The sequence below is a fragment of the Odocoileus virginianus genome, chromosome 2, assembly GCF_023699985.2.
Source record: "Odocoileus virginianus isolate 20LAN1187 ecotype Illinois chromosome 2, Ovbor_1.2, whole genome shotgun sequence".
Lineage (NCBI taxonomy): Eukaryota > Metazoa > Chordata > Mammalia > Artiodactyla > Cervidae > Odocoileus > Odocoileus virginianus.
The window spans coordinates 73,199,619-73,271,707 of NC_069675.1; the positions used below are offsets into that span (position 1 = coordinate 73,199,619).

The window sequence follows — 72,089 nt, forward strand, 5'->3', positions numbered from 1 at the left end:
TGAGTGCCCTATAGATAGAAGCATGCTAGGTATATTTAACTTTTTTATTTCTATTTTGTAAGAAATGCTTTATACATTGAACACCACTAGTTCTTGGGCATAAGAGATGTTCTTTACTGCCATCATTGCCTATATATTTTGGAATTTTTGCCTAACTTATAGACTTGCTATGAAATATATTGCTTTAAATTTCTCTCTGATTATTTTTACAGTAACATCTGTTCATATTTGTTGTATACATACTTTATTAATTGCCTCTTTAATATTTTACACATTAATTTGTAGGAATTTATTCCTTAAAATGTTTATTCAAGAAACACATTGAGTGCCTGCTCAGTATAAGGCCTCTGTTTTAAGTTATAAGGTTACAGCAACAAATAAGATGAAGCTCCTATCCTCTCAGAGCTCACGTTTTAGTGGAAAAACAGAAAATAATAGGATATAGAGGTGAAACTTGAAGCACAGGTACAGGGCAAGTGAATTTCTTGGGAACCAACATTGCAGAAAGAGAAAACATTAAGTATAAGAATCTGAAATGGGGATGTACTTAGCCTTTCCCAAGAAAATCAAGGGCTTAGATGGCTGAAGGGCAATGAAAATGGAGCAGTCACTGAAGATGACTTTGGAAAGACAACTGGGAATTGGAGTTGGATAGTGTGAGTCCCAGAGAAGGCAATGATACCCCATTCCAGTACTCTTGCCTGGAAAATCCCATGGATGAAGGAGGCTGGTAGGCTGCAATCCATGGGGTCGCTAAGAGTCAGACATGACTGAGCAACTTCACTCTCATTTTTCACTTTCATGCATTGGAGAAGGAAACAGCAACCCACCCCAGTGTTCTTGCCTGGAGAATCCCAGGGACGAGGGAGCCTGGTGGGCTGCCGTCTATGGGGTCGCACAGAGTCAGACACGACTGAAGTGACTTAGCAGCAGCAGCAGCAGCAGTGTGGGTCCAGGATGGACACACAATGATAATAACATTAAATTTTATTGAATTTTATTTTAAGTGTGTTCAGTGTACTATTTTAAGTGTGTTTTATTTTAATTGGTGAGTTAAGAAGGGATGTTTGTTCTATTTGCATTTTAAGAGACTACCTAGATCCGTGGTTTTCAACAGACAATGATTTTGCCCTCCAGGAGATGTTTGACAATGTCTGGACACATTTTTTAATTGTTTACAACTAGATGAATACTAGTGTTATCTCATTAGTAGAGGTGAGGGGTGCTGAGGAGTTAAATTTCTTTTCTCCAAGAAATTTAATTACTGACATCTAAAGGGTAACTTTTAAAACCAACCCAAAACGAATTATAAGAAGATAGCAATGGAAGGTAGTAACAAGGTTAAAACCTTTGAGAATCTTCTACATTGCCACAGAGGATGACTTAGTTCAGAGACTAGGATGCACTCACTGCCACAGGAGCTCATGGAGACAGAAAAGCACCAGATACTGGTCAGTGGTGCAGATTTATTAAGAAAAGTCACCCCAAACTTTTCTTTCACTCAACTCTGAATATTCCTTTGTCTCCTTAAAGAAGAGGTGAGAGACCTTTTAAATAGAGAGGAAAATATATTTTGACCACAGATATAGATATTATTGTTGCTCAGTCTTTCGGTCATGTCCGACTCTGTGACCCCCATAGACTGCAGCATGCCAGGCTTCTCTGTCCTTCACCATCTCCTGGAGTTTGCTAAAACTCATGTCCTTTGAGTTGATGACACCATCTAACCATCTCATCTTCTGTCACCCCCTTCTCTTCCTGTCCTCAATCTTTCACAGCATCAGACAGAGTCTTTTCAAATGAGTCTGCTCTTGGCATCAAGGGCCAAACTATTGGAGCTTCAGCTTCAGCATCAGTCCTTCCATTGAATAGTCAGGGTTGATATAGATGTATATCACAAAATAGTGGAATAGAGACTATAACCTCAATAAACACTCTCATTAGAAAGGGGAATGGAGTTCCCTGGCTGTTCAGTGGTTAGGACTCCATATGCTCTGTGACGAGGGCCCAGGTTCAATCCTTGGTCAGGGAAATAAGATCCTACAAGCTGCTCAGCATGCCCCCACCCCCCCAAAAAATGTTCTAGATATTTTTCCAATGTAAAATAAAAAGTTTGGACAAAATAAAAGAGAATGATGGGAGACTTATAGCCATCACCAATCCACAGAAATTCTAAAAATCTCATTGGGCAAATTTGCCAGATAGGATTATATTGAATGTAGGAAATCTTTTTTATTTGTTTGTTTCTGTTCTTCCTTAGACTCCAATTCTGCTCATTGAGAGGGTTTCTCCAGTTTATTTCTTTTTTATATCTCTTGACTCTGATGCTCTGGAACTTTCTTACTTTGCTTTCACCCTACTGCTCCACTGCTGGAGAGTTCATAGAGAATATTCCCTTATTAATGGTTGAGCAGATTCCATAGCCTGCTTTCTGCCTGTTGAAAACTGAGGGATCAGAGATACTTTCATGAGTTTAGTGGTCTAGGGTTCTTTAGATCAGGTTGGTAACTGCATTTGTGAATGCGGCTTTTTCAAAAAGTTTGTACATTTTCTATGAATTGATACTAATAATGTACTAAAGCTGTACCTAGAGTTATTTCTGAGATATACTTCTTTTTTTTATTTAATTATAGCTTATTTGAGTTTATTTAATGGACTACCTACACTAAATTCTTGTCTTAGCAATCACAGAGGCTGAAAAAAACAGGCACTTTTCTGCAAGGCCATTTCAAGCCTCAGTTTACATTATGTCAATTAGCATCATATTTGCCACATCTAATTACATGTCTATGCACAATACCAGAGGGCCATAGAGATATTTTCATTCTTTCCAAATAAGTCAAAGATAGATAGAGAATACTTGCTATAAAGTAATTTAATGTACCACATATAACATAAGGTTGGTAAACAGGATATCTTCAGGGTTCCAGAGCTGAAAGGAAGAACAGGTATCTAGTCACTTGAGAGATTCATTGAATTGAAAGGTGAGCAAGTCCCACATTCAGTAATGTCACAGTGACAGACATTAATCACTCCATAAAGTTTAGGAATTAGTCATTTCTATTGGCAGTGCAGTAGGTATAATGGCATGAATGGAGTGATACCAAATTTGGATCAAATAGGCTATGTCACCTTGTGAACCAGTCATGAACTAATTTCTACTTAGTGCCTGTCTGTTAAAAGCAATAATTATTGTCTAGTTTATGTATTATATACAAAATCTATCTATCTCTATGGGTAGAGCACTACATATTTAATCATTATTTAAATTTTATATTCCTCTGATTCCTACTTTCAGCATAGACCACACCTGCATTTGCTTTCTCTTCCTTTTAGCTGACGAAGAGAACTAGATTTCAAAGCAATTTTGTTAACCCCAGTACATCTAGTGAAGTGTACAGTTGCAGTGATAAAAGAAAGGAAATAATGTTATAAATTAAAGTCTCACATAATTAGAAATAATTATTTAATGTGATGGTAGATAAAATTGAGTACATTCTGGGCTGTGATTGGAAAATACCTCAAGCACCACTGTGCATGTTCAGTCTACATCTACACTGAATATTTATACCAACTTTAATTATCACACTGGAGATTTATAAAGCAGGTTTCAGATTATATTCTTTCTCTAAGGGAAAAAAAATGATAAATTTGTTAAACTCTGTGATGAAGACAAAACTATAGACCAATTTTTATGCAGAAAGCATAAAATTCTAGTAGAACAACCTGCATAATGTATTTCAAAAATAATCCACTAAGCTTCTGAGTGAAAAAGGGCAACTTAGGCATAGGTCTAAATCTCCAATTCTTGTTTTAAACACATGGTAATACTATACAAAATTTATAAGCACACATAGCACATTAAAAATGCACGTTTGCATTTAATAAAAGAAAGAGAAAGTAGAAAGGAAGCAGTTATGGATGAGTGGGGTCTGATGAGGCTGCATTGCCCTAAGGGTTGGAGATTCAATGCCAAAGGAATATCCACATCAGATACATGGACAGTAGGAAACTTGAACTCTGGATCCATGTTTATTTCTTATAGTGAAGCAAGAGGTGAACCTCAGAGCCCCAAACCACTAGGAATATCAGTTACATTCAGGAAAATATTCCTTGGTACTGGAGTTATGAATAATTTTCCGAAGACACTGAAGAATCCCTAGTAACTAAAGACTTTTTATAATCTGTTTCAGGGTAAGTGTTCCTCAGAACTTTAAAAGCAGTAATCAGAAGACTACTCCTAGGATGGTCTTTTATAAGTAAGATTTATTTGCAAGAGATTCCAATGGATTAAGATTGTGCAGAACATATCTGTGGCTGGAATGAGAGGAAAAAAGAAAGCAATATCAGCAGTAAAATGAAAGCAAAATAAATATGTGTAAATACAGCAAAGCAGGATTCCAAATAGTCCCTGGAGTTAAAGACCAAAGTAAAAATTGTTAGATGTTTGTACTTGTTTTTTTAACGTTTAACTTATTTAGATTCAGTAAGTGGAAATTAGAAGCAAACTCATAGCCATAAATGAACCTTTCAAATATTATATGAATATTTGAAAATAAATTATCTAATCATTATACTTAAAACTAGAATTCAACAGAGTAAATTTTAAGAAAGTAGAATAAAAGAAAATGAAATGTTTAAAAAATACTGAAATAAATAGGAATATATATAGATAAATAAAAAAGATTTGAAGGGTCCCGAAATAAATCCATATGCATATTACCAAAAATTGATATTTTAACAAGTATATCATGATAATTAAATGGGGGAAAGAACATTCTCTTCAGTACATAGTGCTGAGAACTGGATATTCACATACAAGAGACTAGGTTTAGATCACTAACTTACACCATATGTAAAGATTAGCTTAAAAAGAATCAAGGACCTAAATGTAAATAGAGGCAAAGCAGATTTCACATGTTCCAGGATCTTGTCCTTGTCCTTTAGAATCATGTGGGTGGTTGAATGATTCATGTTGGAAGAATGAGTGATGTCTACTATCTTTTTGCCTCACTCCACTCTCTCAATTATTTTCACTTTTGTTTCCATTGTAATCTCTTGGCACCTCTGAGCAATACCAGCTCCATCACTGCTGCTTTTACGCTTGCTTCTGGACATACTGGACTTGAAATAAAAAGACTGGACTACTTTACTCTTTACAGTCCTGCCCAGTAATGTGCACAAAAGCACAGCCACTTGTAGTGAGTGTGCACACATGACAATGTATGCCAGACACATGAATTAATTTACGTGGCTGAACATGTGGATGCAGGTTTTCATCTTTGAAAGTTCACAACTTGCAGGTTCATACATAGGGGACTTAATGTATTTAAAATTATGAGAGTGTTTCAAAAAAGATGTATGGGTAGTTTTGATTAGGTTACAGCTATATAGCTTTCTTATTTTGTATGGATGTCACTGCAGCTGCAATTAATCACACTAATAGAATATCGTCTCCCTTTGATTATTAAATCCATTCAAATAGGGAGAGTTCTAACTATTGTTAAGTCTTCTCTATGTCACAACATGAAACTTTTACTTTAGAACTATTATAGGAGAACAGCTCCTCTTCTGTTTGACAAAAAACCTGCAAACTTAACAGGTAGAGAAATATTTGCAAATGGAAATACTGGATAAAATGTACTGCAGAATTATTTTTAGAAGTCCTGGAAAATTCTTCAGCATATGATCAAATTATAGCTGATCCTGAAGTCAGTAGACTTATACTATGTATAATTCAAGAAATAACCAAAGAATTAGCTATGGTCCCAGAATCCCTACAAGCAAAAAACTCCAAGGCTTAAGCAGAATATTTGGAGCAGAGTCCGTAAGAGTCCAATTTAATACTTGTAAATTGTTACCTAAACTTTCCCAATATTTTAAAACTAAAGCCAAGGAAAGTGTCTAGTCAACAGTAACCAGAAAAAAATTTGAGAAAGATACTAGAAAAAATATCACTATACCTTTGTACCAGTATTTGTTATATGCCAAGCTAATAAAAAGTTATCTAATTTTCAAGGCTATAGATTTATCATAGCTATACAAAGCAGTTAACAAATACCTTGCTTTTTTTGCCTAACCTAAATGATACACTTTGGATCAATCTGTAGCCAAATTCTTTACTATAGTAGATTTATATTTGACTTTCTTTAAGACCTCTATAGATAAGTATATCCAAACAACTTCCCTGTTTTCACTTGGGAAAAAGTCAAGAGTTTACCTGGAAAGTAATGCTGTAAGTTTACAGTTTAAGAAATTCTATCCTTTTTCTCCAGAATCTTATACCAAACTCATAGATGCTTTGCTCCAAAATACAGATGACCACTTATGTTCCATTGGTCTGGATAATTTAGCACTAACTCTGTCCACCTACTCACTGATACTGACCATCAGATTTCTCAAAAATTAAAAAAAAACAAAACTCTGATACTTTCAAACAACGTTTATTATCTCAGTCTTCATCTATCGTTAAAGGGAGGACATTATCTAAAGATACATCCCATATTATACAAAATTATTCAAGATGAGCCAACTATATATTGTTAAAGTTGCTACCAAACATATCTGAACCAGCAAGGTTTTTTTCTTTTTTTAAATAAAGTAAATATCTGAGAACCAATCCAACGGAGCCCAGAAGTTAAAATACCACCACTGACCTCAGAATAACTCTTCAACATCCACCTAAACTGGCTCCCTGATTATGAACTTTATTTTTTGTAAGTAAATGAAAAGTTACGTATTACTTCGGGCATATTTACTTAACAACATGGCACACACTAAAGACCCATTGTCCATTAGTGGCCTCTCCCTAGTTCTAATAGCTAAGGTTCATCCTTCTTTAAGTTTCTCGAAAATGCTGTTCTATTTTTGTTATGCTATATTTCCTTGTAAAATCATTAACCTTCAATGATAAAGCAAAGATCTTCAGTTCCTAGAATCAAAATAGTTAAATGTCTTCTATAATTTAAAAAAAAATCAGGTGGTGTCCTAATTTCAAATGTTGAACCAGTCCTGAATACCCAGAATAAATTCTACATGGTCATAGTGTGTAATTATCTATGAATTTTTGGATATGACTTGCTGATATTTTGTTGAGAGTATTTACATGCATGTTCATGAGAGATATTGGCCTACAGTTTTTCTTTCCTGTAACATCTTTATCTATGTTTAGTTTTACAGTGATGCTGCCCTCATAGAATGTATATTAATGTTCTCTCTGTTACTGTATTCTTGGAAAGATTGTGGAGAACTGGAATCATTTATTCTTAAAGTGCTTGTAGAATTCACCACTGAAACTAACTGGGTCTGGCATTTTAATGGAGAAGATTATTTATATTTGATCTAATTTATCTAATATGTATATGCCTGTTTAGATTATCCATCTTTCCTTCTGTGAGTTTTGATAGTTTGCATCTTTCAAGGAATTGGTTCATTTTATCTAGGTTATTAAATTTGTAGGCAAAGAGTTTTTCAAGTATTCCATTATTATCATTTTAAAGTCCATGGCACTAGTCTTGCTGTCTCCTCTTTCCTTTCTGATATTGGTAATTTGTCTTCTCTCTTTTCTTTTTTTGCTTAGCTTGGCTAGAGTTTTATCATTATATTGATTATTTTTTTAAAAAACAACTTCTGATTTTGTTGAAAGTCAATGTAATCTACAACATCAAAAGACTAGGGAAAAAAAGTCACATGTTCATATTACTATATAAGGGGTGAAAGGGTGGGAGGGGATGAGAAAATGTAATATTCATTTATGATAACACTACTGTCAACTAATAAAAAAGAAGAAAAAGAAATGCTTAGGTATAAATCTAACCAAATATATACAAGATTATATGCTGCAATGCTCTAAAGAAAGACATTAAATAAGATTTAAATAAATGGAGATGCAGTCTATGATCATGGATTCAAAGACTTAATATTGTTAGAATGTCAATTCTTCCCAGCCTGATCTATAGATTTAATTCAATCACAATAAAAGTTCTGGCAAGTATCAATTAACTGAACTTGAAGTATATATGGAAAGGTAAAAGACTCAGAATAGCCAATCCAGTACTAGAATGGGACAACAATATTGCAAGGCACCCTACCAGATTCAAGAATGGAATCTTTATAATGGAATCTTTATAATAACAAATGGAATTATTATTTCTTACTACAAAGAAATAATAATCAAAAGAGTGTGGTAGTGGGGAAAGAATATATATACAGATCAATGAAACAGTATAGCTAACTTAGAGATATACTGAAACAAATATATAGCGACTGATCTTTAGAATAGGATCAAAAGAAATTCCATGAAGAAAGGACAATCTTTTCAACAAATGGTGCTGGAATGATTAGATGCCCATATGAAAATAACAATGAAACAAAACAAAAAACCTTCTCTTCATCATGATGGCTTTTTCAAAAATAAACTTAAAATGGATCATAGACCTAATGATGAAGTGCAAAACTATAAAATCTATAAAATAAATGAGAAATGTACATAGATTTTAATTTAACAGAGATTTTCAGGTAGGACATCGAAAGCATAATCTGTTTTTAAAATTGGGGTTTGACTTTATTATAAATTTAAAAAGAAAAAAAAAACAACGTTTTGCAGAAGACATGGCTGAGAAAATGAAAAACAAGCCACAAACTGGGAGAAAATATTTCCCAAACACATTCTGATAAAGGACTTGTATCCAAAACATACAATGAGCTCTTAAAACAACAAGAAAATAAACAACTTAGGTAAACAATGAGTCAAATATCCAGATACTTTACCAAAAAAGATACATAAATACTATATAAGTATGTGAAAAGATACTCAATATGGTTTCTCATTATGGAGTTCAAAATGAAATAACAGTGAGATCCCACTACATATTTATCAAAATGACTAAAACACACACACAAACCTTTACATAAACAGCAAAAAAAACCTGACAATAGCAATTATTGGCAAGGGTAGGTGGCTCAGATGGTAAAGAATCTGCCTGCAATGCGGAAGACTTGAGTTCAATCCCCAGGTTGGGAAGATTCCCTGAAGGAGGGCATGGCAACCCACTCCAGTATTCTTGCCTAGAGAATCCCCATGGACAGAGGAGCCTAACAGGTTACATACAGTCCATGGGGTTGCAAAGAGACAGACAGGACTGAGTGACTAAGCGCAGCCCAGGACAATAGTGTGACACTCATTGATTCCTGGTGGGAATGTAAAACAGAATAAGCCTCTTTGGAAGACAGTTTGGCAGTTTCTAACAAAGGGAAATGTAAGTTCAACATGTAATCCGGTAATACTGATGTTTGGCTTTACCTGTATGAGTTGAAGGCTTGTGTCCACACAAAAACCTGTGTAAAAATGTTTATTGCAGTTTATTCATAACCCCCATCCACCACAAACTGGAAGGAATCCAGGTGCCCTGCAATGAGTGGATGGATAAATCAACTGACATGTGTCTAGTTAATGAAATATTATTCTGTTTTAAAAAAGAAATGAGCTACTGAGTCATGAAAAACAGGGATGAATCTTAATTCCTAAATTCATGTTGCTAAGTGAAGTAACCAGTTTTTAAAGGCTACATATGGCATTCTGGAAATGGGAAGACTATAATGCTGGTAGATGTCAGTGATTTTAGGACTTTAGGGTTCAAGGAGAAGGTTGAATTGCTGAAGTGCAGGAGATTATTTTAGGGCAATGACATAATATTCTGTGTGAGACTGTAACGTTAAATATGTGTCACTGTGTATTTCACAACCTATAGAACTCTACAGTAGAAAGAGTGAAACTTAGTGCATGTAAACTGAAAGGAAATATATTTCTGTAGTCAGGTGATCCTAAAATGAAATGCTGAATGTGACAAAACTATCTACATTATACATTTATAAAAGAACCTCACTGGTTCTTTTATAAACCTCACTGGAGAGGGTAGAGGGAATAAGCATTGACCTAAGTAGCTTCAGATATAAGTAGATAAGTCTAAAGCCAAAAGGAACTACAAATCATCATTGCATCCTAGTTAAAAGTTGTTCCCCAAAGTGGTACAGGCTACCACTTTCAAAACTGCTACACGTGTATACTGAATTTGAAAAATTAAGTATACAGATTGGGAAGCAGTTCCTAGGTTTCTCACTGTCAGAACTGGAGATTACAAATAAACAAGGGATAGAGGCTAGAATAATCCATGTGGTAATGGGTTAGTGTTGGAAACATCAGTATGAACTTGTGTTTAGCAGATGATTACATATTGTAATATCTATAGATATGTGTGTATACAAACATTAGTATACACACATATGTTTCTCTTCTATAAGTTAAAAGTGCCTAGAGTCAACTACACCACAGTAGACATGAGCACAAGTGCCCAGATCTTGGGTCCTAGTAACATCTCCAATACAAGGAACTTGGATTTTTTGGAGAAATGGCTGATTCTAGAACTGAGACTAGATAGGTAAGCAGAGAGTCAGATAATAGATAGACATAGAGATATCTATATGGATATATAGATGGATGATAGATATGACTATATGTATCTCTCTGTATAGATCTACATCTCCATATCTATCTAAAGAGCTCTCAGTGGTTAATCCTGGAAAATTTGGGGATATTTAAATAGAATAATATTGGTTGATAATCCAAAGTGTAAAATGATTATGCTCAAGTTCATTCTGATATAAGTAGGTAATTGAGTAATTGAAAAAAAAACAGGGACAGAAGACAAATCACTTACCTCAAACAATTCCACAGTATTCATGTATATGTTCTGCCCTTAAGGAGTAGACTATAACTCTTCACTCTTCAAGAGTGGGCTCAGCACATTGATTTCCTTCCAAAGAGTACAGTATAGAAACAAGGGGCAAAGAATAAAACTTTAGAGCAGAGAAATGTGATAGACACTACCTCAGCTAGGGGGTCAGGTTAGCATCATTTAAGTTTGTTAAGGCATACTGAAACTATGCACTCCTGATATAATGTGAAGAGGGTAGCATTTTGTGATCTTTTCCCTGAGATTGTATAAACTGAGTCTAATCATAAGTAAAACATTACAAAAATCTCAGCTGAAAGACATTCTACAAAATGCTGACTTGTACTCCTCAAAACTATCAAGGTCATCAAAAGCAAGGAAAATCTGAGAAGCAGTCATAGTCAAGAGGAACTCGTGTGTACTTAGTCACTCAGTTGTGTCTGCAGGGCTTTGTGGCCCCATGGAATAGAGCCCTCCAGACTCCTCCATCCATGGAATCTTCCAGGAAAGAATACTGGAGTGGGTAGCCATTTGCTACTCCAGGAGATCTTCCCAATGGAGGAACTGAACCCGTGTCTCTGTGTCTCCTACACTGGAAGACAGATTCTTTACCACTGCACCACCTGGGAAGCCCCAAGAGGAGCTTAAGGAGATGATAATTACAGGCAATATAGCATCTCGATAGGATTTGGGAACACAAAAAAGACACCGAGTAAAAGTTAAGGACTAAATTATGGGCTTTAGATAATTATAACATGAACATTCATTCATTTTTGCAACCTATGTATAATCCTAATTTAAGGTATTCCAACAGGGAAAACTGGATGCAGTATATATGGAAACTCTCTGCACTATTTTCACAATTTTATGTCATTCAAAAAGTATTCAAAATAAGTTTCTATGTAAAAAATTAGCTTTCTGTGTAACTCCTATAATCAATTAGAAGGTGAAATGTATTCCTCAAGCATGGACAAAACATTATAACAATTAGAAATAAGCTTTTCTAGAAAGACTTGTGTCCTAAATGAAGAAAACTACAAAAAACAGAAAGGGGGGTGGTGAATAAATAGGCAAATATTATACTTTTTCTGGAACAGGAGCAGTGAACATTGTAAATGTGTTTTTTCCTGGTTTAGTTGTTGTTGTCAGTTGACAGTTAAATTCTGAAGTTACTTTGGGAGGATGAGCAGTTGAGGAATTCTGGGTCAATGTGATGTATTTTACATACATTCAGCATGTCTGCCATAGGACTAAAGAGAATGAGAGAGAAAGGACAGCATAGCAAGATGTGAACAAAATTCTGGAGCCACACGCAGATTTAATGATGAGAGTAGTGTTGCAGGTACTTCACGAAACTGGTGCTCAGTTTGTCTGAAGAGGATGAGAACAAGGAGTAGAAATCATCTCTGGAAACCTCAAAAAAGCATTGACCATGCATTGGCTGGTTTAGGGACAGAACGCCTGCATAAGCTTTAGTTAAGAGCATTTTTTTTTTTTCTAAATGGCATAAAATCAGTTCCCAGCCTCTCTTCATATGTAAAGGATGTCTTTTTTTTTTTTTTTTTAATAAGAAATCGGTTCGGATAAGATCCAAACAGGGTTATATAAACAATACAATCAGGTAATTCCAATGAAATTGATTTTTTTTTCTCTTAGTATACATCACAGGTACAACAATCCCATCATTCTAAGGCCTGTTTTTCAACAGTTAGACTCTGGTTTTTTTAGGTTAGAGTTTCCTCCTTTGATATTGCATAGTCTTATGTTTTAAAAGTTAAAATAGGTTTTTCAACATTGATTGGATGGGAACAAAAAAGTAAAATATAGCCTGAAACCAAACATTTAGACTTTTAAGTTATTCTTGTTTTCTTGATTTTTCTCTTTAAAGGTGAATGGAATTGTCACTACAGAACTGTTTTTTTTTTCTTTTTTTTTTTTTGTCTCTGGAATGAACCTTAGTAATTCCACAAAAGCTACCGAGAGCTTTTAAAGAACAAGAGAACCATATGCCTCTAGGGACTTGTCAGCGCTTAGTATTGCTTGTTTTCTGTTCTCTTTGTTTTCAATAAGAAACAAACTTTAGAATTTAAACAAGAAATGCACTCCTCATTAAGTATGAGCCTGTGTGGGAAACAAAAGAAGCTGGAGACTTCCATGTGGATTTTTAACCAGTGGAGAACAACGCTGGGGTGATAAACCCCAGGACTGAGTGATCTGACTCTTGAGAGGGCTGTATCCTTTAGGAGACGTTTATAGGGGTGTTAGAAACGGACGTAAACCTGGAAAATGGGAGCCCTGCTTAATTTCCTATACCTTGTTCATGGCCCTAAATGACACACGTGAAGTTAAGTAGAAGACATGGTCTTTTAGTCTTTGGTCAGTTCCCATCAGCAAAGGGTGAATTGGCTTCAGTAAGGCTGCCTGCCCTATATAGTATGTTCATAATTTACAGCACACCTTCTCATGTTTGAGTTTATCTCTTTGTTCTTACTAAAATACCCCCTTTTTCATTGTGCTATATAAATCTTGAATTTAAACCCCTTGTCCTTCTTTTTTAAGCTCCAGTTTACCCCACCACCCATTCATCAAGTGAAACTGACATATGAAATATTAAGCGCATTGGCTTCTTTTTCAACTTTCTTACCAGACTCCATTTCCATGTTACTTTCTATTTGAGTCCCATTTTTGCACCTTGAATTTTACATTTCATGAGCTCTCATTCTTTACCCTCACTTTTCCACTTTCATTTGGCTTCACATATATTAACACTTAGACACCCATGTTCTGATTCTCCACCATGAACTCAGAATTCTTCCTGTGCCCTAGAATCTTATTTCAACAACCCATGAACATCTCAGATGTCCTGTAGACCCTTCACACACACTGTGGTCAAAACCAATGTCTTCATCTTTTTCACAAACCTCCTGTTTTGATCTCTAAAGACCTAATCCAATCATTCCACTAGAAATCATATCATCCTAGTCTCTTCCTTACACTATTTCTTCTATCTAATTGGCCACTGAGTCCTCTTACTTTTACAGTGTAGACATCTCTCTAATCAGTGCTCCTTTTTTTCATTCACCCTGACACTACCTCTGGTTTAAGTTCTCTTCTCTTAGGGTTTCCAGATCAGTCTCCTCACTTCCTCTCAGGTAGTTTTTCTAAAAGGAAATATGATTCTGCTTCTTATTTATTTACTCTTAGTTGCAGTATATGGGATCTTCATTGTATCACGTGGCATCTTTTGTGGTGGTGCACAGGCTCTCGAGTGGTGTCGCGGGCTCAATAGTTTCCATATGCAGGCTTAGTTGCTCCATTGCATGTGGAATCTTAGTTCTCAACCAGGGATATAACCCATATCCCTTTCATTGCAAGGCAGATTCTTAAGCTCTGGACCACCAGGGAGGTTCCTGATTCTGATTCTTAATCATATGTATTTCCTCCATGATTATAGGACAAAGTACCTACCCTTTGTCTCATGAATTCATTCCATTTGTAACCAGATCCTTGAGTACCTTCAGGCTTCAGGCTGGTCTCCACTGGTCTCCAGATTTCACCCTCTGAGTGTCCTCATGTGGCCTAATGGTGTTTGAAGCTGCTGAATGATGCATTTCAGAATATCACTCTCTTAAGCCTGGGAAAATGAATCTTATTTCAAAGGCCAATTTAAAACATCACTCAATCGATAGAGTCTTCTACAAATATGCTATTCTCAATACTCCTCTGGGGCTTCCCTCATAGCTCAGTTGATAAAGAATCTACCTGCAATGCAGGAGACCCAAGTTCAATCCCTGGGTCGGTAGGATTCCCTGGAGAAGGAAATAGCAACCCACTCCAGTATTCCTGCCTGGAGACTCCCATGGACAGAGGAGCCTGGCAAGCTGCAGTCTGTGAGGTTGGAAGATTCAGACACACCTTAGTGACTAAACCACCACAATACTCCCCCTCTCACAATGAATTTAATCATTCACTTCATGTGCTTTAAAGTAAGCATTTTGTACAATCCATTTTCACCCAGCAATCTTCTCCCATGGTAGAGACGTTGGAATTATATTTTCACACATCCCAGCTCTGTAACTAGCTCTGTGGCCTTTCCCCCAGTAATTGGGGGAAAAAATTGAGGTCAGAGGCATTCACATATTGTTCATCTTTGTATTCCAAGCATCTAGCAGCTTTCTGGTAACTTACAGGCACTCAAATACATCTGAAAAACAAGCACCAACTTAGAGTCTCCACTTCTACCATCTAGAAGCTAATGATAAGGCTGGATATAATTCACAAGGAGAAAAGGTGAATCACATCCAGCCTCATCATTAGCTTCTAGATGGCGGGAGTCTAGAAAAACATGATTTTCACAAAGGCCCAAAGGGTATGACTCAGGCTCAGTGAAGATCTCCATATCTAATTGCAACTGGACATTTTTTTCCTCAGAGGTTGGAAAATTGGCTTTTCCTATTTTCATCAAAATTAAAAAGAAAAAAAAATTTGCATTCCTGCCAAGCCATCAGGTAGAAAGGATAATCTGTCTCATTCAGCAATTCAGAATTTGAAATAGAAAATATACCAGTTCAAGGCTATGTTTTACCTGAGCATGAAGAAAATGACATTAAGTGCTAGTACTATAACAATATGTTATACAAAGTACATTGTATGTCATGGTTTCAACCTTAGTCCTTTTATTCTTATTTTCTTTTTCTACCTTTCCCCCATTACCTAATTACTTTCTTATTAATCAGGAAATAGCCATAGAAAAGACAAGAAAACAAGCAAGCCATGTTGCTCAGTGTAAAGTGGGGACTAGAATTATTGAGACTGTAATAGCTAAATTATTAAGTGCTTATCCTGAGTCAGACTGTGCTCTAAGAACTTACAAAATATTTTTCCTGTAGACAACTGTGTATATACATAGACTTATGTAATATTTGGGCTTCCCTGGTGGCTTGGGTAAAGATTCTATCTGCAAAGCAGGAGACCAGGGTTCAATCCCTGGGTCAGGAAGATCCCCTGGAGAAGCAAACGGCTACCCACTCCAGTATTCTTGCCTGGAGAATTCCATGGCCAGGGAAGCCTGGCAAGCCACAGTGCATGCATGCTAAGTCTAATGGATAAGGACTATTATTATTTCTAAGTTACAAACGAGCAACTGAGCCACAGCAAAATTTAACAACAGATCTAAGATCAAAAAGCAAAATCTGGAGCTGGGATTCTAACCGGGGTCTGTGCATTTGACCACTATGCTATCCTGCTCCTTTGTTGGAAAAAAGGGACAGAGTGGTGAGTTAAAGTTAGAACCACTGGGTATGCATACACAGGTATTTGATCACACAGGACATATCAAAGGTGAGGATATAAGTAACTTGGAACTATTTAAAGACATTACCCATTTATACAAATCACTTAGAAGAAACTGTAATTATCATAGAAATAACCACTTATTAATAAAGACAACTTAATCATAGTTGTTGACCCATGTGTTGTTTTTGAAAAGGACAGCAGGTTTAATTTATTAAGATTCAGTGTGTGATGACCCAGAACCACATTCTAACAACAGGTGATTTAACCTGTATAAAAATAAACCCATTGGTATTAATGAATCAAGGAATCTCCAAGCTGTGGTGTGAGGTGGCGCTCAGAACAAAAGGTTCCTTAACACTCGGGCTTTATACTCTGTGATTTCTCAATCCAATTTTATCTGATACAAAGGATTTGTAAAAGGGCCAAATTCATCCTTTGTATGTTTTGTGAATCGTATTAATTGTAAGTTACTTTATTTGTCCTGACGGGCAATTTTGGTTTGTTTTGTTTCTCTTATTCACTTCCTTTCCCTGACAAATTCATCCAAATAAGATGCTTCTGTATTTGTACAGTTTAAATACCACACTAAACTTCAGTGTCCTTGATTTTGCTTCTCATACTTTGTCATCCTTACCGACTTCAGGCAGATAATTCTCTTTATGGATTAACTGTAGGTCCACAAATATGAGCTCACTTCAGCACATTAAAATCCTTTTTTGCCTTATACCTCTTCTCCATTTTTCTCTGTGGCTTTCTTTTTATCCTGAAATCTCATGTGTACCTGAAAATTGCTCTTTCTGCTGTTTCATGGCCTTGGTGATATATAAAGGGAACTTGGTAGTATTCTCCAGGGTCCTGCCCAGAGCCCTCTTTCCATTCTGTGATGTGCATGGGTATCCAGACCCATGGTCCAGCACACATAAATACACCTATTGTTTATAATGATAGATGTTTAGATCCACCCTTCCTAGAAAGAATTTTATGACTTCATCTTCAGTTACCCATTGGACACTCCTACCCTTGGAAATCTCACCCTTCAGTGGGAAAGAAACAAAAAGAGAGAAAAAAACTGTAGTTGACAGTAATATGAAAGCACAGAAGAGGGGCATCCAACACTGTCTGGAGAGGTGGGAAGATTCCAGGAGGCTCATATCTTGAGGGTGAGTGATAGGAGCCAGCCAAAGAGATAGTAAGATGAATGGTGCAAAATCACTAAAGTTAGCCAAGTGAAACTGCACGATGCTTTGTCTGACAGCAACAGGGTGCATGAGAGGATAATGTAGAGAAATGTGGCTTAAGAGGTAAGCAGGGCCAGATCATCAAAGGCTTACCCTTGGAATACTGTTGGATAACTGCTTTAGAATTATGACTCTCAGTGTGGCAGGGAGATTTTAAAGTAGCAAGATAGGAGTCCAGAAGACTAGCCAAAAGTTTATTGTATTAGTTCTCATGGTAGAGGCAGGTTTAATTAGGGTAGTTACCTGTTAGGTTGGAGATAAGTAAATGGATTCAAGAAATTGTTTAAAAATTAAATCTAACATAACTTTGCAATTGGGTGCCAGTTGTATGGAAAAGGAAATTTCAAGAATGACATAGAGATATATGGCTTGAGTACCAAGATAGATTCACTTATGTGAACATAAGAGTTTGGGTTGGAGATGGAAATTAGTGTTCTATTTAAAATATGCTAAATATGGGTTTTCTATACAACATCTGGATGAAGATTTCCTAATGATATTTAGCTACTTGGATTGAAAGCTCAGAATAAATATATCAGCTCAAGGTGGTTTTGGATTTGGGAAAGAGATGGCACACAGGGCATCTATAAGATCATTGGTTGATCCTGAATAGGGGTCCTCTGAAACTAGAAGGAAAAAGATATAAATGTATTTATTGTTCATGGGTACATAAGAAATGGTTTCTCTGATGTCTCAGTGATAAAGAATCTGCCTGCCAGTGCAGGAGCTGCAGATTCAATCCCTGGGTCAGGAAGATCCCCTGGAGAAGGAAATGGCAACCCACTCCAGTATTCTTGCCTGGGAAAGCCTACAGATGGAGGAGCCTGTGGGCTCCAGCCCATGGGGCTGCAAAAAAGTCAGACACAACTGAGCAAATAAACAAGAGCAACAACACCTAGGAAACTGGTGTATGTAAGATCTGATGCCCCAAGTTTCCTCATGATATAGAAACTAATAATATCTACTGGATGTACAATAGGTGAAACAGGATTGCAGCGTGAAGACTTAAATTTTAGAATGGTACTGAATGTGATGGAAAACAAAATTGCTTAAAGGGAAGTTAGAGTTGCTAAGTTGTACAGAGGGCTATACTGAGTATGGCGAGTAGGGATTCACTGTGGTGCTTTGGGATGATAGACAGTGTTGTGGCTTGGTTCATGCCCATGGACCTGAAACAGAGATGAATTTTGCCAGCATAACTATAAACCTAAACCTAAAGAATTGGCTGATTATTTTGCAGTACGTGCAATTGTTTAAGTTTCTAATATGATCCCATAAGCTAATACTACTAATATTTCCATTTTAGATAGAAAAAATGATGATGTATATAAAGAATAATTTGCATAGGGAAACCCAGAAAATCAGGGTGAAACCACATTGTATGTGGACAAATAATCGGTTTCTTAATTTGGTGAGCTCGCTCCCGCATAAAGTGGCTTCTGTGACAGCACTGACTATCAGCCTCTAGTCAGAACCAGTATCCGCTCAGAGATGGTGACACTGGTCTTAAGGTTCCAGCAGGGCCGTGTCGGACGTGATGCCCTCAGAAACGCTCTGTACATTTTAAATCCTCTCATTTAGTTCCTTGTTTTAAATGCCAGTTAGGATTTATTTTTTAATTTCATTTTGTGATTTAAATTTCCAGAGGTGTCTGAAATTTTAAGTAACTTAATTGCCTTCTTCACTTACTGCTGAAATGAAATATGAGTTTGTTTAGTGTGCTTGTGTGTGTGCGTGTGCGTGCACATGGAGCCAGAGACTTGACTTTTGCTCTTTATTGCATTTCTTAAACTATCTACACTTGGCAATTCATTTGCATCAATAATTGAAAAGCCATCAGTCTTCTCTTGTCTTCAACTCCTTGCTATGCACACTAATGATATGCATGATTGGCTATTGCCATAAAAATGCACCATAAATTTTTTAAAGATAATTCAACTACAGAGAATGAATCAATATGAACTACAGTGATAACATATGAGACAGTCTCTCCGATGCCACTTAAAAACAGTGAGCACCCCTCTTGATAAGACACCATTATTGCCTCCACTTGGAGTTTTTAGGCAGTGATTTAGCACTTTCTTCTTTCAAAACTTGACTAATGTACTGTGTTCTCAACCACCAGTTTTGTGGAAGGAATTCACCAGCTAATGCTGTTTTGTTCTGTGCTTTCTGGTTTCTGCCGTTTTCAGGCATCCTGTACATGGGGAAGATTTCTTGTGACTGATGTGTGTTGTAAAATTGGACATGAAATATTGTGTTCTTTCACTCATTCATTCATTCTTTGGTTCATTCCTTTCTTCTTTCATGCATTGGAAAAACTGCTGTTTGCCCTTAAATGGATAGCAGTCTCAAATGTGAGGTGTCAGTCATTAGAAAGCACAGATTATCATGGGAATCTGGAATAAAACCAACCCTGAGACCCGCCAGAGCTCAGACAGAGGTGCGAGGTCTGAACTGAGATGATCTACACCAGGGAAGCTTTGGATAGCTTTGCTTATTTTGGTGTCGAAAGCTGGGGCAATGCTATTTGCAGTTAATTCATCAGCATAAGGAGCCAGCAAGGAAAAAGTGACAGAGGGCAGACAAAATTCCTTCTCCTAGTGTTCTATCCTTGACCAGTGAGAACAGGATCGCTGTAGAGGCTGAGCTTTATACTTCAACATTTTAAGTGAGGAAGGAAATTTGACCCACACTTAACCCCCTTCTCTACATAGGTGTTTCCATAAAGTCACTGGATGCACTTCAACAACCTGTAATCTAAGTTTTTGTGGAGATGTGGGTACCCTGATACTAGTGATCACTGGGGACTGGATGGACTGCAGTTCTGTTTGGGCAGCAAAGTTTTCCAGGTTGCTCTCCACTTCACCTCATAATGGGCCTTTCTTTAGAAATGCACATCTGTAGCATGCACACATGAGAGTGCATACACTCTCTCTCTCACACACACACATGCACTTTGGAACTCACGGTTTTGAAGCATATGATTCACTCTCTAGAGCAGTCCTATATGTATTTTTATAGAAATAAATAAAAAAACTGTTTGTTGTAGTGAGATCAATAACTTTTATTCAACCTGAAAGTTGTCTCTTTTATTTTAATTTAAGGAGCTTGCTGTTAGTTTATCATATTTTTGTTATCTAGCATTGTTATCTTTGATTTTAGAAAGGCTCTGATATTTTAAATTTTTTCTTCTGTTCTTAATCACTGTTTGTGTTCCTCTTCCTCTTCAATAGATTTCCAATCAAAGCTGTGTTGTTATTCAGTCACTAAGCTGTGTTCGACTCCTTGCAACCCTATGGAGTGCTGCACGCCAGGCTTCCCTGTCCTCCTATCTCTTGGAGTTTGCTCAAACTCATGTCCACTGAGTCTATGATGCTGTCTAACCATCTCATCCTCTGCCGCCCTCTCTCCTTTTGCCTTCAATCTTTCCAGCATCAGGATCTTTGCCAATATGTTGACTCTTCACGTCAAGTGGCCAAAGTACTAGGGCTTCAGCTTCAGCATCAGTCCTTCTAATGTGTATTCAGGGTTGATTTCCTTTAGGATTGACTGGTTTGATCTCTTTGCAGTCCAAGGAACTCTCAAGAGGCTTTTCCAGCACCACAATTCAAAACAATCAGTTCTTTGGTGCTTAATATATATATATGAATATGTCTATAAATATGCATACTGGGTAGTGTTAGTTGCCTTGTATAGCTTTGATTTCATGCATGTTATTGTACTTTAATCTCATTTTATTTCTTTAATTTTTAAAAGTGTATTTAAAATTTATTTATACTGTTTATTATATATGTCCATTGCTTCTATATTTCATTGGGTCCATAATATTACTAATTTATTATCCTATTGAGTATTCCTCAGCTCTTCCTTACAATAAGACACACACACACAGAGCAATCAACCTCTTTGTACACATTCCCTTACAAACTTCTTTGAGCTAGGTGCTCAGAAATGGAAATGATCAATCATAAGCCGTGCGCCTAGTAACTTACATGAAGTACCTTCTGAATAATTTCCAAAATGGCTTGAGGACATTGACATAGTCAATGACCCAGAGTTCTTGTCTTGCCACATCTTCACCAATAGCTAGCATCATGCACCTTTCCAAGTGTTGTTCTTATGAGTGTTGCTTGGTAGTTTATTGTTGGTGAAATTCCATTTTTCTCATTTGAGCTTAATGTGAATAATTCTTTAGAGAAACTTCAGGTATTTTAGCTTACATCCCTGTGGTTTGATTTTACCATTTTTTCTGTTGGACTTCAAGCCTACTTTTCCAGTGTTAGGAATAAGAAGTTTACAGGAGGTAAACCAGAGCAGTGGTTAAAGGCAGGGACTCTGGAATCAGACTGAGGTTCAGTTCCTGGATTCACTGTTTAAAAGCTATGATATTACCAGTTGTTCAAGTTTCTACCCCTTTCTTCTGTGTCAAGAAGATGAAGACTTAGTGAGTGTTCAATATAGTAATCTGTTTATTATTACCACTGTCCGAGCCACAGCAGTCATTTGAAATGCTGACTGATACTCTTTTTGTTAAAGAAAGTTCTATATTCTCTACCCTCCCCATCTCTACCTAATGGGAAAATTTTGCCAGAAGGGTCAAGATAAGTGGTGACAGACTACCATCTTATTGTTACAGTGACTTTCTTTTTGTTTTTTGATAAAGCAATATCATATTAAGGCATGATTTATACAGAATTTAAATGTTCCTTTCTATTATTTTTGAGAGTTTGCTACATGAGTGTAACTGCCACTCTTGACATTTCAAATATTCCCATCAAATCTGATAATTCCTTTGTACTTCCATTGCAGCCAACCCTCTTCATGCCCACATTCCTGAGAAATGTTTTTGATTACTACATAGTAGTCCTGCCTGTACTTAAAGTGAAATGAAAGTGTTAATCTCTCAGTTGTGTCCGACTCTTTGTGATCCCATCACTGTAACCCACCAAGCTTCTCTGTACGTGGGATGCTCCAGCCAAGAATACTGAAGTGGGTAGCCATTCCCTTCTCCAGGGGATCTTCCCGACCCAGGGATCAAGCCCAGGTCTCTTGCACCTCCTGCATGGACAGGCAAGTTCTTTACCAGAAGTGTCACCTGGGAAGCCCTATATAGGTATGATTGATTATTTTGTCAATCCCCAGTTCTTCTTTCCTTTCTGAAGGTTGGAGGAATAGAACTGAAAGTTCCAGGCTTCAGGTCAAGGCTTGATTTCTCTGGTGACTAGCCCCATCGGAAAACTAGGGGCTGGCCAAGAGTATCCATATTTAAACAAAAGACACTTTTATCGGGACTTACCTGGCAGTACAGTGGTTAACATTTCACCTTCCAATGCAGGAGGTGCAGGTTTAATTCCTGGCTGGGGAGTTAAGATGCCACATGACTCTTGGCCAAAAAACCAGAACATAAACAACAGAAGCAATGGTTGTAACAGATTCAATAAAGACTTTGGAAATGGTCCACATAAAAAAGAAAAATAAATATATAAAAAAATTTTAAAAAAAGACACATCACCCAAGAAGTTCCAGTGGAATTAGGAGCTTTCTGTCAGGAACCAGGGACAAAAACCAAATATATTTATATGATCCCACAACCTTTTGTTCTTTACTAGGTTTGTTTATTCATTTCCTATTATCTTTTCTGTAGATTTCATGTTTTCTACATACAAAATGTCATCTTTGAAGAATAATAGCTTTCTTTTTTTTATCACATTTGTACATTTCATTTCCTTATCTTGCTTTAATGCATGGAACTTAAAGTACAACATTTAATAGAAGTTATGATAATGAATAACTTTCTTCATTCTTCTATTTAAAACTGTCCAATAATTTGGTATCATCAAATTTGATGTTAAGTCTATGTTTTATACATATAAAACATCAATATTGAGGAAGTTTTCCATTTTTCTCTAGATTCTCATAAATTATAAATGAATAGTCAATTTTATTAAATATTTTTTACATCTATTAGAATGAGCATATGATTTTTTACCTTTATTCTGTAAATATAATAAATCATATTGCTTAATTTTTTTATGTTAAATCGGCTTTGTTCTCTTGACAAAATCCCCACTTGGCTATAATATATCACCTCCATTAAATAATTGAAGATTTAGTTGGCTAGTATTTAGTTAAGGAATATTATATCTATTATATAAAATGTGGATGAGTAATTATTTTTTAGAATTTATTTCTAGTGTTAGAATTATATTGGCTCATAAAGCTAATTTCAAATTTTTCCTTCTTTATCTGTTTCCTGAAAAATACTTGTGTAGAATTGATGTTATTCTTCTTTAAATGTTAAGTAAAATTCAAAGTGAAATCATTCAGGCCTGGAGATTCTATATGGAAAAGTTTCTGATTATGATTTAATTACTTTAATAGTGTAAGGCTATTTAGGTTTTTAATTTTGTCTTACATCACTTATTCTGAGAAATTTATTACTCTCAAAATTATTGCCATGAAGTCATTTATATCTCCTTATTATCATTAGTGTTTATAGGATCTATAGTCATGGTTCCTCTGTGTATTTCTAATGTTGATAATTTGAATTTTGTCTTATGTTTCTTGATAAGTCATCTGGGTTTTAATCAATATTAATTTTTTCATAGAAACAACTCCAATTTTGCTTCAATCAACTTCAATTGCTGATTTCTATATCACTTGTCCATTTTCTACTTAATTCATTTTTGCTCTTATTTTTATTTGTTTTTCTTCTTATTTGGGACATATTTTATTCTTCTTTTGTTACCTTCACACACTGGAATTTAGATTACTAACTTTGCACTTTTCTATTTCCTAATATATGCATTTAAAGCTAAAAATACATTGGGCTTCCCAGGTGGTGCTAATCTGCCTGCCAATGCATGAGGCGTAAGAAACTTGGATTTGATCCCTGGGTCAGGAAGACCCCCTAGAGAAGGAAAAGGCAGCCCACTCCAGTAGTCTTGCTGGGAGAATCCCATAGACAGAGGAGCCTGTTGGGCTACAGTCTACGGGGTCTCAAACAGTCAGAGACAACTGAGTGTCTGAGCACACAAAGCTATGAAACTCATGATTACTACTTAGCTTTATTTCATACATTTTGATAGTTTATGTTTTCGTTATTATGGTTGTTTGAAATAATCTCTAATTTCCTTTCTGATGTATGTTTTATTTATAACTTACTTAAGTTTGTATTGTTTCATTTCTCACAATTTAGAGATTTTTTATTCATGATGTTATTGTTGATTTTAAATTGAATACTATTGCAGCCAGAAAATATGTTCTGCTTATTTCAATGATAAAAAATATTCATTGAATGTGTTCTCTGGCTCAGCATATGGTTTATTTTAATCAATGTGACATGTTTCAATAAAGTTTATGTGTAGTTTTCAGAATGGAGTGCAGTGTTCTCTAAATGCCAATCCAGTCAAGTTGGTTGATAATCTTTTGTTGTTGTTTTATTGCAGTTTATTCCCACATTCTCTATCCTTAATGACTTTTTAATCTAAGTTTTATATGCATTATGGAAATTGCATATTTATTTATATTTCTAATACAAAAATTCTTTATGTTTCCCTTTAATTCTATCTATTTTTGCTTTTTTCCTCTAAATATTGTAGTGAAATTCACATAGCATGAAATTGGCCATTTTAAAATGAAAAATTCAGAAGCATTCAGTACACTCACAATGATGTTCAACTGCCATTTCTATCTAGTTTCAAAACATTTCAATCACTCCAGAGTAAGACCTTTTATTCATTAATCAATTTCTCTCCATCCACAGTAAAGTCTCTTACTCATTAAGCAGTTTCTCTCTCCATCCTTCCCTCTCTCAGCCTCTTGCAACCACCAGTCTATGTTCTGTCTCTATGAATTTATCTATTCTGAATTGTTGTTTGTTGTTCAGTCACCCAGTCATGTCGGACTCTTTGTGACATGGACTACAGCATTCCAGGCTTCCCTGTCCTTCACCGTCTCCTGGAGTTTGCCCAAACTCATGCCCATTATGTCGGTGAAGCCATCCAACCATCTGGTCCTCTGTAGTCCCCTTCTCCTCCTGCCTTCAATCTTTCCCAGCATCAAGATCTTTTCTGATGAGCCAGCTCTTCACATCAGGTGGCCAAAGTATTGGAGCTTCAGCTTTAGCATCAGTCCTTCCAGTGAATATTCACTGGGTTTATTTCTTTTAGGATTGACTGGTTTGATCTCTTTGCAATCCAAGGGACTCTCAAAAGTCTTCTCCAACACCACAGTTCAAAAGCATCATTTTTTTTTTTTTTTTGGTGTTCAGCCTTCTTCCATGGTCCAACTCTCACATCTGTACATGCCTACTGGAAAAACCATAGCTTTGACTATATGAACCTTTGTCGGCAAAGTCCTGTCTCTGCTTTTTAATATGCCTTCTAGGTTTGTTATAGATTTTCTTCCAAGGAGCAAGTGTCTTTTAATTTCATGGTTGCAATCACTGTCCACAGTGGTTTTGGAGCCCAAGAAAATTAAGTCTGTCACTGTTTCCATTGTTTCCCCATCTATTTGCCATGAAGTGATGGGACTGGATATTATGATCTTCAATTTTTGAATGTTGAGTTTTGAGTCAGCTTTTTTCACTCTACTCTTTCACCTTCATCAAGAGGCTCTTTAGTTCCACATCATTTTCTGCCATAAGGGTGGTGTCATCTATGTATCTGAGGTTATTGATATTTCTCCCAGCAACCTTGATTCCAGCTTGTGCTTCATCCAGCCTGGCATTTTGCATGATGCACTCTGCGTATAAGCTAAATAAGCAGGGTGACCCAAATTGGAACCAGTCCATTGTTCCATGTCTGGTTCTAAATGTTGCTTCTTAACCTGCATGTAGATTTCTCAGGAGGCAGGTCAGGTGGTCTAGTATTCCCATCTCTTTAAGAATTTTCCACAGCTTGTTGTGATCCACACAGTCAAAGGCTTTGGCATAGTCAATAAAGCAGAAATATATGTTTTTCTGGAATTCTCTTGCTTTCTCTATGATCTAACGGATGTTGGCAATTTGATCTCTGGTTCCTCTGCCTTTTCTAAATCCAGCTTGTTAATCTGGAAGTTCTCAGTTCACATACTGTTGAAGTCTAGCTTGGAGGATTTTGAACTATTCAGAAGAACTATTCTGAATAATTCATATAAAAGAGGTCATGCCATGTTCGAGTTTCTTTGTTTGGATTCTTTTAGTTAGCATAGTGATTTAGAGGTATATCCATATCTAACCCTGACCCTTTGTGGCTTCCCAGGTGTCTCAGTGGTAAAGAATCTGCCTGTCAAAGTAGGAAGAGACAAAAGACACAGGTTTAATCCCTGGGTCCAGGAGGATTCTCTGGAGAAGGGCATGGCAACCCACTCCAGTATTATTGCCTGAAATTTTTCATGACCAAGAGGAGCCTAGCAGGTTTCAGTCCATGAGGTTGCAAAGAGTCAGACAAACCTAAGCACATAGCCAACACACCATGCTGCTAGCATGTACTGCTACTTAATTCCTTCCAAGGTTGATAACAGTCCATTGTATGCATATAGCACCATTTGTGTATCTAATAACCCACCAACTGACATTTCGGCTATTTTTACCTTTTGGGCACAGTGCTGTGAATAGTAATCAGAAGGGATCTGAGTTTAATTTTTTGATGGTCTGGGTGTGATTGTAGGTTTAACTGATTTAATTGACTCTAAGTTTCAGAACTCCGAGGGCCATGTTAGAATTCTTTCCTTTAGAACAGGTTGGAATAAGAACCCTGGAGATATTCCAGAGATCTCTCTCTGTTTTACAGATAAGCTTCCAGCTTTCTGAATGCTGAAAACCTCCCACTACTTTACAGGCTAGCACTAAGCTTTGGGGTTGCTGGGAATGCTCTTTGCCATCCATCCCCATCACTGCCCCCTGCTTTCTGTGCCTGTAGAGATCTCTATCCTCTTGGCTGCCCCATTCTAACTTTCAGAGGAAAGCTGCAGTCTACTTGCGTAAAAAGGATTTTTCTCAGCTTTCTACCCTGCATGTGGCCTCTGCGCATTACCCCTTTGCATTTGTTATAGGAATGAGTTTTTGTGGAGGTTCAGGCAAGTCTGTGACTAGGGCTCTCTAGACTCCTAATCCATTTTTCCAGCCTCCACATACATTTCATACATCTGTAGAAAGTCGACTTTTTCCTCAATATTTCAGCCAATTCTGAGCTTGTTCACCATGTGCTTCTGTGCTGGGGGATTATAGCAACCATGAGTCCTTTTCCCTCCCAACAAGTGCTTGTGACAGTTAGAAATCAAGTTTGTTTAGTTTGTTTAGGCTGTCTGGTGGGTTTTTAAAGAGCTAACTGGTTCTAATTGTCAGGTAGAAGCAATGTTCTCTTGAAAATGACTCCTATATGTTTTTGGTTTTGTATACATATGCATTGGTTTCTTTCTTTTTTTTTTTTAGCATTTATTTCTAGAATCAAGCCCTCCCATGCCATTTGCTACCCCCAGAAAGCCCAGAGATCCAACATATTTTTGAGTCTTTAAATACTCACTGTTAAATTTTACAAGTGCCTTGTTCAGAAGATAAAGTACTGAGCATCACATCTAGTTAGTTAGGGGTTTGGGTGCTTTAAACTCTTATGTCACTATCTCTTAGAAGCCTGAAAACCATTTGTAACTTCTCTTTCTAGGCTATGTGCTCTCAGAGTTCCCCCTTCTGACTACGGAATCCTACTGACTGCTTCATCTGTTGTATATCACTGCTCCTATAGGCAACTTTCTACGATAGACCCTAGCCTCTTTTGTATGAAGCAGGAAAGATGAGGGAAATGCTCAAATGAAGGAAGCCTTAAACAGGGGAATCTAAAAGGGTTAGAAAGAGAGGCAGAAGTAGGAAGAGACAGGGAAGGTGGCCGAACTATCCATTGGGACTAGACAGTCAGGGAGTCTCTGGGGAGAATTTGGGCAGGCTTCCTGGCAGAGCAGGAGACCGGTGGCAGAACTCAGGAACTCAGCTCCCAAGCGTTGTCAGTATCATCTGTGGAGAAAGCCAACTAGCGCAGGAGGGGAGGAGGCTGGCCCTGTTCCTGTAAGTTATTTCTGGATGCATTATTCATATTTGATAAATCATTTAGAGGCAGCTACTTTATTAGCTTATAAAGCACATTATATGGTTTTAAATTGTTAATACAGGCTGTTGTGATGCATATTGTACCTCAGAAAAGCCATGCTTCACTTTAATTCATAGCCTCATTATAAAGCTTGTTACAAAGTGCTGCATTATTGCATGAAGGATAGTGGAGTAACGATTCTGCAAGAAACCTGAATACTTTATTTACATCACTGGTGGCTTGGTATAGCCCATAAGAAATGCACTGAATGATGGAATCAAATCAGATTTTGAGCTTTTTGAGGATAGACCCCTGAATCCACCTCCTTGAGACTTATCTTAATCTGGCTCTAGTTTGGATGCTAACGTATCCAGAAAAGTCTTGCTTGAGTGATCAGTTGCTCGGTGTCCCTGGATGAGTTGTCTTGTCTACTTCTCTAAGGCCCCCTGGTTCTCACTTTTTTAATTCATTTATGTTTTTAATTGGACTATAATTTCTTTACAATGTTGTGTTAGCTTATGCTCCACAATTAAGTGAATCAGCTATGTGTGTGTGTGTGTATCTGTGTGTGTATATATATATATTCCTTCCTTCTTCAGCGTTCCTCCCACCTGCCCCAACTCACCCCTCTAAATCATCACAGACTACCAGGTTGAGCTCCCTGTGCTAGACAGAAGCTTCCCACGAGCCATGTAGTTTACACATAGCAGTGTATTTATGTCAATGCTACTCTCAATTCGCCTCACCCTCTCCTTTTCTGCCACCGCCATGTCCACAAGTTCATTCTCTATATCCATGTCTATACCTGCTTCTCATTTACTCACTTAAGAGATATTGATCACCATCCATGTGCCAAGCACTGTGCTAGACATTGAGGATTAATAATAACGATAATTAAATACTTAGCAGCATAGTTTTATTTCCTGACTTCATGAAGTTTACCAGTGCAGTAAAAAGGAGAAATAGGGTGAATTTGTGCTGGAGTATTGAAATCAACTGAGTTTTATACAATATGCAGATGACAAGAGTAGCATATGAGTAAACTAAGCAAATATTCAGAAGTGTAAATCATAAACAGATCTTCATTCAAACTGAAAATCAGACCATCTCCTCCAGGAAGTTTGCCTTGACAAAAAAAGTCAACCAGATCTAACTGTGAATCCTTGTTCACTTACTGGTTGTTTGTCCTTGGGTAGGTCACTTAAGCTTGTTGGTACACAGCTTTCTTATCTCTAAAGTGACAGTAATTATTGCCTTGACTCACCAAGAGTATTAAATACATAAATAAATACTTAGCTGAGTGAGACATTGCAGGTACTTAGTGAACTGTTGTTGCTTCAATCATTTAACAGTTGAAAGCAAAATGTAGCAGTACTCCTCAACAGATCCACACTATGGCATTCAAATCGGTAAAGTATCAAGAATGAAATTGTATTTTAGGTTAGTGTTAAAGTCTCTAAAAGTTAAAGGTTCTCTTCAGATCATGTACAATCTAATTCAGTGGAGAAGCAAATGACAACCCACTCCAGTATTCTTGCATGTGAAATCCCATGGACCAAGGAGCTTGGTGGCATACAGTCCATGGGGTCGCAGAGAGTCAGATGTGACTGAGCACAAGAAGGATGAATCTAATTCAGTACGTGCACCTTCGCATCTGTCTCCTCTGGTGAACTGCTATGTCATGCTCAGCTTTCTGGAGCCTAAAGTAGGGGACTCTATCATTTGAAATCAGTGGAGGCTCTATATAGCTTACGGTGAGAGTTCATGTTAGAGAGTAATTGGAAATGATGTAGGCTGGAAAAAGGAAAGTCATGAAGGGAGTTGAACTTTAGTCCAAAGAATGCAGGCTTGATGAGCAGACAATAGGAGTCAGAGCTAGGTTGAGATAAAGCCCTACATCATCAGAGACTTTTGCAAGTCATAAGGATCAGTACATGTGTGGAGAGAGGGTAGTGGGAGATGAGGGTTAAATTAGAGAAGACTAAGTGTTGACAGTTTGGGTAAAATAGCAGTCTTAGCATCTTCTGGATTCTTCAGTTACTGCCTCCCCTAATTTTCCTAACATCAGTACCATCAGTACCCTAGAGCCATGCTGATACCATCTTCCAACCACACTACAGAAAACTGTTGCTACCTGTGCTGACCATTAAGATACAGGTGCTCCTGTATGTTTCTTGGGAGTAGCTAGGATCATCAGAATTAAGAAAACTTTGAAAAAGAAAGAAAAATCATACCTGAATGATATTATTAAATTTTATTAAATTTTGGAATTGGAAAAATGCTTTCTTCACCTATATGGAAAATGTGTAATAACATTTTTTTCATAATTTTTGAAGTACTTTTTTGAACACTGAAAACAGAAAAAAGAAAAAGACAAGGCTCACATATTTTAGAGTTAATGAAGCTCAATGTTAGCAAGTCATTTACATCAAAAATAAGCACAGGAAGAAGAGAAAGAATCTGCACAAATACTTTTTTTAGATGAGGTCTGTGCTAACAGGTGAATATTCAGACCAAAGAAACTTTTTCATCTGCTACTCTTTGATTTCTGAATCCATGTACGGGAGAGAGTGCAAACACCCCAAAGGTCCCCCAGAAAATAAGTTGTTAACATTGATTGACTTTCTTCTTTTTATTTACAAAGTTAGAACTTGTATATGCTTTCACTCTAATTTTAAAACTCTGGCATTTTTATTAAAGTAAGAGGCAGATGAGTGATGAATTATTCTATTCACATTCACTTTGGTGTTAGATATGGCGAGATGGCAGGAAACTTACAGTCTTAACTGACAGGTGGGAACTCATGGGTTCATACGGAAACCATGCACAATCCTGTGCTCGAGAATGGATTTCTCCTCTCTCTCTCTCTCTTGGATAAAGCTGAAACACTTAGCTAGGAAGCATCCTCGATCAGGTCCAAGCTGCATTTACCAAGTTCAAGGAAAGCTTCCCAGGAGCCACCAGTAAGTGGCTCCCATGGGCCAGCTGGACACTGTTAAAAGAATGAGATCTCCAGATTTCGAAACCTGGACCATTTTTTAGCCAGGTTTCTGATAACTGTAGCCAAGTGTTATTTTCTGGCAGGTGGCAGTAAAAAGTCTGGAGGAGTTTTTCTGCTTCCTGTAAATCTGCCCTCTGAGCTGTGGGGCTGGTGGTGCCCCGGGTTTGGCAGTGCAGTCTCAGGTGGGGGTCCTGAATCAGTCATTTGGCCTTGGCCCCTGCACATCCAGCTTCTTTTATCCAGTCATCGGAATGGTGCATTGTCCTTGTCCCAGATAGAAACCCACAATCTAATTATCACAGGTTAGAGATATATATTGCTGTCTATAGATAACTAGATTCAACACTTTAGTCAAGTCCAAACAAGCAACTTGTTCTTAACAGAACAGATTGCTTTACATTTGTCAAGTCTGTACATTTGCTATATTTCCTTTGCATTAAAAAAATGTTTGTAACATAATAGCTAAAATCTCCAAAGTACCCCCATTAACTCCTTAAAAGAAAAAAAAAGAATATTAACTCCTTAAAAAAAGAAAAAATGTCTTCATTCCGTGATCACAAATCACTAGCAGTACATTTTTAATCCTTTTCCTGCTTTTTTTGATAAAATGATCGTTTAAATAGTCAATTATTTCTCATCTATAGTCATTCTTTGGGAACATAAGCTGTTACCTTCTTGTGAATGAGCATTCGGAAATAGAATGACCACACCTGCTAAATTGGACACATTGAATGTTTCCATTTTCTTTTCTGCTGTTATATCGTGAGCATCTTTTTGTACATTTAAAGGGTTTTTTTCCTTTAAAATACATACTGAGAAACAGAATCATTTGGTAAAACAGTAGAAAATGTTTAACGATCTTGAAACACAGAATCAAATTGATTTACAAGGAACACTGTGTTATTTTATTCTCCTAACAGAAACATTTGAAAATATCCTGCCTCACTGCACTATCACCAACCTTGAAACAATGTGATAGCAAATATAGTACGCATTCATTTGAATATGCATTGTCTCCTATTTTCTAGCAAAGTTAAACATTCTCTCACATGTTTGTTAGCTATATTATATTTATATTTCCTCTTTTTAAAACATTTGTTCATGTTCAGAGTCCATTTGTCTGTTATCATGTTAGTGCTTTATTTTCAAGGGCATATTACTTATTAATGTCATTATTTCTTTGTTTATCATATATTTAAAAGATATTCCTGAATTGAGTTCCTGACTTCTGAATTCTCTTTTTTCCAGCTTAAAGAGTCTACCACCCTCAAGTAACCACAGTAGTGAGTGAAATGTATATGTATGATTTTAGAATGTTACATTTTTATTGTTTAAAGTAACATCTTAAGTCATCTGGATTTTATGTGTCTATATCACACACATCTAGGTCATGTGATATTACTTGATTATCAAAGCAGTCTATTTTGCCAGACACTTTTCCTAAATATGTAACTTTTCTCTCTTCATCTGTTTCTTTCCTCATTTCCTGGGGAGTCAGCTCAATAAATGTCCATCTGTTGACTATGCTCAGCATCACCCCAGCCAGACCTTAAGAGGCTCTGCTTTCCCTCCCTTAGATTTGACTTAATCATCCTGATAACCACCTGAATTTTTAAAAAGAGGCTTTTAAACATATTGTGTACCTGACATAAAGCTGTAAAAATCCTGTTTGTTTAATTAAAAAAAAATTCATTGGGTTGCTCTGAACATCTTGATTCTATTATCTTAAAAGAGCAATACAAAACTGTCAGGTAAGACTGATAAATAAGTTGTAATATCCAGGCAGATTAGGAAAATACAATGGGACAATGGCTGGTCACGTATCTTTAGCAAGGGTATGCAAAGGGAAAACTATTCTAGGTAATTGCAGAAATACGGGGATAAACTTTCTTGTGATACCTGGAAGCACTGAGTTCTCTAAGTTGTCTGATATTCCCTAAGGAGATAAATTCCATAACCATAAATACAAAAAAATAGGGTTCATTTGGAGGTTTCATAAAGGACAGATGACCATAAAGGGAATAGGAGTATTTAGGAGAATTGACCAAAGAGAATGAAGGCTGGAGTCAGGGTATAAATCAGGTAAGAACAAATGGAAGTATATATATCAAGTAGTATGTTTTATTCACCTGTTGGCTCAAAAGTGAATCTTAGCTGGTGTTTTGGCATTTAGCCATGTATGTTTTAGCTGTTTTAATGTCCGTATATTCACTTGAGTAACTCTTTTATGTCTTAAAGAGTCTCGAATCCTACTATTCTTTCAGGTATCAGAACTGTTTTACATGACTGTCATAGCCACTGCTACCAATTTTGTGACTCAGATCAAGAAACTTCTTTAGTCGACACACAGCTGTGTAACTTACTATGGGAGGTGGTGTCGTGTGGACACAAGGGGTTTTGATGGGTCAGAAAATAGCAATATATTCTTCTACTGCCCACCTGACCAGGCAGTGAAGCTCATTGTGCATCAGGGGCACTCTCTAAAATGGGAGAGGTAATCCTTGTACCTATTTCAAGTTTTTATTTTTTTTTGGCAGGGGTGGTGTTTGGTGGTAGGAGGAGGATTTAGTGATATCCCTTGTATAGTTCCGGAGGAGACAATGGCAACCCACTCCAATACTCTTGCCTGGAAAATCCCTTGGATGGAGGAACCTGGTGGGCTGCAATCCATGGGGTTGTGACGAGTTGGACATGACTGAGCAACTTCACTTTCACTTTTCACTTTCATGCATTGAAGGAAATGGCAACCCACTTCAGTGTTCTTGCCTGGAGAATCCCAGGGATGGGGGAGGCTTGTGGGCTGCCCTCTTTGGGGTTGCACAGAGTCAGACACGACTGAAGCAACTTAGCAGCAGCAGCAGCTTATATATTTCTTATTCCAGCACTGGGCATGGAGAAGGCCCTCACTGTATATTTGCTATTATAATATTAGCATCCCACTTCTGGGGAATGTTGAGTGTTATCTTACTGAGATGTGGAAGAAAGATGATATGCCTCACAAGGAATAGCTTTTTATCACAAGAGGAAAAGTTGATGTATACATTCCTTGAAAGGTGAGATTATTCAGAGCTTCCAGTGTTCAGAACACAGTCCCTTGTCCCGAACAGATAACTAATGAATATTTGTTCAACTGTGAATCAAATCCCATATGTTTTGAATATTATCAGTCTGGGTGGCTCAGTGGTAAAGAATTCACCTGAGAAAGCAGGAGACGCTGTCTCGATCCCTGGGTCAGAAGGATGCCCTGGAATAGGACATGGCAACCCACTCCAGTATTCTTACCTGGAAAGGTCCATGGACCAAAGAACCTGGTGGACTGCAGTCCATGGGGTCACAAAGAGTCAGACAGGACTCATCGACAGCACATGCAGGAGCACGAGGGTCTTTGCTGGTTCTATCATGTTGCAGGGGAGGCAGTTGGGACTGTTTTTGAGGCTGACTCCTGTGGATCTCATTTTCCATGTGTGTCATTTGGTAGGGAAGGAAAGGACTCTTTCTCTAAGTGGCAGACCAGTTCTACCATGCCAAAGTTCTCAGACTCCCTGTCCTCGTCAATTATGACAAAACTGTCCTGTCTAGGAACACAGAAGGCAGCACCGCAGTTGGGCTGGGTGCACAGTGAGCCGCATCTGGAGGTGCAGGACAGGGCCATCTTGCCCTAGTGCTTGCAGCTCAATGCACAGTGTGCTTCGCCTTTTTTCCTTCCATTTAGGTGGATTTCTGCTGTATTCCAGCTGCAAGATAAACAAAACATTTATCCCAGTCAATTTTAACAGCCTTCGCTTTGCACATTTGCATATAGCTTAACTTTCATACAACCATGGGAAGCTCATAAAATCTCAGCCTGTGCTGACCATAAAAAAAAGGTATTTTTGTAGAATGCTGGGTTTGTGTACTTCCTTGAAGCACTAGAGGAACTGCAGGAGCCTTTAAAACTAATTAACAACCCCCTGTTGGGGACATGGCGCTTTGCAGTGATTTATCCTGGGTGGGAGTGCAGACCTGGGCGGCAAGAACTTCTAAAGCTGTAGGCAGATCTGAGGGGATTTGTGAAGTGGTGTTATTTATGACACACACCTCCCACTACCCACTTTTTGGTGCAGAACATAATAGAAATATTTAAGGCATCTCCACTTTAACAGGAGAGGTAAGAACAGGTAAGCCTTTACTACCACGTCACTGCTGCATTTATAACCTTCTAAAACTTCAAGTGAGTTTCTCCCTCCCCTGATAAATGTTACTGTGTAGTTTTGAAAGTCACATAGAAATGCTAGTCTTGTTGCAGGCTGCAGGACTTCTGACATGTTTTAAAACATGTGTGACTCTAGGACCTAACATAGTTATTGTTGCCATAATGATTTGGGGCACCAATGGTTTTTCTTTCTCTCTGTAATAGAATGATCTGATGCCAGAACTTACTAGATTTTTAAAGTACCGTTTCCCGCAGCTAATTTTGTAGCTGTAGAAGTAGAATGGGTTTGGGTGACTAATTTCTCCCCCAGAAGCCTTGGCCATGGTTTACTAACAGGCTTGGGAGGGGTAGCAGGGAGGATGGGAGTGGAAATAACCATTCAATGGAAATAACCGACTGCTCCCCGCCCCCACCCCCCACATACACACCAATGTTCCCTTCTCAAAGAAGGGAGTTTATTCCTGGCCAGAAGTGGGCACATAGACTTGACAGCAAGCAAGAGAAATGAAAACTAAAAATAAATGTGGTAGAACAGAAACGTATATAAGCATTCTTGGGGATGAACTGAAGAAGATCCACAATGCTTGAAGGAAACAAATCTATCTGCATCCCGTGTTAGCTGAGTAGTCACTAGGAGTTACTATAGCTTCCAGTCATTGGTTTCTTCATCAGTAACGTGAGAATGAAAATGAGACGATCTTTGAATGAGTCTTAGGCATAGTGTGTATCCCACACACACAAAAAATGCAAAAGTGGATTTATTAATGAAATATCTGTAGAATGTCTAGTATCAGAGAACAACCCCATGCTAAAACCATCTTGCACTACTCCTGCGTGCCCATTGAGGGTGCTACTTGGCAGAAACCAATTCAGGATAGAGGAATGACAAAGGCAGAAATTCTTAGGTAGGCTTCAGGCAGCATACATTTATTAGCTCTCCCATTTAACACATTACTGTAAAAGCCAAGTCTCGGTGGCCTTGGGCACTATTCTGACGCAACAGGCCCTCATGGAGCATCTGAATAAGAGAACCTGTCGGTCTTGTCTTTGTCCCTCCCCATCAACACCCTGTCACCTGTTCCCTTGCTTCTTTCTTCCTGGGCCCTCAGGGAGCTTCCACCCTTGGCTCCCACTCTGCCTATGCCTTCCGAGAGGTCACAGAAGCCAACTCAAACTTTTAGACCCATTCCTAAATGTTCCCATGATTATCTTAGTCTTGAGTCTTGAGTTGTAAACCTTCACTACGTCACTAACACATGGTGACATTGTCCCATGTGAACTGCGAGTGGCCATTCAACCATAGTTACTTCGATGGCGGAACTATCCTGAACTGAAAGACAATAGAGTCAGATTTATTCCTCTCTGTAGAAGAACATGTTTTTAAAAATGTATACCATGGCCCCTTTCTTAGTATTTCTGCCGTTTCCTTTGTTAAGTCCAAAGGGTATGAAATAGAAGAGACTAACACAGGGCACAAGTCCAGATAGATCTAAGTGAGATAAATTCTACTAAACCAACAACAACAACAAAAAAATCAAGTTTTATATAGTTACATTTAGATGTGGTACTTTTTCATTGAAAAAAATTGAGAAAATATAAATGGCAATATTTAGTAGAACTCCTGAATGCATAAAAAGGAATAAAAAAAAAAAAAAAAAAAAACACACATTAACAAGGACTTCCCTGGTTGTCCAGTGGTTAAGACTTCACCTTTTAATGCAGGGAGTATGCTTCAATCCCTGGTAGGGGAGCTGAGATCCCACAGGCCTCATGCTTCCTGGCCAGAAAAGTAAAAAAAAAAAAAACAATATTGTAACAAGTTCAATAAAGACTTGAAAAATGGTTTACATTTTAAAAAATCTTTGAAAAACACAGATTAACAATGGATAATAACACTTTACATTTTTACATAATACTCTGCATTTTTTCAAGGTTTTTTTTACAACTAACAAAAGACTGAATCTTAGGTTACTTGTGAAAAGAGAGCAGGGGGGATATTTTTATCCCATGTTATGGATAAAGAAACAGTTTCAGGGTCCAAAGTTGTACCATAAATTAAATAAGAATTTCTTCATGTGGATATTAGGGTTATGAAAAAAATGCTCCACCAAGTCTAGAGGGTTGTTGTTTTCTTAGATGAGTTCTTTTTGAATTCAATCTGAAAAAATAAACGAGGGTAAAGCAAGTTAGTGGAAGAAGAGAAAAAGCATATCTGTGTTCCCTTGAAGTGAATTAAATGTAATTGTAGTTATCAGAATCTGAATATGTAAAACCTGAAATTAGCCAATACTAGAAACTCACACTTCCATCTGAATTTATGACTTAAACAATGAAACTTTTTCTGTACTTTAAGAATAACATATTAACTTTTCCTTTTCAAACATAGAATGATAGACTGATGTTCATTATAGATTTTTAAGGAAAAAGATTATGAAATATAATATGATTCTATTTCTGTTAAAAACACATATATCTACTTAAATGTAATGTTTAACAATAGAAGAAAATCTGAAATAGCAGCATGAACATTTTTCTTCAGCTTTCTTGAAATAAAATTGACAAATAACATTATAAGATATTTAAAGTGGACATTTAGATGATTTGATATACAAGTGCCTTGTGAGAACAGCACAGACAAATTTAATACCAGTTATCTTGGAGTGGTTGGATGGTGGGTTTTTATTTTTCTCAGATATTTACCTTTGTGTTTGTGTGTGTGGACATTTATGCTCTTTTGTTCTGGCAAGTTTCAATTATACAGTACTGTGTCATCAGCTATAGTCACCGTATTATACATTAGATCTTCAGACTTTATCTTACAACTGAAAGTTTGCATCCTTTATACCAACCTCTCTCTATTTCACCCAACTCCCCTCCCTTTGAGTCCCTGGAAACTCTTTCCTCAGCCAGTTCAGTTCAGTTGCTCTGGCGTGTCCAACTCTTTGCGACCCCCTGAATCACAGCACGCCAGGCCTCCCTGTCCATCACCAACTCCCGGAGTTTACTCAAACTCATGTCCATCGAGTCGGTGATGCCATCCAGCCATCTCATCCCCTGTCGTCCCCTTCTCCTCCTGCCCCCAATCCCTCCCAGCATCAGGGTCTTTTCCAGTGAGTCAACTCTTCGCAGGAGGTAGCCAAAGTAATAGAGTTTCAGCTTCAATATCAGTCCTTCCAATGAACACCCAGGACTCATCTCCTTTAGGATGGACTGGTTGGATCTCCTTGCAGTCCAAGGGACTCTCAAGAGTCTTCTCCAACACCTCAGTTCAATACCATCCATTTTTTGTCCCTCAGCTTTCTTCACAGTCCAACTCTCACATCCATACATGACCAGTGGAAAAACCATAGCCTTGACTAGATGGACCTTTGTTGGCAAAGTAATGTCTCTGCTTTTTAATATGCTATCTAGGTTGGTCTTAAGTTTCCTTCCAAGGAGTAATCGTCTTTTAATTTCATGGTTGAAATCACCATCTGCAGTGATTTTGGAGCCCAAAACAATAGTCTGACACTGTTTCTACTGTTTCCCCATCTATTTGCCATGAAGTGATGGGACCAGATGCCATGATCTTAGTTTTCTGAATGTTGAGCTTTAAGCCAACTTTTTCACTCTCCTCTTTCACTTTCATCAAGAGGCTTTTTAGTTCCTCTTCACTTTCTGCCATAAGGGTGGTGTCATCTGCATACCTGAGGTTATTGATATTTCTCCCAGCAATCTGGATTCCAGCTTGTGCTTCTTCCAGCCGGGCATTTCTCATGATGTACTCTGCATCCAAGTTAAATAAGCAGGGTGACAATATACAGCCTTGACATACTCCTTTTCCTATTTGGAACCAGTCTGTTGTTCCATGTTCAGTTCTAACTGTTGCTTCCTGACCTGCATACAGGTTTCTCAAGAGGCAGGTCAGGTGGTCTGGTATTCCCATCTCTTTCAAGACTCTTTCCTACTCTCTGCTTATGTGAGTTCAATTTTTTAAAGATCTCATCTGTAAATGATACATACAGTATTTGTCTTTGTTTCAGTTATTTCATTTAGCATAACATCTTGTAGTTCCATTCATGTGGTCTACAAGTGACAGTGTCCTTTTTCAAGGCATAAGCATATATATATATACGTGTGTGTGTGTGTGTGTGTGTGTGTATAATTATATATATATATATATATCACATTTTCTTGATCCAGTCATTAAAATAATTTTCTAACCTCATGTATTTCACCAACCCAAATAGAATTCTTCCTTCGCCTGATCATTTCATTCCTGGGGCGAATTCATGTAGAGCTAGCAGTATGATTTTAGGGCTAAAGTCCCAACAACTTCAAAGCCATGCAGAGTTATACCAGAAGAAAAGCATTTTCCACTTCCTTGATCATTGGAAAGCCCCTTCTAGGTATTCTGCTATGCAGACCTCCTTTTCCTATGCAATACATTGCTGAGATCTAGTCCTGCCAAACAGAAGTATCAATGGAACATTGGAGGAAAGGGGGGAGTAATATTGCACCCAGAACTCTGAACTCTTCCTCAAATTCAAAACACAGCCTCACACTTTCTAGTTTTTTGGCTTCAGGTAAGTATTTCAACATTTCTGTGCTTTAACTTACAGAATTGCAATGCCTACTTCCTAGGGTTTAATGAAGAGTCCATGAAATAATATAGACTAAGCATAAATAAATGTTCAAATTCCTTATCAGGCTCAGGTCTGCTGATCTGATTGTCAGCATAGGACAATGACAGGTCTGAGGAGAACAGACAAAGATGTTGCATTAATGATTTAAAGGGTTGACTTAGTGGTAAATAAAGATGCTCAGTTATCTTCAAGTATCATTTTTGTACCATGAATGATCTATTTTGCAGCTCTAAGCTGAAAGCAGATGGTGGTAGCAAAATTGTTTGTAAGAAAAACATTTTCTAGGAACAGATCCCACCCCTCACCTCAAAGATTTTAGTTTATGTCTCATTGCACAGAAATAGACTATGCAGCCACCCATAACTGTGAGAGAATCCAGAAAACAAAAATTTGGTAAAAGAAAATTAACTGTATGATTCTTTCTCTGAAACTGGGTATAGTTGTCTGAACAAAGTAAAGATGTCTTGAGCATGGGCAGAAGGGGTAGGTGGGGAACCTTGGGTATATAGTGTCTGACACAGAAATATTTAATTAAACTTGGAATCTCTGCCCACCATGGCTGGCACATTGACCCTGGGAGCTTGATAGTCAGTGGTGGGCATGGCTGGAAAATGTCTCCTGATTAGCACTGTGGCATATTTTGCCCTGCCTTCTTGGAAAAGATATTGCAAGTGACCAGCATGTGTAGCTGGTCATAAATTCTGGCTAAGATTTACTTCTAAGTGGCATGGAGAAGTCCCTACGGTGGAATAAATCCTTTTAATAATAATGCCGCAAAGGCCATGATCAGCTCATCCCTGAGGGTTTTACAAAAACTTTGTTTTTTATTTGCTTAGTTAGATTTTACAGTGAAGACTAAACTTTCTTAATTGATTTTATTACTTGTTTCAACAAAATCTCATTTTGCAATGGTTTGCACATTACTGCACAGATTCAGAGCCAGAAATCATCCCTGATTTAGATTTATGGGAAGAGTTTGCATATTTTCCAAACATGGATTTTCTTATAGTTCTAACAAAGTACATGTATTTTGTGTACAACCAAATTGTATATCTATTTTGCAATGCTTTTATTTAAATTATAGTGATTTATGGGCACTGTGGTTTGGCTGCCCATGCAGCATTTTATCAGGTCTCTTCTGAAACCCTAAGGTTTCAATTGAGCAGGGTCACACTGCGTAAGCTTGTTGATCAGTACCTTTTGTCTTTGACATTATCTCTCCAGAGCAAAGTGGGGCATGGTTCTATTTAGGTTTTGTTTGCTTTTATTATTTCCTTCAACTCTCTGGCTGGTTATTGCATTCCTGTATCATTTTGAAATTTATAGTCTATTTAATAGCATTTTTATTTTTTATGATTATGTCAGTCTTACCCATAAGAGGGTCTTAGGGAATATGTTTTGAGTTTCTTTCAATAGCAACCACATCCCAGAAACTACCTAACTGAATTATGAGTTTTATTTTTTTTACCAGAGGGAGCTATGAAACAGAAATTATTTTAGATGTAGATTATAATAATAATTTGGAGGCATCTTTATGATCTGTGAGTTTCATATCACTATCATGCCTTGCATTCCTTTTGATTATTCCTCTTCTAACAGAGCACTGCAAAACTTCTGTATGTATCCAATAGCAAGCTCTACATCAGGGGAAGATGCAAGGGTATGTTTAATAGTGAATTGTTCACCAAAATGTCAAGAACAGTTTGTTCAAATTATCTCAAAGGGCAGCCCAAATTGGTGCTTCTCCCTCAAAGATTATGTGTATACAAGGGCTAAAACATTAAACTATCATTACTGGGGAAGAAAGAGATAATTTATGGGGAGGATGGAGGGATGTTTCAGGGAATCCAGTAACACAAATTCCTCTGAGGCAGGACTAGGGTAACAGGCGAGAAAGTTAGTCTGGGAATAGGTGGCCCCGTGCTTGTCCCTCTCAGTTGCAGACACGTGATAAGGATCACCGTCACAGAGGGAGACACACAGGATAGTGAAGTAAGAGGATGTTTATTGTTAGAGGGAACATGATAGAGTATGTACCATATCTCAGGCCCCCTTCCAAAGGTCTTGCATATGTTGAGTCACTGAATCATCACAATGAGCCTATGAAAGAGGAAACAACAGTAGCAGTTGTTTAACAATGGTAGTAGCCAAGTAAGTTCACATAACTGATAAATAGCACAAAGCAGGGTCCTGATTGGACCCCAGCAACTTGGCCTCAGACAGTTCTGTCTGTTCTTCCTCCCTTTCTGTTGACTGTCTTCTGCTTTTCGGCTTCAGCCTCTACCAGACTATCCCAGCACCAATACTGCCCATCTTCCTACCTCAAATATCTGACAGAGATTGGCTAGATTCTCTGGGTTTTAATTCCAAGTTGCTGGGAGACAGGTCTGTTTGGTCAGTCTGGGTGAAAAGTTCACATAGATGTGGAGAGGGGTGTGGGTCATGTGGTTCAGACCTGGGCTGCCTGTTTTCACAGCAAGTGCGCGAATGTGGCTGGAGCAGTCACTCACAAGAGCTGCCAATTATCAGTTGTTTATAACTTGTAATAAAAACAGCCACATCTGGGGAGCTCAATTCACTTGATCTCTGGTGCTTCTCCATACATCTTCAATTATGAACTTTAAATCAGCTTAATTTCTATTTCTTCAAAAACAATTTCTGAAAGATAAATTAATGGTGATATATATGCTCATTAGGGTTCCATTCTGTCTTTTTTGTATCTCTTGCCCTCCAGATTAGAGTTCGTTTAGACACCAGATAAATACAATGAAGATCTAGCACTCTGAAGTTTCCCTAAAGATAATAGCTAAAATTAATTACCTTCTTTAATCCTCACAACAAAGCTATGAGACAGAATCAATACTAGTCTCCTTTTCACAATGAAGAAACTGAAGAAAAAGATTTAAATGAATGCCCCAGGTCACAAAGAAAGTGATGGAATCTGAGTCTAAACCCAATTCTGAAAGCAGGGCCTGAACTTTTTTAATATTTATTTTTATTTATTTATTTGGCTGCTCCAGGACTTAGTTACGGAATGTGAGATCTTTAGTTGTGGCATGCGGAATCTGTTTTTTTTAGTTGCAGCCTGTGAGCTCTTTAGCTGCTGCTGCTGCTGCTAAGTCACTTCAGTCGTGTCTGACTCTGTGCAACCCCATAGACGGCAGCCCACCAGGCTCCCGCATCCCTGAGATTCTCCAGGCAAGAATACTGGAGTGGGTTGCCATTTCCTTCTCCAATGCATGAAAGTGAAAGTGAAAGTGAAGTAGCTCAGTCGTGTCCGATTCATAGCGACTCCATGGACTGCAGCCCACCAGGCTCCTCTGTCCCTGGGGATTCTCCAGGCAAGAATACTGGAGTGGTTGCCATTTCCTTCTCCAATGCATGAAAGCGAAAAGTGAAAGTGGCATTGCTCAGTCGTGTCCAACTCTTAGGGACCCCGTGGACTGTAGCCCACCAGGCTCCTCCATCCATGAGATTTCCCAGGCAAGAGTACTGGAGTGGGTTGCCACTTCCTTCTCCGTCCTTAGTTGCAGCATGTGATATCTAGTTCCCTCACCAGGAATGAAACCCCAGGCCCCCTGCCTTGAGAATGTTGAGTCTTAGCCACTGGACTATCAGAGAAGTCTCTGAACTTTAAATAGTTACACTACATTCATGCAAGAACTTGTTTTCACTCATTTCAGCCAGCATTTGTCCTCATCTCAAAATACTGTGGCAAAACTCAGTCATAAAAGTGGTTAATAGAGCCAGTTTTCCCTACTAGTGTCTGTGTCTGTCAGCTCTTAGAAGCACTCTCTGAAAATCTTCCCAATTTTTTGTACGTCTGGCAGCAGCTGACCCATTGTGTACCTTAGGGCTGAGATGATGGGCTGAATTCAGGTCACCAAGATTGGAATTCTAAGGGCCTGTCTTAAAGATTGTATAAATTTGGGCAAAGCACCAAACCACTCTAAACTTTCATCTGTGAAACTCGAGTAATGATGCCTACCTTTTCATTTTTGTGAGGAATAAGTGAACGATTGATTATCTGGCTGCTCATATGAGAGGATGCTGAGAGCTTAGTCTCTACTGCCTCCCTTAGGTACCTTTTCTCCATCTGCCAGTATTTAACACCATTGTCCTCACTGGCCCTAGCACATTTTAGCACTAGAAACCAGCTTAGAAGTGAAAGTGAAAGTGTTAGTCACACAGTCATTTCTAATTCTTTGCGACCCCATGGACTATATCCCGCCAGACTCCTCTGTCTGTGAAATTCTGCAGGTAAGAATACTGGAGTGGGTAACCATTCCCTTCCCCAGGGAATCTTCCCAATCCAGGAATTGAAGCCGAGTCTCCTGCATTGCAGGTGGACTCTTTACATCTGAGATACCAGGGAAGTCCAGGAAACCAGCTTAGGACTTCTACTTTAATTGTGTGGCTCTATAGTCTTCTCTTCAGTGTATCCTCTGCTGCTATATTGTAGCTTCTGTCGTAAGTGAGTAAAACTCAGGAACCCACACATCTTCCTAAATCCTCTACACAGGAAGGTTGGAGAGGCAATACTGCAATATTTAAACTGGAGCTTGGATTTGCAAAAAGCCAAATAAAGCAGCTTCTATTGGAAAAACTTCCAAGGAGAACCAGACAGGATGGAGAGATGTTGAGTCATCTTTGGCTTCTTTGAGAGCACTATGAAATATAATCAGCCATCAGTGAATTACCCTGGGTGGAATATTTATGAAATGTTCCATTCAATGTCCTAAAGTCATATTTTATGATCAACAGAACCTGTGAAGTTTTAAATCTGCATTAATAATAATATAGACCTAATTTCTGATACTCTTCAGTTTTTATAGACTACTTTTATATAACCTTTTCTGTTGGCCCTTACAAAAATGAATGAAGTATTTGTTATAATCCCTGCTTTATAGATGGAAGAATTGGTTTCCAGAAAGATTAATGGCTTCTCACTTCATTTTCAAACCAAAGGCTCTTATACCTTGCAGCATACGGCTTAGCTGCATCAAATTTGGAATCAAAAGAACTGGTTTTCATCTCAGTTTTATGGGTAGAAAAAATAAAGATAATAATACCTCTTTCATAAATTGCTAATGTGTTTGGATTCCCAGGTGGTGCAGTGGTAAAGATTCTTCCTGCCGATGCAGGAGACCCAGGTTTGATCCCTGGGTCAGGAAGATCCCCTGGAATAGGAAATGGCAACCCACTCCAGTATTCTTGTCGGGAAAATTCCGTGGACAGAGGAACCTGACGGGCTATAGTCCATGGGCCTGCAGAGTGTCGGACTCGACTGAGTACACACAGAGAAAATAATTGGCTGAAAGTACCAGAAAGTGAATTTATAGAGATGTAACTGAGTTGGGGATTATAGATCTCACACACACACACAACACACACACACACACAATACAGACCTTGTCAACTGCCAGCATTGGCTTCCCTCTTTGATAATGCATTAATAGCCTATCTATCATTCCCTTGACTTTCCCCTGGATTTGCCACCTCTTCCGGAGCTTCAGGCATGGTGCTTGTATCTCGGGTAGAAATAAGGGTAAAAGTTTCAGTCTCTCTGTTTCCTTTCATAGACAAGGCCAAGCCTTCACTTCCTGTGCGGTCTATGGACTTTGTTATCTGTCACAATGTAAGCTGTTACGTGGCTGCCTGTTGCAAGGGGCTGTGGGAAAGAGAATATTGAGCCTGGGGCTACTAATGTTGCTGCTCAAATAAAACTGGGTCATTCTTAGTTTAAAAAAAAATGGTGGGGTTAGATTTTAGCAAGGCCAGCAAATATATCTATCTAACATGGCTTTGAGAGATATTTTATTCAGTGTAAATTTTGTGTAATAGAATGTGCTTAATCACAGTTGTGTCCAAATCGTATAGCCTGCCAGGTTCCTCTGTCCATGGGATTCTCTAGGCAAGAATACTGGAGTGGGTTGCCATTTCCTTCTCCAGGGGATTTTTCCTGACCTAGGAATCAAACCCAGGTCTCCTGCATTGCAGGCAGACTCTTTATCAACTGAGCTTTGAGGGAAGCCCCTGTAATAGAATAGGTATGTAAAAATTGTTGGGATTTCCTTTGCAGTCCAGTAGTTAGGACACCTATGCTTCCAGGGCAGGGGGTGTGAGTTTGATCCCTGATCAGGGAACTAAGATCCCACATGCATGGTCAAAATATTTTTTTAAATTTTTAATTGTATCATGTATAATATCTTTAATATTAATATTGATAATATGATGACAGCATTATTTTCCTTTTCGACGTAAGGCACCTTTGAAAAAAATAGTAGTGATAACTATCAAATTTGAAAATGCTACCTTATACTTTTGTTGTGTCCAATTCTTAATATCTTTTAACTTGTTTTAATCTTATACTTCTAAATAGGGCTGAAGAGTATCATTATTATATTTTACAAGCAGGAAAACTGATCTCCATAGAATTGAAGGCAATTACTTACATTAGCGTCAGAACATGTAGTTTGACTTCAAATCTTGCAGTATGATTTGAATGTCATGTATTAGTACTCAATGTTTTATATAGTTAAAAGTTAGTGCTAGATTATATTCCCTTGTAATAGGAACCTTTGCAACTTAAAAATATGTTCATATTTGATATTCAAAAAGCAGGAAGTAGACATGGCCAGTGAGACCCTAAAGTAAAAAGGAAGAAACTGAGTATTTATATGATTTGTCCAGTCACTTAATTTGTAAACAAAAGAGCCGGGGCAGAGCTCTAGTCTTCCCAGTTTTAGCCCAGTCATCATTTCACTGATCCTTATTGCCATCCAGAAATAGGCTTCTTCATCTTTACCTCTCATGAGAACAGTGTTTTATAAAAACACTGTTTTTATAAAGAATAACTTTGAACCCTTTTAAGTCAAAGCTTGCAAAATTGGAGATCCATAACATACAAGTTTTGTTTGACCCCTGTACCACAAACCCATGCAATGTTGGAAAAATATAAATAATTGACAATATTTAAACATTAGATGTTAAATAAAACCCTACATCTCCAGTTTTTCTTCTAAACAAACAAATTAATTAATAATCTTCTATCCATCCATACCTGGACTGCATTCCTGTATGGAATTAAGGATCTGGACTAAAGATCAAGCAGGAATTCTTCAGTTTCCTACAATCCTCTTAATTCCCTGTAGGGTCCTTAACAAAGAGGGAAGATTGTTCCGTTAGCTCGGGATTTGCGTGCCTTCGGGTCAGTTTGTGCCTGTCCCTTTCCTGATTAGCTTACAAAAAATCATTTCCTGATACAATTAGTCCTGCATATTACAAGTTCCATTTTCAGAGTGCGATGGTAAGTCCAATTTGTTCCTAAGTCCAACAATGTTAGCCTAGGTACCTAACTGACAGAATCAGCTACATAGTACTGAACTTTAATAAGCTTATAACTTTTCACACAAATAATGCATAATAAAGATAAACATGAAAAAATAAGGAAAACATTTTTACTCTTATAGTGCAGTACCTGGAGAAGAACAGTAGTACCAGTTACATCACCGTGGCTTTTGAGCTTGCTTCTGGACATCCTGAGCTTGAAACAAAGATACTGTATTCAATACAGTACTGTGCAGTAAAGTACACAAAAGCACAACTTTTTGTAGAGAAGTAGGCATGTGACAATGTACTCTAGACATGTGAACTAATTTATGTGGCTAGACATGTTCTCAATCTTTGAAAGTTTGAGGCTTGAAGGCTCATATGTAGGGGACTTACGGTACTAGACACTGCAGCAGATGATATATCACATTTTTCTTTGAGAACTTTGTAGATCCAAAATAGCAAAAGGAAAATCTGGTTGGCTGTTTTCAAGTTAGGTTGGAAAAAAGTCCTTACCTTCAGCCTGCTTGGCAGTGATCAGTGTTTGCTAACCGTGTTCAGTCACTCTTGCATATGGATGTGATGCTGGTGGCCTAGTCTGGGAAGGAAGAGTGAGTGAAAAGAGGGAGTGAAAAACAAGAGGAAGCATGCAGGTTGTTGTATGAAACACAGCCTAATTAATCAGAGGCTCATCTCCCATCAGGGCCTAGATTAAGGCCATTCGAGGACCACCATATCATGGAAACTCCATACCCACCCCATCATTAAGTTAATAGTAAAGTAATCCTCCTTCAAGGAGTGGCCTTATCACTTGTTTTCCCCCACATAAATATAATTAAATAGAAAAGGTGGTGATGGCAGTTGAACATCTGTCTTTAGCTTTCAGATTTTTCACAGTCTGTTGATTAGGTTATGTTTTGTATTATTCCAATGTCCACAGCTGTCAAGTGAAATGGGAGCGGTCCTGCCCGAGTCTGGGAGCCGAGGTCTGCAGCGGCTCTTCACGTTCCACGTGGTAATAGCCGGTGACAGCGTCTACTCTCAACAAATTGTTTTCTGCGAGTTGATGGGTCTCAGCTGTTCTAACCTGGGAAGTGATGAGTTTTGCTTTCATTTGGAAAGTAAGATCTGTTCAAATAGAGTGGCTGGCTTCATCGGGTGTGAGTGTTTGTTTGATTTTTGTGTTTGTTTTTGTAGCTTTGTGTGTATGCACATACAGTGGTACTTGGGTCTGTATTTGACAGCAGGTTCTAAACTTACCAGAGCATACTGTCTGGAATCTTCTAAGGCCTGTGCTGATGTACCGGGCACAGAGATCAACCCATGGGCAGAGGCGCATTTCAGACAGTCTCACATGTACTCGGCTGTCCGAGATTGATTTCGCATCTTGACTCAAGAGCCTTTGTTCTCAGGCTGATATCTTTGCCTCATGAATGGGGTTAGCTCACACCAATATCCTTGGGTAATGCCTAACAGTGGAGTGCTAATTAAAATGGCAGGATCTGGAAACACAGGAGGGTCTTCTTTCAGAGGTGTTGAATCTACAGACAATTTTCTAAGCTATAAATGTGCACGTAGCACAGAAATTGAATATGTTTAAGATGGACAAGTCTTGACGATTCCCCCAGCACCTTCATATTCCCTTTCCCTGTTCTCCATATACAAACATAGTTTTAGAAAAGGATCTAAACATACTTTAACTCAAAGGTATAAATAATGAATGATTGCCTGGTTACCTAAACATTAGCAGGACAAAAGTAAAGATATCTGTTGGTGTCCAATACAACTTTCTATGATGACACAAATGTCCCAGATGCAATGTGGCTGATATGACCAAGGTACTAATTTTTATTTATCTCATTGCCTTAATTTTAAATAGTTCTGTGTGGCTAGTACCTATCGTATTGGAAGAAATGAATGGCTAACACTGAGCATTAAAGTTCTCAACTATTTCAAATGAAGGGTATATTTTTGAGGAGAACTTAATTATCTTTGCATTACTGAAATGGCACTCCTGCCACCTGAAAAAGTAGAACTGACCATTTCTAGTGTCCAACACAGGAGCATTAAATTCTAGGCAGCAAAAAGATATTAAAGAACGAATGTAAGAGTAAAGTGAAGTGAAGTGAAAGTTGCTCAGTCGTGTCCGATTCTTTGTGACCCTCTGGACTATAGAGTCCACGGAACTCTCCAGGCCAGAATACTGTAGTGGGTAGCCCTTCCCTCCTTCAGGGGATCTTCCCAACTCAGGGATCGAGCCCATGTCTCCCACATTGCAGGCAGATTCTTTACCAGCTGAGTCACAAGGGAAGCCCAGAATATAGGAATGAATGCATAGAAATGATAACAAATGATACACCTAACAGGATCAACTAACATTTGTTTGAATCAGGCACTGTCAGAATCATGATGCTTACATCATCTGTGAAACAATTCTGTGAGAAACACACCATTGCCATCCTTGTTGTGCAGATAAGGACACTTTAGTGTAGAAAAGACTGAAAAGCTAGTAAATAACAGAGTTTTGATTTCAACTCAGTTCTGTCTCTGAAGCCACTTTCATCATTGCAGATACTATTTTGACTATGAGCTTTAAAGCACAGCTTACATTAGGGGCAATTAATGAAGCCTGTATCTGAAAGAAGTGCCTTCGATCTCCAGGGCCCCTTTATTGTCCTCACTTGATGATGATATTCAATATAAAATAATGTCTAGATGCAGCTAGCATAGAGTAAATACTCCATAAAAAGCAGCTGCATTTTTCACTATCATCATAATTATATGGCATTTCCATAAACTCTAATTGCATATGTGATATCAATCACAAGGGTCACTGAGTCATGGAGGGATCTCATAAGTGATTCTGCCCTTAATGTCATCAGTGACAAAAGTATCACAAAATTATAGTTCTGAAGATTTAGGGCCCCAAAGAGAGTAGCTGCAAACATTTTATTCTAGAGATAAGCGCTATTACTGGAGGTGACTCTCTTCTCCCCTCAAAATCAGCAATACTATTTATGAATATCACAGAATATTGGACTTAAAAAAGATCTTGCACCTCACTGTCTAAGTAGCTATTGCATGGTGAAGTTAGGTGAGGCGAGTGTATCTGTAAATTACATTGAATTATTAATTGAAGAATGGATTGGATCTATTGTCATTTCCACTGAGTATAGTCATAACTTTCTTCCATTCATTCTCCCAGAAATGTGTTTCCTGGTGTTCATACCCATGGGACCTGTCAGACGCTGTGCCAAGCACTGAGATTGGTGGAAACTGATCCACTGATTATATTAACAGCGAAAAAATAAATCTACCACAAGGCACTTAGCTGTCAGTCAAATGATCTGAAGTAAATTCAATGAAATTGATTTATGTGACTTCTTCAGTATTTCTAATTGCTCCCAAACTTATTGCCAGCTAATGTTTATAACATTAAATTCAGGTTAACTATTTGATTGCTAATCTTTACATTACCCATAGACTCTGCAATTTCAGGACTCCTAAATTTGACTGTGACTTCTAAGTGGCCACACAGAAATTACATGTGTGTGTGTGTGTGTGTGTGTGTGTGTGTGTGTTCCTTTGTGGCACATAGAATGATTCTGATGGCACAGATGCATTCGGTGGGCTTCTTGCTGATTAGCAATGCACTATCTTTTGGCCCTGTAGCAAAGAAAACTTGCAGATGTGGTCTATTCTGAACTAAGGTGGAAATAGGAAACTATTAATACAGCTAAAGCCTGTCAGGTCTGTAAGGCTGGAGAAACCAGGCTCAAGTGTGGAGAATGGTCATCAGGCAAGAGGATTTGTGAACAAAGGGCCAGTACTGGAGGCTAAGTCTCAAGAAATGTCAAAAATCTGAGTAGGGTGAGGAAAACATTTCAAGCCCACCAATTGGTTTGGGATGAAAACTAGAGGTGAGACAGCGGGAAGGGGCATATGTGAGCCTTCCTCTAACAGAGGAAACTGGGCTTTGTCTCTGTAAACTTAGGCACAGCATCTGAGACTGGTTAAGTAGGACACTAGATTCAGTTTATTTAGCACATTTTTTTCCCTTCAGTAAAAATATAAATCTCTATTCACTCATTTCCTTCATTTACATTCACATTTATCTCTTAAGACAAGCAGTTGAGATGGGGATAATTTTCTCGTTGAGCATATGTCAGCATCACAAGAAAAGATAGAGTTGGTGTACAGCACTCGCCCCCAAAGATGTTGGGTGTATTTCCTTTTAAGCAAACAGCAGCCAAAAGAGATGAGATGCTAAGAAGTAATAAGGAAGGGATAAGAAACATCTAAAACCAACTGAAGCACAGGCTGAGTCCTCAGCATTTCATCCAGAAAGATAATGGCCTTCCTCCTTCTCTGCAGTAGGTTATTAGGGAAGAAAAACACATTGACCTGGTTCTAATATTCTTTAAAAGGAAACCTGTTCATCTGAGGCCATATCTTTGATGGTAGTGAGTTTTTACAAACAAATGAATTGCAATCAGAAATTAAATGAGGACAGATAGGGGACACTTATTAAATAAATTGCAATCAGAAATTAATTGAACGCAGGACAGAGATCAAGTTTTGAATAACGTGACCTTGAGGAGCCTGAAGATGTCAAATATTACAATCACAATTTATTGCTCTGAAGGGTGAGTGAAATTGATAGCGAATTCAAGGCTGGTGCAGAAAACATTCTGTGATGAACACTCTCTGTTCTTGGTCTTCGTTGTGTTCAAGAAGCAGAATCTTATGCACACTCTCACAGAAAGCATAAAAAGTTTCAAAGAAAAACCATAACAGTCATAGAAGCACTTTCTTTTATATACATGTATATTTGTGAATGTATGATTCCCCCCAAATAGTATCTTGCTCCTTGTATTGTTTTGTAATATGCTTTTCTCACTTAGCAGTGTATTTTCCATATGAAAATTTAAATTTAAGCTCATAGTCATGGTTCTTGTTTAATAAGAAAAACTTCTGTTTGATTTGTAGACCATTAGTTAATTTCACTGATCCTGTGACATCTGGTAGATCATAAAGATACAGTGACCCAAGATTATGGTTTGCTGGGCATCAGTATTACAGTTTTTGCTCCACCCTAATTCCAATTCTTGGATGCAATCTCAAAAACGACAGAATGATCTCTATTCATTTGCAAGGCAAACCATTCAATATTACGGTAATCCAAGCCTATGCCCCAACTAGTAACACTGAAAAAGCTGAAGTTGAATGGTTCTATGAAGACCTACAAGACCTTTTAGAACTAATACCCAAAAAGATGTCTTTTTCATTATAGGGGACTGGAATGCAAAAGTAGGAAGTCAAGAAACACCTGGAGTAACAGGCAAATTTGGCCTTGGAGTACAGAATGAAGCAGGGCAAAGGCTAATAGAGTTTTGCCAAGAGATCGCACTGGTCATAGCAAACACCCTCTTCCAACAACACAAGAGAAGACTCTACACATGGACATCACCAGATGTTCAACACCGAAATCAGATTGATTATATTCTTTGCAGCCAAAGATGGAGAAGCTCTATACAGTCAGCAAAAACAAGACCAGGAGCTGACTGTGGCTCAGATCATGAACTCCTTATTGCCAAATTCAGACTTAAACTGAAGAAAGTAGGGAAAACCACTAGACCATTCAGGTATGACCTAAATCAAATCCTTTATGACTATACAGTAGAAGTGAGAAATAGATTAAAGGGACTAGATCTGATAGACAGAGTGCCTGAAGAACTATGGATGGAGGTTCATGACATTGTACAGGCGATGGGGATCAAGATCATCCCCATGGAAAAGAAATGCAAAAAGGCAAAATGGTTGTCTGAGGAGGCCTTACAAATAGCTGTGAAAAGAAGAGAAGCAAAAAGCAAAGGAGAAAAGAAAAGATATTCCCATTTGAATGCAGAGTTCCAAAGAATAGCCAGGAGAGATAAGAAAGCGTTCCTCAGCAATCAATGCAAAGAAATAGAGGAAAACAACAGAATGGGAAAGACTAGAAATCTCTTCAAGAAAGTTAGAGATATCAAGGGAAAATGTCAGGCAAAGATGGATTTGATAAAGGACAGAAATGGTATGGACCTAACAGCAGCAGAAGATATTAAGAAGAGGAGGCAAGAATACGCAGAAGAACTATACAAAAAAGATCTTCATGAGCCAGATAATCACAATGGTGTGATCACTCACCTAGAGCTAGACATCCTGGAATGTGAAGTCAAGTGGGCCTTAGAAAGCATCACTATGAACAAAGTTAGTGGAGCTGATGGAATTCCAGTTGAGCTATTTCAAATCCTGAAAGATGATGCTGTGAAAGTGCTGACTCAATATGCCAGCAAATTTGGAAAACTCAGCAGTGGCCACAGGACTCGAAGAGGTCAGTTTTCATTCCAATCCCTAAAAAAGGCAATCCCAAAGAATGCTCAAACTACTGCACAATTGCTCTCATCTCACATGCTAGTAAAGTAATGCTCAAAAATCTCCAAGCCAGGCTTCAGCAATACGTGAACCGAGAACTTCCAGATGTTCAAGCTGGTTTTAGAAAAGGCAGAGGAACCAGAGATCAAATTGCCAATATCCGCTGGATCATGGAAAAAGCAAGAGAGTTCCAGAAAAACATCTATTTCTGCTTTATTGACTACACCAAAGCCTTCGACTGTATGGATCACAATAAACTGGGAAATTCTGAAAGAGATGGGAATACCAGACCAAGACCACCTGACCTGTCTCTTGAGAAACCTGTATGCAGATCAGGAAGCAACAGTTAGAACTGGATATGGAACAACGGACTGGTTCCAAATAGTAAAAGGAGTACATCAAGGCTGTATATTGTCACCCTGCTTATGTAACTTATATGCAGAGTACATCATGAAAAACGCTGGGCTGGAGGAAGCACAAGCTGGAATCAAGATTGCCGGGAGAAATCTCAATAACTTCAGACATACAGATGACACCACCCTTATGGCAGAGAGTGAAGAGGAACTGAAAAGTCTTTTGATGAAAGTGAAAGAGGAGAGTGAAAAAGTTGGCTTAAAGCTCAACATTCAGAAAACTAAGATCATGGCATCTGGTCCCATTACCTCATGGGAAATAGGTGGGGAGACAGTAGAAACAGTGTCAGACTTTATCTTTTGGGGGCTCCAAAATCACTGCAGATGGTGATTGCAACCATGAAATTAAAAGATGCTTACTCCTTGGAAGGAAAGTTATGACCAACCTAGATAGCATATTAAAAAGCAGAGACATTACTTTGCCAACAAAGGTCCGTCTGGTAAGGCTATGGTTTTTCCAGTGGTCATGTATGGATGTGAGAGTTGGATGGTGAAGAAAGCTGAGTGCTGAAGAATTGATGCTTTTGAACTATGGTGTTGGAGAAGACTCTTGAGAGTCCCTTGGACTGCAAGGAGATCCAACCAGTCCATCCTGAAGGAGATCAGTCCTGGGTGTTCATTGGAAGGACTGATACTGAAGCTGAAATTCCATTACTTTGGCCACCTCATGCAAAGGGGTGACTCATTGGAAAAGACCCTGATGCTGGGAGGGATTGGGGGCAGGAGCAGAAGGAGACGACAGAAGATGAGATGGCTGGATGGCATCACCAACTCGATGGACATGAGTTTGAGTAAACTCCGGAAGTTGGTGATGGACAGGGAGGCCTGGCGTGCTGCGATTCATGGGGTTGCAAAGAGTCGGACACAACTGAGCAACTGAACTGAACTGACTGAATTCCAATTCTGCCCACATCCCTTATTGTGACACTTAAGTATGTGATGTGCAAGTATCAACACTAACAATGGAGGTTGGAAGGAAAGGTCTAGGGTTTTTTTGGGTCTGGAGCCTCAACTTCTTCTATGTTATTAACTATTTGTAGAGTCTATTTCTGACTTTATAGGCTTTTACTTAAAGTTTTTATTGAGGTAATTGTAGATGAACATTCAGATGTAAAAAAAAAAAATACAGAGAGAGCCTTTGTATATTTTGCCCAGTTTTCCCCCAAAGTGACATTTTGCAAAATGGTGTTAGTTATCATCACCAGGATATTGACATTAAGACAACTCACTGATCTCACTCAAACCTCCTAAGATTTACTTTCGGTGGTGTGTTTTGTAAGCAGACACAATCATAGTTTTTACTAATGAATATGTAGTAAAATATTCTTATTACTTGGACACATTTTCTAAGTTTCAATATTTAATACATTTTATCCTTTTTTGGTGTGAGATATGGGAATCTTATTTGTCGGGGTTTCCCAGATGGCACTAGTGGTAAAGAACTCTCCTGCCAATGCAGGACACCCAAGAGACACAGGTTCAATCCCTGGGTCGGGAAGATCCCTGGGAGGAGGAAATGGCAACCCGCTCCAGTAATTTTGCCTGGAAAACCCCATGGACAGAGGAGCCTGGTGAGCTACAGTCCATGGGGTCACAAACAGTCGGACACAACTGAAGCAACTTTGCTCACATGCACATGGGATCTTATTTAGCTCTTTTTTTTTCTAGGTGTTTAGTCTTTTTTAAAATGCCCTTTTCTTAGGGTTTGAAAGCCTTAATTGATCATATACTATGATTTTATAAATAATCTTTTCTCTGAATTTTCCAACATATGGACAAATGCATCTGCTTTTTCTCAGCTTAATACCACATATTTTAGTTATTACAACTTTAAAATGTATTTTACTCTCTGGTAGAGAAAAATCTATACTCATCACTCTTTACTTAAAAACTTATTTGCAATGCTTACACATTTATCCTTTCATATAAATTTTTCCTATAATTTGACTTATTTTTTCATTTCTTAAGGAAATCAAGCCAGGATAGAATTGATTTGCATTAGATTTTACAAATTAATACTTAGAGTGGTTTTTTTTTTTTTTACAATTTTATAATATAAATTCTTGCCCTTTAGATTAGTGTTATGGTTTTGTTATATTCAAATCTTTTACACGGGTCTCAGTACATTTGCTCATTTTTTATATACATTTTCTGAGAGCCTTGGTGGTAGCTTTCAGATTGGATTATTAAAAATGAGTCTTCTCCACAGGTTTTAGTATATTGTCACCTCTTCTGACTTCTTCGTAGCAAAGTGGAAATGACTGTTTCATTGTTAAAGGTGAGTGAAAGGAATGAGGAATAGCATGACTGGTTCTCTCTGATGGATACTAAGGGTCTTCTTTGGTCTGAGACCAGGGGTATTACTCAGTGGGCATAAGATCCATTCTTATACAAGCTAAATGATCTCAGAAGAGTTTGCAGAGTCCACAGCTTCCAAGATAGGTCATACATCTCCCTAGTTGTGTTCTCTCTGCCATCTCCTCTCCCCCAAACCCATCTGTACCCTGAAGATACAGAAAAGATAGTAAGTATACTCTCTCATCCTCAAATGGAAGCTCAGAGAGGTAGGCAAATGGCTCTCATATGAAGTGGGAATGAGTCAAAGACAATTTCGGTTGTATCAAACCATATCAGTACAAGCAGAGGATTTGGGAAAAGCTTGCTTGGAATAAATTCCCCACTGCCTTTGGTACTCTGCTGTGATCATATAACTAAATTTTGGCCAACAGGATGTAGGTAAGAAAAGTATATTTGAATTTTAAGAAGTATTATCAAAGGAAGACAGTTTGCTCATTTCCTGGCATTTCTCCTTATGCTTCCTGGAATGGTAATCAGAGGCTTTCTCAAGATTTCTTGAATATGAGGAGAGAATAAACTATTATCTTCTTAACTCACTGTTATTTTGGGATGGGGAGGGTTGCTGATAATTGGACTAAACTTGATTTTAACAAATACAGTATGTGTCTTTTGCACAAGAATTCATATAGAGCAGCTAGCATCACAACATATCCTCATTAAATTATTGAACTTCATGAATTGAGAAAGGCATTTTCAGTCATCTGAAGCAGAAAAGAAACCAACTCCAAAGTGAAGAAATTCAGGCTCACTTTCTAATTATCAACAACCATAGTGACTTTTTTAAAAACTATCCAATTTTTTTCATTTTTAATATAATTTTTAAAGGTTAATTTCCATTTACAGTTACTTTTTTTTTTTCAGGATTAAAATTTATTTTATTTTTTTTTTCCCAACATGTAGTCTTTTTTTTTTTTTCCATTTATTTTTATTAGTTGGAGGCTAATTACTTTACAACATTGCAGTGGTTTTTGTCATACACTGAGATGAATTAGCCATGGATTTACATGTATTCCCCATCCCGGTCCCCCCTCCCACCTCTCTCTCCACCCCAGTTACTATAAAATATCAACTATATTCTCCATGTTGTACAAATAACACCCTTGAACCTGTCTTACACCCAATATTTTGTACCTCCCACTTCCCACCTCTATCTTGCCCTACCCCCTACTGTTAACCACTCATTTGTTCTCTCTATCTGTGAATATCACTAGTTAAAAAAAAATTATATCTGATTTTCACAGATTTAGAGAACCATAGTGAATTTTTATAAAAAGTCTACATGTTCATGGGGAACTAGTACATGACCAAACTATCACAACAAGCTATCTATCTTTCATGTCCAAATGTTAGAAAAAGATATTCTCAAATGAGGATAAAATTAAGGAACTATTCTCCCTGTGAATCTTACAAAGGAAAATTTGAAGAGAAACGAGGCAAAATAAGTAAAACAAAACAAAATAAAACAAAACACCTGACCATAAATCTAGTCAAAAATCGTGAAAGGAAAGACCATGGTAAAAAAATAAATGAATAAATACAACTCATAGTGCTCAACACTGATGTCATTTATGTAGTAGAGTACAAAGACTTGGTATTTGAAGAAATAACATTTTTATAATTATGCAAAATAAATGAGTGACAAAAATCCCAAAATCCCACAGTGAGAAAGAGGAAGTGGGGAGAAATCATAAGCTCTACTTTTAGTTCCAGACTTATACACCCAACAGTCTACTTGATGTATCTTCTTGGGCATCTTTAAGGTCAATATGCATAAAATAGAATTATAGTCTTTCTCCCCAAATTTATTCCTCCTTCAGCATCCCCTTTAAGTGAGTAACCATACGACTCACTCATAATCTGGTTTAAAAGACTCCAGTTTCCCGTTTCATAAGGCACCGAGTAACACCCATTCACCATCCCAAGCACTTGCGTGTGTCTTCCCTCTTTGTCTCTCATCTTACTCCCATTCTCATTCCCTCCTTCGCATGTGGACCTGAAGTAAAGCATGCGTTCACTTCCATTTCTTGTGACAGGTTGCCAGGGCCAGGGTTCTTACAGATGTTTTCCTCAGGTCAATCAGTTCAGTTCAGGGATTAAAGAACGAACTTTGCGTCCAAACCTTGTCCCCAGTGTAATTTTCCCAAAAGAGCCACTGATTCTGCTTCATCTGTGTTCTTGAATTAAGTTCTCAATGTGGTTCAGAAATAAGAGAGGGCTTCTTATGATTAATCTCTTTTTCCTTAAATCACATCATTATCTTTAGTTTCCAAATGCGTGGGTGAAGGACATTTTACCAACTCACTATAATTTAAAACTTTGATAACCTTTCTGAATGATTTAAGTCTGTCTTATATGGAGTATATGAAGTTTTGATTTGTGGTCCAACAGATATTGTTTCATTCAATTGGTGGTTTTAGCCAATCTACACATGCATATATATGACAGATAGGTTTGGTTTTAGATTTTTTATGACATTTTTCTTTGCTTTTAAAATCTTTTTCTATATAGTAATTTTCTTTGCTGTGTTTTGCATTTGAGTTCTGATAATTTTGGAAGTGTGTATGGTTTCTTCCAGTAGTTAAAGGCAGCTTTAACTTTATATAATTAACCATTAGGTTTTTTTTGAAAAGTAGTATCTACTTAGCAAAGAAAAAATTAGTAATATTTACTTTTTATGTTTTTTGTTCTCTTAACAACCTATTTTTTACTTTTAGGTTACAAGAGATGAAAAAAGTTAGTTACTCTATTTCCTACTGTTTGTTTAGTTATAGCATTCCTACTCTCAGTGTTTATGACTAAATACTCTGTTCTTTAAACTTAAGGCCAATATTTGTTCCACTTCAATTGTACAATTAAATGAATTTCATGCTAGCTATCACTACAATGGCAATCATATTAACAGTGTGCAAATGTATCAAATCAACACCTTGCACATCTTAAATTTAAACAATGTCATATGTCAAATATATTATAATACTCGTATTTGTATAATTATTTAAATATGTATAGTAGAATATGTTATAATATACAATTTTACTTTTTTAAAAAGGTCCATGATGAGTTGCCTTTAAATTAGTTTTTGGAAACTTGTGCTTAGTTCCCTAACAGGGAAAAGTATTAAAGTAGCAACTTTAATAACCACTATTATGGAATTAATATATAATTTAAAAAATCCTCTCATTACTCTTGTGTCTAGTTTATGAATCAGAAAATATCAAGGCGGAAAGATGTTCATTACTAACACTCAAAATTCCAGTAGAGATGCATCAGAAAAGGGTAGTTTAATTAATGGGTTTTGCGGTCAGACTGCCTGATTTACAGACCAATTTTATCATTTTGTTGTTGTTGTTGTTCAGTCACTAAATCATGTCTGAAACTTTATCACTTAACTATATGAGAAAAATACTATTATTTTCTCTCACGTAGAGATTAAAAATCAGACCACAAGTTAAATGAGGATTATTCCCAGTTGGCTCAGTGGTAAAGAATCTGCCTGCCAATTCAGGAAACCCAAGAGATGTGGGTTCTATCCCTGGTTCAGGAAGATCCCCTGGAGAAGGAAATGGCAATCTACTCCAGTATCTTGCCTGGGAAATCCCATGGACAGAGGAGCTTGGCGGGCTACGTCCCACCAAGTGGCAAAAGAGTTGGACACATCTTCGTCCCACCGAGTGGCAAAAGAGTTGGACACATCTTAGCAACTAAGTAACAACAACATAGGAATAAAATAAAGCGTATTGAAGAGTATCATCACATAGTATGTACCCAGTAAAGGCTTCCATTGTGGCATTATCCATCTTCATAATGTTTGCTAAGTGCTAGATGAAAAATAGTAACTAGTATTTGTTTGATTCTGTACCTTCCAGATCAATAATGAAATATAAATCCTAAAAAAGACACGCATATTAGTCATTTGTATGCCTTCTAGGAGTTTCTTGTTATTATTCCTTGCCCATTTTTTTCCTGGGTTATTTGTCTTTTTTGAATGAATTGGTTGGAGCACTTTTAACATTACACACAGTAACCTTTTCTGTGCATTACGTATCTGTGTATACTTTATGCTCACCCTCACTTATATGTTTTAAATTGTTTTATTTAAGTGAAATAAATCCAGGAAGAGGTACAATTTGATATACTTTCATAATCTGTGTAGCTAGCACTTATGATGCATTTTCATAATCTCTGTAGCTAGAACACATCTGTGTAGCTAGCACTTAAATTGTAAAGAGAAAAGAAAGAAAGAGAGAGAGAATAATCTGGCAGTCCAGATCTCTCTTCTTCGTCCATCCTCATCTCCACCACACCCAACAGTGTAAACTTCTATCCTGATGGCTGACAACACAGATCAGTGTGCTTTCATGGTTTTGTACTTCAAAGAAATGGAATCATATGTAACTGTACTCCTTTGTGTCTGGCTTCTGTCATTTGTAATTTAATTTTAAGTATGGCATTTTTCATTTAAGAATAGGTTTGTTTTTTGATGTTTTAAATAATTTAACTCCTCAAGAATTCAGCTAAGTGAATAAAGAAAATAATTTTACATATGGTTGTAGAAAACAGTTGACTGGTAAATGTCTTAATGTGATGTTATTTTTTTTTTAGTAGTTTTATCTCCTAAACTGTTTTTCATAAGAGAATGAAGGCCTTTTAATCATTGGAATTCTTACTTTCTACAATATCTAAGCTCCATTATAGGAGTTTTAAAAATTTTCTGTAGTCTAGTTCATCTGACCTTTGTAACCATATTGTGTCCTATTCTCTGAAGCAGTTTGTCAAGGCAAGTCTGTCATTATCTTCCAAACCTAAGTCTCTTTGCATCTTTCCTTCTCCCAGAATTGGTCTCCTGGTGCCCCTTCCCTGTTCAAATCTACATCATCCCTGATACCTAATCCTACAACCATCATGTCTTCAGGCCAATGAGTTTGCTGAGTAACTCCTGTGCTTCACACAATATCTAGGTCCTGCGGATAAAGAGAAAAAAACTGCTAGAAAGTCATTGTTATTAATGTGATCACAACCGAGTAGGAGAAATATTATTTAAATGCATAATTACAATCAAATAAGCTTGGAAATACAGACAGATTATAAAATTTGTATAAGGAAAAGAGTGATTCACTTTGCATATATCAAAATTCATAGAAATTATGAAGTGAGAGCTTGACAGTCAGAGTGATATATGATGACTGTTGGGAACAGTGACTCTCAATTCCCAGGTGGGGGCAGGGGGAAGAAGTTTTAAGAAGGAACAGATTGTGCAAAACCACAGAGAATTGAAACATTCTAGCAGGTACATGTAGAAGTCACTATAGCCTCATGGATAAGGCAGAAATCGGTCCCCATTCAAAAAAGAATCTACAAAACCCTGAGATGGATTTGACAGAGAGACATGAAAGGTATAGGGCTTTTCTGGTGGCCCAGCTGGTAAAGAATCCACCTGAAATGCAGGAGACCTGAGTTTGTTCCCTGGGTTGGGAAGAGCCCCTGGAGAGGGGAATGGCTACCCTCTCCAGTATGCTGGCCTGGAGAATTCCATGGACTGTATAGTCCATGGGGTCACAAACAGTCGGACATGACTGAGCAACTTTCACTTTTCACTTTCATGAAAGGTATAAGGTTGAGGAGGTAGGTGGGGCCATATCAGGAAGAGCTATGTCACACAGTGGCCATGGAAAATGGCTGGATTTCTTCTGCAGTTGGCAAAGTGCCTAAAGAATCTGAGAGATGATTCTGTCCTCTAAGTGTGATGTGACTGGGGCCAGGGGACTTAGTTGTGCCACCACCTGAAGGAGGTGATGCAACCGAACTCCTCTCTCACTAGAACTGTGGGTACTGTGTCACCCACCCCCTCTCTAGGTGGATGAGGCCAGGGTGGATGCCATGACGGATACTCTCTGTTGGCATAGCTGGGTGACTGGGAATTTTGAAGAAGACACCATCCTCACGCCTGTGAGTGACACAGTAAATCCATGTCCATCCACTACTGTAAGAGTTTAGTGCATGCGCGTGCTCAGTGACTAGGTTGTATCCAACTCTTTGTGACCCCAAGACCTGTAACCCTCCAGGCTCCTCTGCTCATGGGTTTCTCCAGGCAAGAATACTGGAGCAGGCTGCCATTTTCTTCTCCAGGGGATTTTCCTGACCCAGGGATCGAACCTGTGTCTCCTGTCATGTCTCCTGCATTGCAGGCAGGTTCTTTACTGCTGAGCCACCAGAGAAACCCTAAGAATCTCAGTATCACTCAGCAATCATTTGGGGTTTTCTTCTGAGGCAGGAAGGCTCTGGATCTTCTCAATTACCATTTTAAAACTTCAGTAAGTCTCTTAAGCATGTTATTCAAGTGCATACTTTTATACTCAGCAGATAAGTTTGCCTTTTAGTTCTTAAAGAATGTTGGAGAAGGCGTGAATAATTTCTCTACATACATCCTCTCTCCCACTGAGCTAGAAAGCATTATTTATTTGTAACTATCTTTACCTCCTGTCCCCAGAGGTCAGAGAGCGAATATCCTCTCTCCTTTGTGAGAAAATGCTACCCACTTTCACCTCTGACCCCAGATTCTCCTCATTTGCTTATGTTCTCTCTCAAAGTTTCAATTTCTTATTTCCATTTTATTCACTTTAGCTTATATTATTGAGACCATATCCTAAAATTAAACCAGATTTTAGTTGCTTTGCTAGATTAATATTCTTACCTTATGCAGGGAGAAAGTGGTGAGCTATTTTCCTCAGTTAAAGAGACATTTTTTCAATTTTTCCTTTGCTTCCATTACTGTTGGATACCACCACAGAAATGCATCACTTCAATTCACATACCATGGATGTTAAAAGATCCCCGTGTGTGAGGACTACCAGCTGCTGCTACATTTACAAGCATTTCATTAATTTCCATAAGTTATCCAAAATTTCCCTGTCACTGTGTCACAGCTCAATCTTGACTTCCAATCTTGTCACTTGGAGCCTGAGGGTACAGATGGGATAACATTAAGTCACTCTATTTATTTTTGGGATTCCCAGGTGGCTCAGTGGTAGAGTCTGCCTGCAATGCAGGAGACACGAGAGATTAGGGTTTGATTCCTGGGTTGGGAAAATCTCCTGGAGGAGGAAATAGCAACCTGCTCCAGTATTCTTGCCTGTAAAATTCCATGGACAGAGGAGCCTGGTGGGCTACAGTCCATAGGGTCATAGAGAGTCAGACACTTCTGAGTATGCACACGCATTTATTTACCCCAAGAATGTTCTTCCTTTCTTTCTTTGCTGTGGGGACTCTTGGGTCAATTGACCCTTTTTTCCTTTCTTTTCTTCCTTCCTTTTTTTTTTTTCCAGTTGCCCCATGTGGTTTGCCTGGATCTTAGTTCCCCCACCAGGGATTGAACCCACACCCTCAGCAGTGAAAGACAGAGTCCTAATCACTGGGCCACAAGGGGAATTCCCTCAACTCACCCTTTTATTTCTCAAGCTGAACCTGCTTGCACTTTATTTTTTTCCTGATTTCAAGGGCCAAAAAGAATATTTCTCACTCTTTGTATGTTCTTGATCAAATAATCCAAATATAGTTCTTGGAAATCTAGTTCATTCCATGTACTGTTCTAGATTCTGAAAATATAAATATGAATGAGAGAAAGCAATGTCCCTGAACTTGTGGGGCTTTCACTAGGGCGAATGGGGCAGGGGTGAGTAGCATGGAAACAGGCAATGTGCAATTGTTTAAAAAATAAATAAATAGAATAAATAGATGTTTTTAAAGGATCTAGGGCTAGGTAGGAAGAGTTAAAATCATTTTGTCTTCCATATTTCATTCTGCCTGAGCAGAGTGTTCATACATTTGTGCTTCCAGTCTTTTCAGCTGTGTAGGTATGTTTTGCAGACCTCAGCATAGCTAATTTGTACGGCCAAGGTTGTGTAGAAAAATGTGATCATCTTCCACACTGAGAAGCTCTTCTCTGAGATCCAGATTCTGTACTATTTCAAAGGGTTGTCTTTCTTTTCTCGTGTCCATTTGTCAATGCAGGTTTCAAAATGTTGACACTCTATTTTATTTCATTAAGCTAAGCTGGGATAAAAGTCCTTTCGCATATGAGCACCACCCCACCCACTCTTGGCATAAACCTTTGGTTTCCCACTCATGCCGAGTGTCTGGAGGAGGGGCCGGACCTATGCTGTCCTGTCATCACAGTGCAGTGGCCAACAAGATCTGGTGACAGAGGACGCAGAGGCTTCTTTCAAAGAACATACCTTTTAAAGAGAAAGGACTTCACACTGGAAGAATGCAGTATCTGTATCACTCACATGGTTAATTTGGCAAATTCAAAAATCAGTCAGATCAATTATGCAGCAACATGAGGATCAAATCTCTAGCTCGTTCAGTCACATTTTGTCTTCCTACCATCTGTGTTAGCCTCCTGTGCTCTGTCAATGGGAACAATTTGAGTGCTTTCAGAAAGCTATTTTTTTCATCTCTTATTTTGCTAATAGTGAATGAAAGTATTTTGGCAAAGACATCGGGATGATAACAATATGCTCAGACATAGACATGAAGCCCTCTTTTCTCATCTCACTGGCTCTGACATGAGCCAGGTCCACACAGAGGAAGAAGAAAACCTTTCAGCAGAGATAACATGTGAGCCCTGATAGATGACAATCCCAAAACTAAGCATTGAAAAGCATTTTCTGGACATTTCTCTCTGAGCTTTAATGAGCCACTGCTGAGACAGGTTTTAGCTTTTCTACCCAATGCTCACAATAGGCATTAAGTGGTCAGAAAAAGATTAATAAGACACAAGATGAGAATATTGAGTATTTAGCTAAAGCCCCATATCCAGACTTATGAGCAAGAATAGTTGGAAATAAAAATAGAATTGTAGGGAAGAAATATTTCACAAACATCAATTCTTCCCTGGGCTTTTCTCAGAACACAAGGTGACCTGAGGCAAACATCTCTGGAGATAGTGACACAAAGTGAACCCTGAAGGAGTAGAATTTCTTCCTTCCCCACTCAGAGCACTTCCATCACTCACTCATTGTCTGATGTCCAAACCTCCTTATACCTATGAGAGATCACCTTTTGTGTCCACTCGACTAGACCCTGGGGTGCCCAGACTTCTGGTATAAGCATCACTCTGGGTATGGCTGTGAGGATGTTATAAATATTTGAATCCACAGACTAGGAAAAGCAGATTGCCCTCTCTCATGTGGGTGGGTGGGCCTTATCAAGTCAGTTGAAGCCCTGCATGAAACAGAAAAGCTGCCCCTCCTGCAAGTAAAAGAAAACACCCCTGACTCCTGCCTGGAAAGGGAATATCATTTCTTTCCTGTCTTTGAACTCACACTGAGACATCAGCTCTTTCCAGGTCTCCAGCAGGCTGACTGCAGGTCTTAGAACTTGTCAGTCTCCATAATCATGGGAGCTACTTCTTCCTAATAAATATTATCTATCTATCACCTATCTATTTATCTACCTATCTATCCACTATCATCTATCGACCTATCATCTATCTCTTCTCCCTTTCCTGTTGGTTCTATTTCACACAAGCCCTTACTAAGACAGCACACCAGAAGCTCTGTCTGAGGGCTGATCTGTATATTTTTGAGGGAGTGGACAGGGGACATGAGAAGACAGGCACATTTCTCAGCTTTCAGAAGGCTCTTTCCTTCCTCTGCTGCTTCTTAGGTCTTCTCTGCCCTGACAAAGGGCCTTAGTTCATCTGCATAATGATCTCAGGGGTATCTGTTTACTCATCATAAAGCTAGAGTTTTTATATAGTCTTCCAGACTCTATAATCAAACTCCTGCTATTGCTCCAAATACCTAACATTATTACACACAGAATAATTACAAGTGTGTCCAGAAATAATCCCATAGCAGATTTATGTACCTAGAAGCCTTCATTCTTTCATCCAGAATGACAGTGAAACCCAAACATTTCAACAGATAAACAGTAATGTGATGGAGTTTGACTTAGTAAGTTTTGAAAAGGGAAGAAAGGAAGATGGGAAGGCTGGTAGGCAGAAGGAGGTTGAGAGAGGAAGATTGTCTTTTTGTACACATCAATATTTCAGTGAAGTAATGTCAGATAAAATAAGTAAGAAATAGGACCTACCTTCAGGAGTTAAGAAGCCAGTGAAGGAGGGGACTTTGTGTACAATTAACTCCATCAGGAAGTAGTACTTTTAAGGAACTCTCAACGCTGGTGCTTCCAAGTGTATCTAGACCATTCCTGGTTTCCATTAAGTGAAGCATTCTAAACTTTTCAGCAAAGCTCTTCTTCCCTAATGCAAGTCAATGTTTGACTCTGACTCAACAAATAGCTTTCATGCTGTGTGTTATTTCCGGTGATAAACCCAACAATTCTGGAAAACTGCACTGCATTCCTGGTTTGCTAAAAAGAAGTGTAGTCAGAAGATAGAATATTTAAGAAACAGTGCTTTGATGGTGTTCCCTTTTGCTCTAAATGTGGTTTGTTTGTGATTTTTTTTTTTTTTATGAGTGTGTGTGTCACACCACTTGGCATGTGGGATCTTAGTTCCTTGACGAAGAATTGAACCCATACCCCCTGGATTAGAAGTGCAGAGTCTTAACCACTGGACCACCAGGGAAGTCAGCTCTATACATTTAGACATGTTGACAAAAACAACACAAGCACTGATGTCTTGGGAGCTTAGAAAGAATACAAAAGCTGTCTTCCAGCATCTCCCAGTGAGGATAATCAGAATCCAATATCAATTATTCCCATAAACAAGGATCTATGTCAATAAAATAAACTTATTAATAAAGCTCACTTGTGGATAGACATTTTTCCTAGCATCATTGTCTTTCCTGGTATGTATGTATATGTTTAATATCAAATTATAATGCCTCAAGCCCTAGAGTTAGTCCTTTATCCATTGTTTATTACTTGAGCTTCACAGTACATTGGTTAGGTAAGTTATAGTGTCTTTATTTTACTAATGAGAGAAAAATGAGGCTAGTGTGTGAAAATGAATTACCTAAGGTCACCCAGCTGGTAGTCAGAAAAACTAGAATATTATGTCAGATTTGCTGGACTCTGGGACATGGTTCTTGATATCCAGCCATGGGTCCTAAAGTCTTAATTATGCAGCATTGGATGTCCTTTAAAAGGTGATTTGATAGACAAATCAAGATGATATAAAGTCCAGCTCACATTCATTCCGTCATAAATTCTTTCATTTGCTCATTCAGCAGGTATATCTGGGGCCTCCCTGGTGGCTCAGGTGATAAATAATCTGCCTGCAAAGTGGGAGACTCAGGTTCAATCCCTGGGTTGGGAAGATTCTGTGGAGAAGGAAATGGCAACCCACTACAGTATTCTTGCCAGAGAATTCCATGGACAGATGAGACTGGTGGGCTACAGTCCGGGGTAATAAAGAGCCAGACACGACTGACTAACTAACTTTCTAACTGACTGACTAACACTTTCATGTATATTTAGCTTCACTTTGTAGTAGTCGTTGAGCAGGTGGTCACAGACACGTACATTAGTCACAGTTCAGACTTCAAATAATGCAGAATGCATTCTTTGAATTGTTCAGTTCAGTTCATTTGGTCTTTGCGACCTCGTGGACTACAGCACACCAGGCTTCCCTGTCCATCACCAACTCCTGGAGCTTGCTCAAGCACATGTCCATCGAGTCAGTGATGCCGTCTAAGCATTTCATCCTCTGTCATCCCCTCTCCTCCCACCTTCAATCTTTCTCAGCATCAGGGTCTTTTCAAATGAGTCAGTTCTTTGCATCAGGTGGCCAAAATACTGTAGTTTCAGCTTCAGCATCAGTCCTTCCAATGACTATTCAGGACTGATTTCCTTTAGGATGGACTGGTTGGATCTCCTTGCAGTCGAAGGGACTCTCAAGAGTCTTCTCCAGCATCACAATTCAAAAGCATCAATTCTTCAACACTATGGTTTCTTTATAGTCCAACTCTCACATCCATACATGACTACTGGAAAAACCATAGCTCTGACTAGCCAGAGTAATGTCTCTGCTTTTTAATATGTTGTCTAGGTTGGTCATAGCTTTTCTTCCAAGGAGCAAGTGTCTTTTAATTTCATGACGGCAGTCACCATCTAGTGCTGTTCTTTTACAGCTCTCTCCCCCCGCCCCCCAATGTCTTGATGGCTGTTCCTGTTTCTTGCCCACTGGACTGATCTACTTGCCTCCGTTCTCCCTAATGCTTAACCTCCAACTGGAGTTCAAGCTACATCTCCTCCAGAAAACCTGCCCTGAGTACACCTGCCCTCCTCAGATACTCAACATGAGATACAGTTCAGTGATATACTCTTCCCTAAACTTTGTTTGATTTTTCCAAATGGACCATAAGCTTATGGACAGCAAGATCTGTGGGTGAAACATTTTTCTCTTTTATTAAAAACTGTGTGTGTTTGTGTCTGACTGTGTGTGACCCTGTGGACTGTAGCCCACCAGCCTCTTCTGTCCATGGAATTTTCCAGGCAAGGATACTGGAGCGAGTTGCCATTTTCTACTCCAGGGGATCTTCCTGACTCAGGGATTGAACTGGCAATCTCCCATGTCTCCTGCATTGATAGATGGATTCTTTACCACTGCTCCACCTGGGAAGCATTAAAAACATAATAAGTGCCAAATAAATTCAGAGTAATTTTCAGCTAGGTGTTCAGCCATATATTACTGGAGCATCACTTAAATTGCCCCCTCTCAAAATCAGTCCTTTGTTCAAAAAACAAATATAACTGGTGTCCTTCCAGTTACATGGGTCCTTCCTCACGTCCTGATAAACATTTAGTCTCCCATCTTGAACAGCAACTCTCAGTACCAGGAAGAAGAATTCCATTAGTTTGCAATCTCATTTGTTCCCCATAATAATGAGAATGAACTCTGAAATTCCACTGCAAAACAGGTAACTAATCGTCATCTAAAGTGTTTTCATGCACGATGACATAATTTTTCATTTGCACTTTTTAAAACTGAAAAACACAGTACTCGACTCACAAAACTGTCAAGGTACATTTTTGTTTGTTTGTTTAATTTTGCCAAATGGAGTGGGCTCAATTTTGGGAGATAATTCCGGTTTTTTTATCAGTCGAGGGTTTTTTTTTTTTTTTTTTCCCATTGCTAACACTCTGGAACCTTGTCTGTTGTTGAGATTTGATGGTGACCTCACAGGTACCTTATTAATAATAAACCAGAGGGGCTCAGCAGAGCTCGGGTTTGGTGTAATAAATCATACTGTAAGTAAGTGCTGTGTTTGCAGTTTTGAAATTTAGAGGCATATAATAACCGAGATTGAGGGTCTGGCAGGTGGTCAAAGTGAGTAGGGGTGGGGCCTGGTCTTTCATGGATCTGACACGTGCTTAAGGTTATTAATTACTTTTACATTTTACATTGCTAATTAATGTTATTCTTTCCAGTTACAATGTAATTGAATTTTTAAAAGTGAAGCCTCAAATGTCACGTCCAGATATTACATTGTGCCTCTGCCTGAGGGAGGAAGTATATATGCAATTTGAGTTACTTGAAGTGATGGATAATAAGACAAATTTCAAGGTGACTAATAAGACTCAGGGAAGCAAATATGCAATATGGGAGATTCAGGAGATTCTAACAGAGAAATAAGATCATGGAAAGTTAACATGTGGGTTTCTGCTAGTCAATTAACCAGCATGGAATTCAGCTGTTCTGTTTATCAGACAACTCCTTTGAGTAACTAAGAAAGATAACTCTAGTGTAGTTACAAGTCCGTATTTTTAAAGATATTTTATTTGTTTTTTGTTTTGTTTTTTAATTTTTTTTGGAATATAGTTGCTTTACTATGTTGTGTGTTAGTTTCTACTGTACACCAAAATGAATCAGACATACACATATCTCTTCTCTTTTGCACTTCCTTCCCATTCAGGTCACTTCTAAAAATAATCTATTTTACTTGCATTTTGTGTATAGCACCTTACTAGCAAATGAAGGTGGTAGCATTGGTTAATAGGCTTTTAGTTAAATATAAAAATTGTTATCTGGACCACTTAGCATAGTTCAGTGTTTCCTAATAACTTGGATGCAGACCTCTTGAAAAGTCCAAGGAAAATGTGAAATCCTTTCTCATGCATATCTTGTTTGCTGATGCTGTTTAGCCATTGAGTTGTGTCTGACTCTTTGGGACTCTATGGACTATAGCCTGCCAGGCTCTTCTGCCCATGGAATTCTCCAGGCAAAAATCCTGGAGTGAGTTGCCATTTTCTTCTCCAGGGGAATCTTCCCAACCCAGGGATCAAACCTGCCTGCTTGACAGGCAGATTCTGTACACTAGAACTTGTGAACAAATTATAGTACAGAGGTAGAGGATCCTTGGCTCTCTGCTTTGAAGAATCCCAGAATGGGAATGCCTGATGCAGGGGCAAACTACCTGGTGACCCAATGACATTGCCACCCATCACTGTAGTGGATGTTTGTAATAATGATCCCTGGCCAGTGAGCAAGATTAAACCATGTCTTTTATCCTTTCTTAAGAAAGCAGGGACCTTCCCTGGTGGGCCAGTGGTTATGAATTCTCCTGTCAATGCAGAAACACAGATTCAATCTCTGGTCAGGGAACTCAGATCCCACAAGTAGTGGAGCAGCTAAGCCTGTACACAACTGGAGAGTGGCCCCCACTCACCACAAGTAGAGAAAGTCCTCACGTAGCAATGACAAGCCTGCGTGCTGTTAGAAAGTCCCAGTGCAGCCAAAGATAAATGAGTAGGTAGATGAATAAATAAATACTTTTTAAAAAACAGGCAGATGAATGATTCGATGTTTAAATTTTTTCAGCCAAAATAACTGTTTTAATAGTAGAAATGCTTTTACTATAATAATAGTTCATTTCTTGGCAGTGAGATGGATAAGGAATTTCTGTAAATGAAAAGACCACCAGCCAGAGTTCCCTTCTATACTTGGGAAGCTTGAAAGCAATGAGCTCTCCTGCCAACTCTACCTGCTCTTCCCATTCAGCTAGAAACCTGTGTGTAGTCAATGCTTTATTAACTTCTGAGGAAGACTAAATTTCCCTCCATGTGTTAGCTGCTCAATCATGTCCAACTCTTTGCAACTCTGTGGGCTGCAGCATGCCAGGCTCCTCTGCCCTTGGAATTCTCCAGGCAATAGTACTGGAGTAGATTCCCATTTACATCTTAAGGGGATCTTCCTGACCCAGAGATCGAACCGAGGTCCCCTGCATTGCGGGAAGATTCTTTCACGTCTGAACCACCGGGAAGCCTAAATTGCCCAAATTCTACCATTAACACCTTGAGACATCATACTTTTCTGCCACCCACCTCCTCATCACACATACTACCTGAGATGTCACACTTATCCAAGAGGAATTTAATTGGGAGTCCAGCTGTCACCTGATCATCTGGTTCTCTCTTTTTTTTAAAAGATGAGAAAACACAGCCCCTGAGAAGGATAG

At 38.2% G+C, this 72,089-nt stretch overlaps 1 long non-coding RNA gene across 1 annotated transcript; it reads right to left on the reverse strand.

Moving 5' to 3' along the window:
• Positions 1–42,132: 42,132 nt before the first annotated feature.
• On the reverse strand, positions 42,133–45,755 carry LOC110148625 (uncharacterized). Its single transcript, XR_002317217.2, has 2 exons — positions 45,559–45,755; positions 42,133–42,247 (listed from the first exon to the last, which is right to left on the reverse strand). It is a non-coding gene; the product is annotated as an uncharacterized lncRNA (long non-coding RNA).
• Between the last annotated feature and the right edge of the window lie 26,334 nt (positions 45,756–72,089).